General features: G+C 46.8%; 1 protein-coding gene and 1 long non-coding RNA gene across 2 annotated transcripts in view; one reads left to right on the forward strand and one right to left on the reverse strand.

Moving 5' to 3' along the window:
• Positions 1 to 1215, reverse strand: part of LOC143941110 (uncharacterized) — a 4074-nt gene extending 2859 nt beyond the window's left edge. The window contains exon 1 of the long non-coding RNA XR_013263984.1: positions 1078 to 1215. This is a non-coding gene — a long non-coding RNA (uncharacterized LOC143941110). The remainder of the gene's footprint in view (positions 1 to 1077) is intronic.
• A 30662-nt stretch (positions 1216 to 31877) lies between these two features.
• On the forward strand, positions 31878 to 46915 carry ATP5F1A (ATP synthase F1 subunit alpha). The gene is made up of 12 exons (XM_077463070.1): positions 31878 to 32049; positions 37794 to 37873; positions 38797 to 38966; positions 39969 to 40142; positions 41377 to 41543; positions 41675 to 41823; positions 42508 to 42659; positions 43882 to 44106; positions 44187 to 44294; positions 44791 to 44935; positions 45044 to 45194; positions 46699 to 46915. Exons 1-12 carry the CDS (start codon positions 31991 to 31993, stop codon positions 46775 to 46777), a joined length of 1659 nt encoding a protein of 552 aa, XP_077319196.1. The 5' UTR covers positions 31878 to 31990; the 3' UTR covers positions 46778 to 46915.
• Positions 46916 to 71791: the final 24876 nt, after the last annotated feature.

Below are 71791 nucleotides of genomic sequence, written 5' to 3' on the forward strand. Positions count from 1 at the left end.
GCCACAGGCTGATGACGCAATTCTAAACACTCTGGCTGCAGTTATAACAGCTACTGCTGGAGAAAAAAGATAAAAACGAGGGGAAGGGAGATGAGTCCAGTCACTGAGCTCACATGTGGATGGTCCCTGGAGGCTCATCATTCTGGCAAATAGTGTCCTGCCATCATATAGCGTCCGCCCCGTACTGCGCATGCGCAGTACGGAGCAGACGAAGCTTCGGAAAATCTCGGAAGCTGAACGGCGCCTGCGCCGTAAGTGGAGGTGGTAGCCCCACCATCCAAGCGGACATAGGGTTGTGAATATTAGAGGACCCCTCGCGGGCGAGCTTAGCTCTCCACGCTTCGGGCTTTTTATATTCCTACTCTATGTCCACTTGGATGGTGGGGATGGAACCTGGACTCACGGCGCAGGCACCGTTCATCCTCTGCAATTTTCGGAATCTGTGTTGCTGTGTACTTCGCATGCGCAGTACAAAGCGGACACTATCGGATGAGGGACCTTATATGATAGGACACCGGTGTTCTGTTCATAATTTCCCACCCGCAAGGCTCCTTCACTGCACAGACTTCACAGAGGGGGAGGGGAAAGGCAGAGCCGACTCAGCCTCTCCCATTTCTGTAGGGGGGGAACTGTGCACTGTGACATTGTAATAACCACAGTGAGCAAACACAGATGCAGCCAGACACCCCTACATTTACACACACTTCTCCTTTCCCATAGAAGTTTATGGACAGGAGAAAATTGGGCTTATACTGCTGGCTGGGCGGGCCGATTTTAAGGCAGGGGCCTGGAGCTGCAGCTCCATCAGCCCCTATGTTAATCCGGCCCTGTATATGCAGGACGGTTTTCAGTGTGAATTAAAAAAGGGTCCTGTGGGATTTTCAGTCCAGTTCTGGTGCAATTTTTAGTGTCAAATTCATGAATGGAAACCCCCCCCCCCCCCCCCGTATATTTGTGAACCGAAGATGTAGGTGTAGCAGTCCTGGAGACCTAGGGAGCTGGCCGGTGTTGTAAATTGGGAAGAAATATGTCCTACCCAACTATACTAGCAAATACAAATGCAAACAAGAAACTTACTTTCTTTTCCTCCTCTTCCTTAGCCTTGTCCATCACAGAGGTCCATTTTGCTTCTTGGCCCTTTAAACCTTCGTCAATCTGCTGCTTGATGGTCTGGCAGATTTGCGCAGCGAAAGCATCAAAGATTCTGGAATCCAGTTTCGCTGCAAGGTCTTGTCTCTGGTCTATATAGAATAACAAAAAGAAAATGGAGTTAAGACTGATATGAAGGTGGGGAGACACACGGAAACTATGCAAAATGTAACATATTGCTTATTTTAAATATCTGCATCCATAGGTGGTTGTGTCAGGGATATGAATGAATGGTCCAACGTATTTAGGGTCAGCTGGACATATAAAACCTTCACAGACCTATCTGGCAAGAAAGGAGACTTAATTCTTCTCTTCTGCAGTTTCACTGTCACTTATGCCGCGTACACACGATCAAACAAGCGGGTGGAAAAGTCCGGCAAACTCAAGTCCGCCGGACAATCCCCCCGTGTGTAGCCTCTGGCATACTTTTTTGACCCGAAAGTACGGCGGACTTAGAATGCCGTGTTGCACTCCAATCTTCCCGCCGGACTCGCATTTCAGCGGACAATCCGGCCGTGTGTGTGCCAGTCCGCCTTACTTTTGAAATGAGCGGACTTTTCCCGCCCGGAGAAAAGTCCGCTCATTTCGAGCAGGTCTCCAGGTAGGCGGGGCCCGCGAAGGAGACGTCGCTGGCCCCGCCGCCTGGTATGGACTTAAAGGGGAACCCCAACGCCGAAAAAAATCGGCGTGGGGGTCCCCCCCAAGTCCACAACAGACCCTTGTCCGAGCACGCTACCCGGCCAGCCAGGAAAGGGGGCGCGAGCGAGCGCCCCCCCCTCCTGAGCCGTACCAGGCCGCGTACCCTCAACATGGGGGGTGCCTTGGGGAAGGGGGGGCCGCCGGCCTCTTCTTCCGACTTCGGGGGTCTTGTCCCCCTCTTCGGTTCTTCTGCCGGGCCACCACGCCTTCTTCTAGCTCTTTTACAGGCGGTGGCCCGGTCTTCTGTCGCCGCCGCCGCCTTCTGTTCTTCTCTTCTTCTTCTTCAGATGTTGCCTCATCGAGTCCTCTGCTCACAATGACAGGGAACGGGCACGTGGAGACTTATATAGGGACAAGGGGCGGGGTCTTCGGTGGATGTCACATGGGTTCATGTCACATGGGTTGATGTCACATGGCAACAGTCCCAGCATCCTCCGGGACTGTGACATCGTAAGGGGGCGGGGTCACCATGTGACATGAACCCATGTGACATCCACCGAAGACCCCGCCCCTTGTCCCTATATAAGTCGCCGCGTGCCCGTTCCCTGTCATTGTGAGCGGAGGACTCGGCGAGGCAACATCTGAAGAAGAAGAACGGAAGGCGGCGGCGGCGGCGGCGACAGAAGACCGCCTGTAAAAGAGCTAGAAGAAGGCGCGGTGGCCCGGCAGAAGAACTGAAGAGGGGGACAAGACCCCCGAAGTCGGAAGAAGAGGCCGGCGGCGAGGAAGAAAGCCGGACTCCTCCGCTAGCAAAAGAGGTACAAGAAGATAGCGGAGGAGTCCGGCGAGAAGACCCCCGAAGACGGAAGACCCCCGGAGCTGTGCAATTAAGTATTTTATCTTGTGTGTTGTGTTTTTTTTGTACTTTTATTTTACAGGTGAATGGGTAGGGGTACATTGTACCCCATACTCATTCACATAGGGTGGGGGGGCCGGTATCCGGGGGGCCCCCTTATTAAAGGGGGCTCCCAGATTCCCATAAGCCCCCCGCCCGCAGACCCCGACAACCAACGGCCAGGGTTGTCAGGAAGAGGCCCTTGTCCTCATCAACATGGGGACAAGGTGCTTTGGGGTGGGGGGGCCGCGTGGCCCCCCCTTCCCCAAGGCACCCCCCATGTTGAGGGCACGCGGCCTGGTACGGCTAAGGAGGGGGGGCGCTCGCTCGCCCCCCCTTTCCTGTCCGGCCGGGTAGCGTGCTCGGACAAGGGTCTGTTGTGGACTGGGGGGGGACCCCACGCCGATTTTTTTCGGCGTTGGGGTTCCCCTTTAAGTCCATACCAGGCGGCGGGCCAGCGAAGTCTCCTTCGCGGGCCCCGCCTACCTGGAGACGCGCTCGAAATGAGCGGACTTTCCTCCGCGTGTGTGGGCGAGTCCGTTCATTTCAAAAGTAGGGCGGATAGTACGGCGGACTTAGTACGCAGTATTAGTCCGCTCAAAAAGTGCCGTGTGTGGGCAAGTAGCCCGTTCGGAAAGTCCGACGGACAGTCTGGCGGGAAGTCCGCCAGACTAAGTACGTCAGACAGACGGCTACGTGTGTACGCGGCTTTACAGGTCCCTCCCCTCACTCTGTAACTGGACAGAGAAAGGAGAAGCAGCACAATGATCAGCTCGGCCCCCTGTCACTCTGTATTCTCCTCTTATCAGAATGCTCTTTGTGCTGCATCTCCCAGGCTAAACTTTACTGCACAGAGACTGAAAATGGCTTATACCAAGTCAAATTGAGGTATTTACACCACTTGTATTAAAAAAAAAATTACAATAATGTATTATTGATTATAGAACTGCATTAATGTGTGCCTTTTATATCTGCCTGGATTTCAACTTTAACCACTTGACGTCCACGCTATAGCCGAATGACGGCTAGCGTGGACCTGAATTTCTGGGAGGCCGTCATATGAAGTCCTCCCCTTTGCACGCTGCCCGTGTGCCCCCTGCAGGGCGGCACGCGCTGTGATCACCGAGTCACCGAGACTCGGGTGATCTCAGATCTGAGTAAGGTGCCTATTCCGGCTCCTTACCATGTGATCAGTTGTCAGCCAATGACAGCTGATCACATGTGTAAACAAAAGCTCGGTAATCGTTTTTGTTTTTATTCTCCTCGCGCTAACAGTGAGAGGAGAACAAAAAGCCCATCACCGGCTTCTGCACAAGGGTTGCGCAAGGTGCCACCTATCAATACCCACCAGTGGGGCCAATCAGTGCCTCATCAGTGCTGCCTATAAGTGTAACCTACCCGTGCCGATCAGTGCCCATTATTGCCGCCCATCACTGCCACCTACCAGTGCCCATCACTGCCAGCTATCAGTGCCACCTATCAGTGTCACTTCCCAGTGCCCACCAGTGCCACCTCTCAGTGCCCACCAGTGCTGCCTTAGTGCAGCCTCGTCAGCATGCATCAGTGAAGGAGAAAAATTACCTGTTTGCAAAATTTTGTAACAAAATATAAAAAAAAACATTATTTTTTTTTAAATTCTGTCTTTTTAATTTTTTTTTAACAAAACATAAAAACTGCAGAGGTGATCAAATACCACCAAAAGAAATCTTTATTTGTGGGAAAAAATGATAAAAATTTAATTTGGGTACAGTATTGTATGACCGCGCAATGTTCAAAGTGTGACAGCGCTGAAAGCGGAAAATCGGTCTGGGCAGGAGGGGGGTTTAAGTGCCCAGTAAACAAGTGGTTAATTAGCATATTCCATGCAGAGATGAAACCGTTCTATAAATATGAATTGTGGTGCAATAATAGAAAAATGTAATAAATATAAGATCACAATAACTTACATTTTGGGCGGTGTGCACTTCCAGCTCCATCGCGCTGTGTTCCACGTTTTCCAGTCTCTTGAGAACATCCTGTCAGAGAAAGGTGATATTAGTAAGGACAGCATAGGAGAGGAGACGGGTGAAAGGGGGGATGGCGTATGTGGATGAGTGCGGGAAAGGAGGGTTGCATACGCCAGCAGGATTAGGATAGAAGTACTATAGTAAAGTCAGACACAAAAGGTGAGGAAGACATGACAATAAATAATAAGGGGACACAATATCTTTACTTACATCTCTGTATCGTTGGTTTCTCTCCTCCGCTGCCTGAATGTTCTCATCATAGATCTGCTTTTCCTAAAAGATGAAAACACAATGTTAGAACACAAAGTTGGAGCCATGATTACCCTCCAATTACTAAGGAACTACAAGCCCACACATCATGTAATGACAAGTGTATATCATATTCTGACTGTTCTAGGGCAGGGGTAGGCAACCTCAGCCCTCCAGCTGTGGTGAAACTACAAGTCCCATGAGACATTGCAAGACCCTGATTACCACAGGCATGACTCCTAGAGGCAGAGGCATGATGGGATTTGTAGTTTCCCCACAGCTGGAGCGCTGAGGTTGCCTACCCCTGGTGTAAGGTTATCAGTGGTCAGTGGTGGCTGTTGCTCAATTTTTTTTGGGGGGTGCAAACGGAGCCCCAACCAATGACACCCCCCCATCCCCCCCGTCACTCGCCCTTGATAGGGCCTACAGACAGACCGATAGGCAGATAGGTACACAGACAGATAAATAGATAGACAAACAGTAGAAAGAAGACAGACAGAAAGATTACTAGATAGACAGACAGACAGATAGATAGATTAATAAACAGATAGATAGATAGATAGATAGATAGATAGATAGATAGATAGATAGATAGATAGATAGATAATAGATGGAGCTTTCTTTTGGTGGTATTTAATCACCTCTCGGTTTTTTATTTTTTGTGCTATAAAAGAAAAAATACAGAAAATTCTGTAAAAAAATGAAATTTTCTTTGTTTCTGTTATAAAATTTAGCAGATTAGTAATTTTTTCTTCATAAATTTTGGCCAAAATTTATACTACTACATATCTTTGGTAAAAATAAGTACAAATTGGTGGATATTATTTGGTCTTTGTGAAAGTTATAGAGTCCACAAGCTATGGTGCCAATATCTGAAAATTGATCACACCTGAAGTACTGACGGCCTATTTCAATTCTTGAGACCCTAACATGCCAGAAAAGTACAAATACCCCCCAAATGACCCCTTTTTGGAAAGAAGACATTCCAAGTTATTTAGTAAGAGGCATGATGAGTTTTTTGAAGTTGTCATTTTTTCCCACAATTCTTTGCAAAATCAAGATTATTTTTACTTTTTTTTTTTTCTTTCACAAAATTGTCATATTATCAGTTTATTTCTCACACAGCATATGCATACCACAAATTACACCCCAAAACACATTCTGCTATTACTCCCGAGTATGGTGATACCACATGTGTGAGACTTTTACACAGTGTGGCCACATACAGAGGCCCAACATGCAGGGAGCGCCATCAGGCGTTCTGGAGCACCCAGGACAATTCTGACATTTCTCTCCTACATGTAAAAATCATCATTTATTTGCTAGAAAATTACATCGAATCCCAAAACATTATATATGTTTCTTTAGCAAACACCCTGGAGAATACAATGGTGGTCGTTGCAACTTTTTATCTCGCACTGTATTTGCGCAGCAATTTTTCTAATGCTTTTTTTTGGAAAAAAAACAGTTTTGTGCTTAAAAAAAACACAGTAAAGTTAGCCCAATTTTTGCATAATGTGAAAGATGAAGTTACGCTGAGTAAATAGATACCTAAAAATGTCACTCTTCAAAATTGCACACGCTCGTGGAATGGCGCCAAACGTCGCTACTTAAAAATCCCCATAGGCGACGATTTAATTTTTTTTTACTGGTTATATGTTTTGAGTTACAGAGGAGAGCTAGGGCTAGAATTATTGCTCTCACTCTAACGTTCGCAGTGATACCTCACATGTGTGGTTTGAACACCGTTTTCATATGTTGGCGGGACTTACGTATGCGTTCGCTTCTGCATGCGAGCACATGGGGACAGGGGCGCTTTAAAAAAAAAAAAAAAAATGTATTGTTCATTTTACTTTATTTATTTTAGTTTGACATTTTTTCCCCAAAAATAAATTTTTTGATCACTTTTATTCCTATTACAAGGAATGTAAACATCCCTTGTAATAGGAATATGGCATGACAGGTCCTCTTTACAGTGAGATATGGGGTCAATAAGACCCCACATCTCACCTCTAAGCTGGGAAGCCTGAAAAAAAAAACTGGCTTTGATCGTATTGGTGAGTCGGTAGAAGCACCGGAGGGCGGCGGGAGGGGGAAGATGTCTATGGCTGGGTATTGCAGGGTATCACCGACTATGGCTGGGTATGGCTGGGTATCTCAGAGTATGGCGTTGCAGAGTATTGCGTTGCAGAGCATTGCAGGATATTGGCGGGTGTTGCAGAGCATTGCAGAGTGTTGCAGGGTATTGGCGGGTGTTGCAGAGCATTGCAGAGTGTTGCAGCGTATTGGCGGGTGTTGCAGAGCATTGCAGAGTGTTGCAGGGTATTGGCGGGTGTTGCAGAGCATTGCAGAGTGTTGCAGGGTATTGGCGGGTGTTGCAGGGTATTGGCGGGTGTTGCAGAGTGTTGCAGGGTATTGGCGGGTGTTACAGAGCATTGCAGAGTGTTGCAGGGTATTGGCGGGTGTTTCAGAGTGTTGCAGGGTATTGGCAGGTGTTGCAGAGCGTTGCAGGGTATTGCAGAGTGTTGCAGGGTAATGCAGAGTGTTGCAGAGTGTTGCAGAGTATTGCAGAGTAATGCAGGGTATTGCAGAGTAATGCAGGGTATTGCAGGGTATTGCAGAGTAATGCAGGGTATTGCAGAGTAATGCAGGGTATTGCAGAGTAATGCAGAGTATTGCAGAGTATTGCAGAGTAATGCAGAGTAATGCAGGGTATTGCAGAGTAATGCAGGGTATTGCAGAGTAATGCAGAGTAATGCAGGGTATTGCAGAATAATGCAGAGTATTGCAGAGTATTGCAGGGTATTGCAGAGTAATACAGGGTATTGCAGAGTAATGCAGAGTAATGCAGGGTATTGCAGAGTAATGCAGAGTAATGCAGGGTATTGCAGAGTAATGCAGGGTATTGCAGAGTAATGCAGGATATTGCAGAGTAATGCAGGGTATTGCAGAGTAATGCAGAGTATTGCAGAGTAATGCAGGGTATTGCAGAGTAATGGCAGGGAATTGAGCGGTTAAATTTCGGTGAGCAGCGATGTGGGCACTGCAGATGCAGCCCACAGCACTGCTGACACCGAACTCTTCCCCCTCCGCTGTACCGATCGGTACAGAGAGGGGGAGGGAGGAACCGGCGTCAACATGACGCCGGTTTGCTTACAAGTGATCACTCCGTCATTTGACGGAGCGATCACGTGGTAAACAGCCGCGATGAGCGGCCGTTTACCGTGATCCGTGATCACGGATGCGGTCACGGATGCTCTCGAGTGCGCACCCCAGGGGGCACGTGAGAGCGGAATTCTGGGAGGACGTCATATGACGGCCTCCCAGAGTTAAACAACCGCCCTGTAGCCGTCATTCGGCTATGGGCCGGTTGTTAAGTGGTTAATAAACAGATAGATAGATAGATAATAGATACATAGATTAATAAACAGATAGATAGATAGATAGATAATAGATACATAGATTAATAAACAGATAGATAAATAGATAGATAGATAGATAGATAGATAGATAGATAGATAGATAGATAGATAGATAGATAAACAGATAGATTAATAGATAGATAGATTAATAAACAGATAGATAGATAGATTAATAGATAGATAGATAGATAAACAGATAGATAGATAGATAGATAGATAGATAGATAGATAGATAGATAGATAGATAGATAGATAGATAGATAGATAGATAGATAAACAGATAGATAGATAGACAGATAGATATATAGATAGACAGATAGATAAATAAACAGATAGATAGATAGATAGATTAATAGATAGATTAATAGATAGATATCAGGAGAATACAGTCAAGGTATGTAGAGGAAGGACACTAAAGGAGCAGGGCACCCCCTCCCCCTCCCTCCACCACTCACAACAGGGGAATACAGTGCAAGGTATGTGGATGTTACCGGCCTCATGTGAATTAAGAGAGCCGATGATTGTAGACTCGATGAGATAAGGTGATCAGCTTGGCGTGGACTGCAAAGAATCACACAAACAGCATGAGATATGACCACTGACTTTATGGCTGGAAGTAGTTTAATTTTTACATAACAATACATCTTTTACATTTTTATAGTCACGTTTATAACCATTAACAATATATATAATACCGATTTTAACTAAAGTATTTTAAAACGTAGTTACAACAATGAACATTACTGTATTTTAATAATATATATATCCCTGTTATTCAGTGTTATAGATAATTATCTTCATCTCTCTGGTACACTTTAACTGTGCAATAATCATACTGGCAATGCATTGCTTTAATACAAATATTATCATGGTAGTACTCTTTTTTAACCACTAGATGGTGCACATTGAATGTCTGTATGATGCAATGCATAAGCTTTACATACAATAGTTTTTTTCTTATTTTAATAACAGAAACCATGTGCTTTCTAATCTATGCAATTTTCAATAAATCAGGTTTAAATATACCTATTTAGAGCGGTTAATTTCCAGTCACGTGGTGTATGGCCTTATATAGACTCTGTTTGTGTACCTTCTCTGCCATCTACTGGTTATTAATAGAATAGAAGGGAGATATTTAGAAATACAATAAAAAAAAAGAATATGTACTTCGCTTTGGGGTGTCTGTTTTGTGACCGTATAAACCCCAGTCCGTCACACTCTCCCCTCCTTCAGTTAATGGCTCCCGACATTAAACTCAATTGTATCTGAACACTATTTAGTGATTTAAGTAATCCAAATAGGTACTTGTTGCCACCAAGGAGCTACGTTAACTACCTGGCATGTCATGGGAGTATCTAGCATTGTAGGAGTTTGTATGGTGTGAATCTGACTTGGTATGTATCTTGGCTGACCTAGTGTGTCATATGTAAAGATCTCTTTAGGCTTAGCTTGTCTGGTAGATCTTCTGACAGGAGTTGAGGCTTCTCCATCAACATCATTCTCCATTTGCATATCTTGGTTCACAGGTAAGTCTTGACTTAATGAGGGTAATTCTGCAGTGTCTAGTCCCACCATGTCTGTAGCCCAGATTTGGTCGCCAACTACTGTTCCATCATTTTGTTCTTGTTCAAGATTGGGTGTGGTAGTTGTAGGATAGAACTCTTCAGCAGAAACTCTTAATGGGATTTTCTGTACGTTTTGAGAGTTTTGTTGCGACACACCACAATCATGACTCTCTGGTATATAAGGATAATACCATCTTTCTTCATTTGAACATTCCTCCTCCTGGTCCACATCCATTCTGGTATCCTTTCTGTTACATGATTGTCTTTGTTTCTCTTGGAATGTGTCCTTCAATTGGTAGGTCATTTACTGGTAGTAAAAGATTTCTGTGCAGTACTCGAATAGTCTTTTTACCACTTTCACGCTGAACTTTGTACACAGGCCCATCTTTGATTTTTTCTACCACTTTGTGTAATGATTCTTCTCAGTATGAACGAACTACCAGGTCCTCCTCTTTCAGAGAGATTTCGTACTAAGACCCGATCACCCGGTTGAAGAGGTGCTCCTTTTATCTTTTTGTCATAGTACTTCTTCCCTTTAGCAGATGATTTTTTGCTATTCTCGGATGCGATTTTGTAAGCTTCTTGCATTCTAAATGCCCATTTCTGAGTAAATGTTGGTTGACTTTCTGATTCCTTTTCCAAATTTAGGTTGAGCATTAGGTCAATTGGCAAACAAGGAGATCTTCCATACAATAGAAAGAATGGCGAGTATCCTGTGGCTTCATGCCTGGTGCAATTGTATGCATGAACCATATGTGGAAGATGTTCTTTCCAATCTGACTTTTTCTCTTCCTCTAAGGTGCGAAGCATCTGTAACAAAGTACGGTTCAGTCTCTCCACTGGGTTACCCTGTGGATGATATGGAGTAGTTCTTGAATGAGAAATCCCTGCCAATCGTTGCAATGTCTGAAATAAGTTGTTTTCAAATTCTCTTCCTTGGTCATGGTGGAGTTTCTCTGGATAGCCAAAACGTGGTATGAAATCTTGAAAGATCTTTTCTGCCGCCGTTTTTCCAGATTTGTTCTTAGTTGGATACGCTTGTGCAAAGTGTGTGAAATGGTCAACTATTACAAGTATATACTCATAGCCTCCTTTGCTTTTCTCCAAGTGAAGATAATCAATGGATACTAACTCCAAAGGTGAACTGGTAGTAATCGAACCCATAGGTGCTCTTTCGGTGATATTTGGATGCTTTTGTTTGATGCAGCTGCACTTCTTCAGCACATATTCATCAATGTCTCTTTGCATAAATGGCCAGTAAAATCGTTCACGTGCTAGGTGGGTTACCTTGTCAGTACCAATGTGACCCATGTCATCATGAAGATTTCTTAAGACCAATGGTTTTAACTTTTCTGGTAGAACTAGCTGTTTTCGGGTTCCAGAGTGTCGGTAGAGGATTCCTTCATCAACTCTGAGTTTATTCCATTCATGTATCAAACGTCTTGTTTTGCTGGTCATACTCTCCTTTTCTTTGTGGTTTGGAATCCAGTCGTTCTCCTTAAGCCAGACCACTTCTCTAATGTTGGTATCGTCTTGTTGTAATGCTCTGATATTCTCCTGAGTCATTGGCAGGGGCGGGCTGGGCCGGGGGGCAGGGTGGCAATTACCCCCTAGGCTGCCCTAACAATATATGCAAAACGGCCGGCGGCCACCGCTCACGATTTTTTTTTTTTCGGGTCAGGACAGGGCCTGCAAGCTGAGGCAGAGGGAGGGGCGCGGAAACTCAAGAGGCACTCACTTATGTAGTGTAGGCCGCTCTGTTCCCGCACCTCCCGTCGGTCGCGCTCACACTAATGCACTGACAGTGGAGTGAGAGCCAACCTGTCAGCTCGTGTGGGGGATTCCCCCCCCTCCTCTCCTCCTCCTCTCCTCCTCCTCTCCTCCGAACACTGCAGCTTGTGTGAGCATCCGCCCACTCTGTTCCCTCCCCTGCTTCCTCATTGGTAGAGGGAGGGAGCTCATCAGAGCCTCCAGCAGCTGCAAAGCATCATGGGACATGTAGTCCCGGTGGCCTAATAGCAATTCCTGGGCGCAAACAATTCCCTAGCTTGACCACAGGAAGAGAACAAACGAGAGGCTGCGGGGGAGCAGACTTTCACCCCATAAGGCTGATCCTGAGGACAGAGCACAGATAATGTAAGTTTTTTGGTGAATGTGTTTTTTTTATTAAAAAGAAAAGTCTTACACTATGAAGATTTCCCACTTCTTTCCCATTGTTTTAAGCTGGGAGCTGATATTATTAACCCCTTCATGCCTAAACCTTTTTTGACACTTGTTTACAAGTAACAAATCTTTTGTTAGAAAATTACTTAGAACCCCCAAGCATTATATATATATATATATATATATATATATATATATATATATATATATATATATAATTTTTTTTTTTTTTTTAGCAGAGACCCTAGAGAATAAAATGGCAATCGTTGCAATATTTTATGTCACACTGTATTTATGTAGCTGTTTCTCAAATAAATTTTTTTTGGAAGAAATACACTTTCCTTAATTTACCACTTCAATACCGGGCATTTTCATCCCTTCCTGCCCAGGTCAGTTTTCATTGTGCGGTCATGCAACATTGTACCCAAATTAATTTTTTCCCACAAATAGAGCTTTCTTTTGGTGGTATTTGGTGATATCACCTCTGCGGTTTTTATTATTTGCACTTTAACCACTTTCAGACCGGACCATTTTGCTGGTAAATGACCAGAGGTCTTTTTACACTTTGGCACTGCGCTGCTTTAACTGGTAATTGCGCGGTCATGCAATGTTGTACCCAAACAAAATTTGCGTCCTTTTCTTCCCACAAATAGAGCTTTCTTTTGATGGTATTTGATTGCCTCTGCGATTTTTATTTTTTGCGATATAAACGTAAAAAGACCGCAAATTTTGAAAAAAAATGATATTTTCTACTTTTTGTTATTAGAAAAATCCAATAAACTCAATTTTAGTCATACATTTAGGCCAAAATGTATTCAGCCACATGTCTTTGGTAAAAAAAAAGTCAATAATTGTATATTTATTGGTTTGCGCAAAAGTTGTCACATCTACAAACTAAGGTACGTTTTCTGGAATTTACGCAGCTTTTAGTTTACGACTGCCTATCTCATTTCTTGAGGTGCTAAAATGGCAGGGCAGTACAAAACCCCCCCAAATGACCCCATTTTGGAAAGTAGACCCCCTAAGGAAATTGATAAGAGGCATGTTGAGCCCATTGAATATTTTATTTTTTTGCCTCAAGCGATTGAATAATGACAAAAAAAAAATTTTTTTTTTTTTTTTACACAAAGTTGTCACTAAATGATATATTGCTCACACATGCTATGGGCGTATGTGAAATGACACCCCAAAATAAATTCTGCTGCTTCTCCTGAGTACGGGGATACCACATATGTGGGACTTTTTGGGAGCCTAGCCGCGTACGGGGCCCCGAAAACCAAGCACCGCCTTCAGGCTTTCTAAGGGCGTAAATTTTTGAGTTCACTTCTCACTACCTATTACAGTTTTGAAGGCCATAAAATGCCAAGATGGCACAAAACCCCCACAAATGACCCCATTTTAGAAAGTAGACACCCCAAGCTATTTGCTGAGAGGCATGTTGAGTTCATGGAATATTTTATATTTTGCCACAAGTTGCGGGAAAATTACAAACTTTCTTTTTTTTTTTTTTTTTTTCACAAAGTTGTCACTAAATGATATATTGCTCACACATGCCATGGGCATATGTGAAATGACACCCCAAAATAAATTCTGCTGCTTCTCCTGAGTACGGGGATACCACATATGTGGGACTTTTTGGGAGCCTAGCCGCGTACGGGGCCCCGAAAACCAAGCACCGCCTTCAGGCTTTCTAAGGGCGTAAATTTTTGAGTTCACTTCTCACTACCTATTACAGTTTTGAAGGCCATAAAATGCCAAGATGGCACAAAACACCCACAAATGACCCCATTTTAGAAAGTAGACACCCCAAGCTATTTGCTGAGAGGCATGTTGAGTCCATGGAATATTTTATATTTTGCCACAAGTTGCGGGAAAATTACAAACTTTTTTTTTTTTTTTTTTTTTTCACAAAGTTGTCACTAAATGATATATTGCTCACGCATGCCATGGGCATATGTGAAATGACACCCCAAAATAAATTCTGCTGCTTCTCCTGAGTACGGGGATACCACATATGTGGGACTTTTTGGGAGCCTAGCCGCGTACGGGGCCCCGAAAACCAAGCACCGCCTTCAGGCTTTCTAAGGGCGTTACAGTTTTGAAGGCCATAAAATGCCAAGATGGCACAAACCCCCCCCAAATGACCCCATTTTGGAAAGTAGACACCCCTAAATTTAGGGGTACACTAGTGAGACTAGGTAATAAATGGCGGGTGCCCTGAAACTATAAAAAAATAACTAACCAACCAGCGTCACCTGTAACAGTTATATGGTGATCACTGGTGAAAGGGTTAACTAGGGGGCAATCAGGGGGCTTTATGCGGTAGTATATGGGGGTCCCTGGCGCTATAAAAAGCTGCGGCCAACCTAAATACCTACCTGCCTAACTAGCGTCACCTGTGACACTAATACAGCGATCAGAAAAACGATCGCTTATTAGGCTGGGTTCACACTGGAGCGATGCGGGAACGCCACGAATGCGCGGCGGGTTCCCGCATCGCATGCCTCCCGGCGGCAGTTCACACTGCCCTATGCGAACTGCTGGGAGTGTCAGTGAAATGTTACTGACACCCCCAGATCAGTTCACATATCGCAGTGCGATCTGCAAACTCGGATCGCATGGTGTGAACACCCATGCGATCCGATTCTGCTGCGGGCCAAAAAAAGGGTCCCGTGCGAATTTGCGGCGGGTGCGGCGAATGGCTGAACTCGAATCGCACAGAGATCGGATGTGATTTGCACTGCAGTGCGGTGCGAATCACATCCGTTCTCAAACCGCTGCAATGTGAACCCAGCCTTAGTGACACTGGCGACGGGGGGTGATCACGGGGTTAAACCTTTATTGGGGGGGTTAGGGGGGTACCTTAGAACTAAAGGGGGCTAACCCTAACTGCCCTAACAGTTATTAGTCACAAATGACACCCGCCGGGTGATCAGGGGGTTAAACCTTTATTAGGTAATAAATGGCGGGTGCCCTGAAACTATAAAAAAATAACTAACCAACCAGCGTCACCTGTAACAGTTATATGGTGATCACAGGTGAAAGGGTTAACTAGGGGGCAATCAGGGGGCTTTATGCGGTAGTATATGGGGGTCCCTGGCGCTATAAAAAGCTGCGGCGAACCTAAATACCTACCTGCCTAACTAGCGTCACCTGTGACACTAATACGGCGATCAGAAAAATGATCGCTTATTAGGCTGGGTTCACACTGGAGCGATGCGGAAACGCCGCGAATCCGCGGCGGGTTCCCGCATCGCATGCCTCCCGGCGGCAGTTCACACTGCCCTATGCGAACTGCTGGGAGTGTCAGTGAAATGTTACTGACACCCCCAGATCAGTTCGCATATCGCAGTGCGATCTGCAAACTCGGATCGCATGGTGTGAACACCCATGCGATCCGATTCTGCTGCGGACCAAAAAAAGGGTCCCGTGCGAATTTGCGGCGGGTGCGGCGGGTGTGGCGGGTGCGGCGGGTGCGGCGAATGGCTGAACTCGAATCGCACAGAGATCGGATGTGATTTGCACTGCAGTGCGGTGCGAATCACATTCGTTCTCATAAACCGCTGCAATGTGAACCCAGCCTTAGTGACACTGGCGACGGGGGGTGATCACGGGGTTAAACCTTTATTGGGGGGGGTTAGGGGGGCACATTAGAACTAAAGGGGGCTAACTCTAACTGCCCTAACAGTTATTACAGTCACAAATGACACCAATGCAAAAAAAAAAAAAAAAAAAATGACATTGGTGTCACTGTGACTGGGGGGCAGGGGTAATTGGGGGGGTGATCGGGGGGTAAAGGGGGGGTGTGAGTGTGCCTGGCATGTTCTACTGTGTGTGTAGAGTGTTGGTGCAACTCACCGATCCGCTCTCCTCCGTGTCGGAACGAAAAATACCGACACGGAGGAGAGAATACATCACTTCCTCTCCTGTGTTTACATTACAGGAGAGGAAGTGATGTCACCGGGGATTTCCATTCGTCGAGAGCGATCGCGAGGGGGTGGCCATGAATGAATGGCCGCCCCCTCATCCCGGATCGCTCTCGAAGGAATGCCGACCGCCGCAGGCACCGGGGGGGGGCCCGATCGGGCCCCCCACCCGCGGGCAGGCAGGGACTTATATATACGCCCATATGCCTGCCCGTGCCATTCTGCCGACGTATATCGTCGTGCGGCGGTCGGCAAGTGGTTAAACAAAAAAAGAGTGCCAACTTCACTTCAGCCCTGGACCATTTTACTGGCCAAAGACCAGACCACTTTTTGCGATTCGGCACTGCGTCGCTTTAACTGACAATTGCGTGGTCGTGCGACGTGGCTCCCAAACAAAATTGACGTCCTTTTTTTCCCACAAATAGAGCTTTCTTTTGGTGGTATTTGATCACCCCAAACAAACAAAAATAGAGTGACAATTTTGAAAAAAACACATTATTTTTTACTTTTTGTTATAATAAATATCCCCCAAAAATATATTAAAAAAAAACATTTTTTCCCTCAGTTTAGGCCGATACGTATTCTTCTACATATTTTTGGTAAAAAAAAATCGCAATAAGCGATTATTGATTGGTTTGCACAAAAGTTATAGTGTTTACAAAATAGGGGATAGTTTTATGGCATTTTTTAATATTTTTTTTTTACTAGTAATGGCGGCGATCAGTGATTTTTATTGTGACTGCGACATTATGGCGGACACATTGGACATTTTTGACACATTTTTGGGACCATTGTCATTTATACAGCAATCACTGCTATACAAATGCAGTGATTCCTGTGTAAATGACACTGGCAGTGAAGGGGTTAAGTGTTCCTAGGGGTGTGTTACTAACTGTGGGGGGCTGGGCTTTCATTTAGTGAACACTGATCTCTGCTCCAATCACATGGAGCAGAGATCAGCGCCACTTGTTGCTAGGCAGAACGGGGAGATGCTGTTTACAACGGCATCTCTCCGTTCAGCCACCCCGTGAGACGATCGCGGGTATGCCCGCAGCGATAGAGTCCGCGGGACCCGCGACCGGACTCACAGGGGTCCCGACCAGATTGGACGTACCTGTACGCCAATATGCATGCCTGTGCCATTGTGCCGACGTACATTGGCGTGTGCTGGTCTGGAACTGGTTAAAAAAAACACAATATTTTTTACTTTTTGCTATAATATGCCAACTTAAGCCTTAACAGTTTAGGCTGATGTGTAATTTTCTACATATTTTGGGTAAAAAAAATTGCGATAAGAAGTAATAAGTTATAGCGTCTACAAAATAGGTTATTGATTTATGGAATTTTTATAATTTTTTTCTTTTTACTAGTAATGCTGCAATTTTTATTGTGACTGTGACATTGCGGTGGACAGATCGGACACTTTTGACACTATTTTGGGACCAGTGACTTTTATACAGCAATCAGTGCTATAAAAATGCACTGATTACTGTATATCACTGGCAGGGAAGGGGTTAACACTAGGGGGCAATCAAGGGGTTAAATGTGTTACCTAGGGAGTGATTCTAACTGTGGGGGAGATGGGACTGACTAGCGAGGAGACCAATCCTATATACTAGGAACATACGATCTGTCTCCTCTCCCCTGACAGGATGTGGATCTGTGTATTTACACACACAGATCCACATTCCTGCTCTGTCATGAGCGATTGCGGGTGCCCGGCAGACATCACAGCAACCGGGTACGTGCATCGGCTCCTCGGTGACGTGTACCTCAGTGTACCACCAGGAAGCCAAGGATGGCCTATGATAAAGAGCACACTGGTGACATCTATCATAGAACCTGGTCCAGGAGGCAGGACTTCGTATGACAGAAGCCGCACTGGGTAAGTGGGAGATCTCCGCTCTGTGTTATCCAGCAGCTTTTCTCTCTCTAATCCACATGCACTGAACAGACTGCATTGATGGGCTATGGTGAGGCTGCATTGATGGGCACTGACAAGGCTGAGCTGATGGGCACTGGTGAGGCTGCATTTATAGACACTAGTAAGGCTGCATTGATGGGCATTGGTGAGGCTGCATTGATGGGCATTGGTGAGGCTGCATTGATGGGCATTGGTGAGGCTTCATTGATGGGCATTGGTGAGGCTGCATTGATGGGCACTGTTGATGGTGAGCTGATTCGTGGATTAATGGGCCACTTGACTAGACTTGCCCCCCAGGCCTAAGGCTGCCAGCCCTCCCCTGGTCATTGGGCAGATTGTCTGTTCTTTCAGCAATTCTTCGGCCACATCACTTTCTGAGTGAAGAGTCAATGAAGCCACCCATAGTGCCTCTTCTTCGTCAACAGCTTTGCTCCCTTGCCACATAGCTGACACAACCTAAGATGGTACAAGCTCTGTGTACTCACTCAGATTCTTCATGAGTTCCACTGGAAATTGTAACAGTGTATCTGCGTCTGCATTCTGTTTACCTGGCCTGTACTTGATATCGAAGTGGAAATCGGCCAACTCGCCAACCCAGCGATGACCCACAGCATTCAGTCTGGCAGTACTTAATACATATGTCAATGGGTTGTTGTCTGTGTAAACGGTGAATGTTGGCGCGTAGTACAAGTAATCTCTGAATTTGTCACAGACTGCCCACTTGAGAGCTAAAAACTCAAGTTTACCAGAGTGAAGATGGTAATTGCGCTCTGCTGGAGTCAATGTTCTGGAGCCAAACCCAATAACACAAAGTTTTTCTCCTTGTCTTTGGTACAGTACAGCACCTAGGCCTTCATTGGAAGCATCAGTGTGTAGTGATGGACGAACTTCCGACGGGACGTTTCGCGAACGCGGACCGCGAACGCGGCCGATAGTTCACGAACCGGAACGTTCGCGGCGGGCCCCATTGACTTCAATGGGAGGCGAATTTCGCAAACCTATAGGTCAAATTTGCAGCCACAAAATAATTATTAGCTGTGCAAACATAGTCCCACCACATGGCCAATGACATAACACATGTATGAGGTGAATCTGGGATCGACAACTACAAGCATTCTTTTTTATGGGAAATTGTTGTGACAATTCAGGACTGTGGAGCGCATGAAGGCAACGGAGGAGAGGGAAGGTCAGGGTAGGCAAAGAAGAGGGTGCAGGAGATGATCAACAGCAGCGTGACATACAGCAATGACACCTGCACCGTGATAGAGTCATCTGACACCAGCACCGTGATACAGAGCACTGACATCAGCAGCGTGACATACAGCAATGACACCTGCACCGTGATAGAGTCATCTGACACCAGCACCGTGATAGAGAGCACTGACATCAGCAGCGTGACATAAAGCACTCACACCAGCACCGTGATATACAGCACTGACAGCAGCACCGTGATAGAGAGCACTGACATCAGCAGCGTGACATAAAGCACTCACACCAGCACCGTGATATACAGCACTGACAGCAGCACCGTGATAGAGAGCACTCACACCAGCACCGTGATATACAGCACTGACAGCAGCACCGTGACAGAGAGTACTGACATCAGCACCGTGATATACAGCACTGACACCTGCACCGTAAGCAGCCCCAGGAGGAAGTCAGCATAGCACAGGGATGGTGGGAGGCCCTCATAATGAGCATAGCACAGGGATGGTGGGAGCCCCTCATAATAAGCAGCCCCAGGAGGATGTCAGCATAGCACAGGGATGGTGGGAGCCCCTCATAATAAGCAGCCCCAGGAGGATGTCAGCATAGCACAGGGATGGTGGGAGCCCCTCATAATAAGCAGCCCCAGGAGGATGTCAGCATAGCACAGGGATGGTGGGAACCCCTCATAATGAGCATAGCACAGGGATGGTGGGAGCACCTCAAAATATGCACAGCAGAGGTACAGCCCCAGGAGGAAGTCAGCACAGCACAGGGATGGTGGGAGCCCCTCATAATGAGCATAGCACAGGGATGGTGGGAGCACCTCAAAATATGCACAGCAGAGGTACAGCCCCAGGAGGAAGTCAGCACAGCACAGGGATGGTGGGAGCCCCTCATAATATGCACAGCAGAGGTACAGCCCCAGGAGGATGTCAGCACAGCACAGGGATGGTGGAAGCCCCTCATAATAAGCAGCCCCAGTAGAAATATGACACCGCTCAACCTCTTCAAAGAGGAGGGTACGGGCATATAGTACGGTGTGCTTTTTTTGGACAAGGAAGTGAGCCAAATGAAGAAAGAAGGTCTGTGTGCTTGATTAAAAAAATTGTTTATAAACATATACATGGTCTACTGGTCACATGTGTTGAATTCCTCCGAGATCCATGCCTCATTCATTTTTAGAAATGTGAGGTAGTTAACACTGTCGTGAGCTAGGCGAGTACGCTTATCGGTCACGATCCCCCCTGCTGCGCTGAACGTCCTTTCGGACAGGACACTGGATGAGGGGCAAGCCAACAGTTCCATTGCAAATTGGGCAAGCTCTGGCCAGAGGTCAAGCCTGCCCACCCAGTAGTCCAGGGGTTCATCACTCCTCAGAGCGTCCACATCGGCCGTTAACTCAATGTAGTCGGACACCTGACGGTCTAGGCGTTCCCTGATGCTGGATCCGGATGACACCTGTCGATGGGTCGGCTGAAAGAATGACCTCATATCCGAAGTCACCAACACATCTTCAAACCGGCCTCTTCTTGCAGGCGCTGTTGGATTGGTACCCGCAACTCCTTCTCTGGGAGTGGGAATTGCTCCTCTGCCAGCGCACGCAAAAGCAGAATGCAGCATTTCTCGAAGCAAGGCCTGGAAGTGCTGCATTCTGACAGCCGTCTGCGATGGCGGTAACATTTCCGCCATTTTGTGTTTGTACCGGGGGTCTAAGTACGTTGCCACCCAGTACTGGTCCTTGACCCTTATGCTTTTTATACGGGGGTCCCTATTAAAACACTGGAGCATGAAGGCCCCCATTTGCACTAAACTGGAAGCGGTGTGGTGGCCTGGCTCCTGCTCATCATCCAGGATAATGTCGTCCTCTTCATTCTCCTCTCCCCATCCACGCACAACAGGGATCCCAGAAAGGTTTAAAGCATGCTCTTCTTGCTCCTCCTCATCCGCCCCGGCACCATCCTCCTCTGTCTCCTCTTCAGACTCCTGTTGTTGACTTGTCTCAGATAGAGTAGCCCCCCTGGGAATTCATCCAGCATTGCGACTTCCTCATCTTCCCACTCCTGCTCCTCCACAGTTGATCAATGACACGACGCAATGCACGCTCCATAAAGAAGGCATAAGGTACCATGTCACTGATGGCGCCATGGCTGCGCCTGACCAGTTTGGTGATCTCCTCAAATGGCCGCAGAAGCCTGCATGCGTCGCGCATGAGCAGCCACTGGTGCGGTGAAAAAAAACCCAGCTCCCCAGAACCGGTTCTGCCGCAGAGTTCATACAGGTAGACGTTAACTGCATGTTTCTGCTGGAGCAGCCTATCAAGCATATAGAAGGTTGAGTTCCATCGCGTCGGACAATCGCAAATAAGACGTCTGACCGGCAGATTGTGTCGTCGCTGAATGTCAGCAAGGCGAGCCATGGCCGTGTAAGATCTTCTGAAATGGGCCGAGATTTTCCTTGCCTGCCGCAAGATGTCCCGGACCCCAGGGTATTTGACAACGAATCGCTGCACGACCAAGTTTAAGACGTGTGCCATGCATGGCACGTGCGTGATTTTGCCCTGTTTCAATGCGCTAAGCAGATTGGCACCGTTGTCACACACCACTTTACCAACTGTCAAATTGAGCGGTGTTAGCCACTGATCTGCCTGTGAACGCAAATCTGAAAGGAGTGCCGGGCCAGTGTGGCTCTTGGCTTCCAGGCACAACAGACGCAGCACGGCATGGCAACGTCTCACCTGGCATGTGGAATAGGTTCTGGGGAGCTTGGGCAGCGCAGCGGAAGAGACGCTAGCAGCGGAAAAAAGGAGGAGTCAGCTGAGGAGGAGAGGGAGGAGGATGGAGTAGGAGGAGGAGGAGAAGAAGAGTCAGGCCTGCATGCAATCCGTGGCGGTAAAACCAAATCTACACGGGTGCCACGGGTTACATGCTTGACGGCCGTCAGAAGGTTCACCCAGTGGGCAGTAAAAGTGATATACATTCCCTGCCCGTGTTTGCTAGACCACGTGTCTGTGGTCAGATGTATCTTGGCACCGACACTGTGTGCAAGAGATACATTCACTTGCCGCTGAACATGGCCATATAGCTCTGGGATGCCCTTCTCTGAGAAATATTTCCTTCATGGGACCTTCCATTGTGGTGTTCCAACAATAGCCACAAATTTGCGAAAGGCCTCCGAGTCCACCAGTTTATATGGCAGTAGTTGGCGGGCTATGAGTTCTGACAAGCCAGCCGTCAACCGTTGGGCAAGAGGGTTATCCGGCGTCATCATTTTTTTATGCTCGAACATTAGGCCCCGGAAGCCTGCCTTTTTGCAGAAAAACGTGAGCTTGGCGTGATGGAAGGTGGAGTGGAGGACAATTGTGAGGAGAGAGGAGAAGGAGAAGTAGAAGACGAGGCTGGACGGTGAGAGCCTGCAGTGTGGCTTTGTGTGTTCCGTTGCTCCCACTCGGCTTGGTGATGGCTGCCCATGTGCCTTCTTAAGGCGGTCGTCCCTAGGTGAGTGTTGGGCTTACCGCGACTAATGCGTTGACTGCAAAGATTGCAGATGGCATCGCTATTGTCAGCAGCGGACACGTTAAAAAAAGCCCACACTGCGGAGCCATGTGCCGGTGTCCTGGGAGCGCCAGATGTGACCGTACATGGTCGATGACTCGCTCCTGATACATTTGCAGTCTGCTTTGTCCCTCCTGTGCAATGAAAGTTATTCCTGCTTCTCCTCCCTATCTGCTGGTCCATATCTCCCTCTGAACTCCCCTCCTCTTCCTCTCTTGTGGGCACCCACGTGACATCACTAGACACGTCATCATCAACGTCACCTTCCCCACCGCTATAAGTAGAGATCTCGGAGTAGGCAGCAACACCGGGAACCAACCTCCTCCTTGGGCTGATCTGGGTACTGTCGTCAGACTGCTGAGTAGCGGTTGTTGCTACCTCCTCTTCCTGATCCAATACCAAGAGTGGCTGCGCATCAGAAATGTCCTCTTGATATGGATCGGAAAACAATTCCTGTGACTCAAGCGGAAGGTATGTGGTGGTGGTGTTGTTGGTGGTAGTGTCTTTGGGGGTGCACATAGCAGAGAGTGAAGAAGAGGGTGCAGATCGAGAGGATGAGGAGGGTGCAGAAGAGTAAGGCTGAGCGAGCCATTCAACCAAGTCTGGTGCGTCCTTTAAAGTAATTGAACGCACCTTCTGCAACTTCCCACTTTGGCTCAAGCCTGTTGCTCCTGCCCTACCCCTACCACCCCTGCGGAAGGGCCTGCCTCTTCCTCTGCCTGTCATTTTTTAAATGACCCTGTGACAAAGCTCTCAGTCCCTATACCAATGAAGGACTGCTGCAGTATAGGGCAGCGGTCAGCAGTAGTGCACCTCAACCCTATGTATTGTGGACCGATACCAGTCCTTATAGAATAGCAGACTGTACCTCACTCAACCCTATGTACTGTAGCACCCTAGACCAAGTTACCAGTCCTTATAAGGACTTTTGTGGACCAAGTAGGTTGTGTGTGAGTGATTAGCAGACTGTACGTCAGTCCCTATACCAATGAAGGACTGCTGCAGTATAGGGCAGCGGTCAGCAGTAGTGCACCTCAACCCCATGTATTGTGCACCGATACCAGTCCTTACAGAATAGCAGACTGTACCTCACTCAACCCTATGTACTGTAGCACCCTAGACCAAGTTATCAGTCCTTATAAGGACTTTTGTGGACCAAGTAGGTTGTGTGTGAGTGATTAGCAGACTGTACGTCAGTCCCTATACCGATGAAGGACTGCTGCAGTATAGGGCAGCGATCAGCAGTAGTGCACCTCAACCCTATGTATTGTGGACCGATACCAGTTCTTATAGAATAGCAGACTGTACCTCACTCAACCCTATGTACTGTAGCACCCTAGACAGACCAAGTTACCAGTCCTGATAAAGAGCTTTGTGGAACAAGTGAGTTGTGAATGATTAGCAGACTGCAGCAGAAGGGCAGCAGTCAAGTATAATATTCTTTCTATATTTGGAAGAAAGAATATTATACGTGTACAAGCCTATTACCATACCACTGATACCAGTCCTGAAAAGAACCTTTGTGGAACTAATAGTAACAGCTACTGTTTAAACTGACCCTCACTGCCTGACACACTGCTTCCTGCCTGTCCCTATATTAACTGACAAAACAGAGGCTGCTGGAACAATAACTGGTTACTGGAATAGCACTTTTGTGGACCTGATAGTAACAGCTAATGATGATGACTAATCTGGTTGTCCCTACAGCAGCACACAGCGTCCTGTCCCTTTCTCTAAACTGACAAAAGACACTCAGGCTGCTGCAACAATCAGTAGCACAGCAAACCTATATACACCTAACACCTATACCAGTCCTGAAAAGAACTTTTGTGTACCAAATAGCTAGCGATTTATCTCTCCCTGCTCCACACAGCAACCTCTCCCTATAGTGACAGAAGAAAGAAGGTAAAATGGCCGCCGGATCGGGTGTATTTATAAGTTAGGGGGAATGTCCAAGTGTCCATGTGCTGTAATGTCTCAATTGGCTGTCCTGTACCCCATGATGGATGTGTCATCAGGTCAAAGTTCTTTTACAAAGTAAAAACACGGAAGTCCGCCGGGAGAACAGCGCCAATAGTCCGCCGAACGGGCGGACCGCGAACAGCCGAAATTCGCCGCGAAACAACCGCCGGGCGAACTGTTCGGCCATCACTATAAATGATATTGGGTCTGGGATTAAAAGTAGCATTTCTGTCTTTGCGGATGGCACTAAGCTATGCAGTGGAATAACGTCCTTACAGGATTTCTCCAATTTACAAGCCGACCTCAATGCACTCTTTAAAGCGCAAGTCCACTGATTATTTTTTATTTTTTTTTAAAGTCAACAGCTACAAATACTGCAGCTGCTGACTTTTAAAATAAGGACACTTACCTGTCCAGGACGCCCACGATGTCAGCACCCAAAGCCGATCTATCTCTCGGTTGTCGGGTGCTGCCGCCGCCATCTTCGCTGAGGGAATCAGGAAGTGGCTTCACTTCCTGGTTCCCTACTGTGCATGCGCGACTCACGCTGCATTATCCCACTGGTCCCTGCTGTCTTCTGGGACCTGTGTGTCTCCCAGAAGACAGCGGGAGGGGGGGTGGAGAAGGCGCTGGAAGTGGTGTAGATACTCATGGGTGGCTCGGGTATCTATGCCCTGAAGTGGGAGCAAAATACTTGTATTAGACAGGTATCTGCCAAATGTGAGACTGGAGGGGGGAGGACCGGAAAAGGGGAAGTTCCATTTTTGGGTGGATCTCTGCTTTAATTGGGCAACTAAGTGGCAAATGAGGTTTAATGTTGATAAATGTAAAGTTATGCACTTGGGGGCTAAGAATATACATCCATCATACATACTAGGGGGAGTACAACTGGGGGATCCATTGTGGAGAAGGATCTGGGGGTTTTGGTGGATCATAAGCTTAATAATAACATGCAATGCCAAGCTGCTGTTTCCAAAGTGAGCAAAGTCCTTTCTTGGACTCCAGACATAGAGATATCATTTTGCCCCGGTACAAATCATTATAAAGACCTCATCTGGAATACACAGATTAGTTTTGGGAACTACGATATCAAATCAGTCGCAATATGCAAATGAATTGCGCTTTGCAATAATGGATGCAACGTTATTGATAAATGTCCCCTACTGTGTGCAAACTATGTGTGGGCAATATCTATGTGTCTGTCTGATGTATAATGATCAATCTTACCGTCATCTTTTCCAACTTCAGGCACTTCACTTCCTGTTTCAGATCTTGCACCTCCTTTTCTGCAGCTCGGATCCTCTGCAGGGCCTCTAAGTATTCCATGGTGTACACGCGTCTGGACGATGGTTATGATGGTGGGGATGGTGGTCGTGCAGAGCGTGGTGGACTGGGCACTTTGGTTTCCTGTTTTATTTCCTGAAGGGAGAAGAGGAAAACAAAATATGAGCAAAATCTCGCCAACTGTATTATTGCTTCATTTAAAGTCTGTAGGCTGTAATTGGCTGTTTGAGTCTAAATGTAGGAAAAATACTACAAAGATCGGATTTTTGGATCTGGAGAAAAGAAAATGTAAACCTATAAACCTCCACCTTCAGATCTTCTGCTGTATGATTCAGCATATCCAAATAAATCTATAATGCCGTGTACACACGACCGGACTTTTTGAAGGACTAGGTCCGATGGAATGAATCCGTCGGATATTACAATGGTGTGTGGGCTCCAGCTGACTTTTTTTTCCCAAAAGTCTGACGGACCTAGAAATAAAATATGTTTCAAATCTTTCCAAGAAAAATCAATTCGCCTGTATGCTAGTCCGAGGGATGAAAACCGATGCTACGGTAGCTATTGGCTACTGGCTATGAACTTCCTTATTCTACTCCGGTTGTACGTCATCACATTCAAATCCGTCGGACTTTGGTGTGGTTGTGTGTGTGGCCAAGTCCGTTCGTTTGGAAAGTCCATCGGGAAGACCGTCGGACCTAGTCCGTTGAATAGTCCGGTCATGTGTACGTGGCATGAGAGCTGTTTTACTTTGTCAAAACTAAAAGTCCAGGAGGAAGAAGAACCTCTGCCACGGGCACCGTCTCCCCCGAAAGTTCGACCCCCTCCTCCTTCCTCTGCCTCCGGACCAATTAGAATGCGCAGTGCGCTTCGTGCATCCCAGTAGGGATCCGGATTTGAAGCCGAAAGGCTTCACTGCCGGGTTCCCTTACCAGGAATGGCGGCAGCTGCACCTGACAGCCAATCCGAAGACCGGCTGGGGTGCCGACATCGTGGGCTCCCTGGACAGGTAAGCGACCATATATTAAAGGTCAGCAGCTGCAGTATTTGTAGGTGCTGACTTTTCATTTTTTCATGCGGGAGGCGGACCACCTCTTCAAGTTTACCTTTGTAAATAAATAAAAATTATAAATGCACATCTTTTTGTAGGTTAAATAAATGTGCATTTCATTTTTTTTTTCTATGAGCCTGGAAAGCATTTCACTCCTGATCAGGGCAGAATTTTTCACTAGGCACATTAGGCATGTGCCTGCAGCTGCCCTTCCTTGAGGGGCACCCATCAGTATGAGTTTTTTTTTTTATTCTTTTATACCTTTCACTGCAAGGTCTGTATGTCATATGGATCTGACAGTGGCGGTTTTACACACAATCCAGTGGCGGCAGCCACCAGGATTGTGTGTCAAACTGACAGGCAGACTCCTGCCTATTAGGTGGAAGCATTTGGGTGGCTGCGATGCTGCCTGGTTGCTTCCATGCACCCCCCGGTACCAGGGGTCCTAGAAAAATAATAGAGGGAAAATCTTCCATAGGCAATGGGGATACTAGTTCTAAAGACCTGGGGGTCCCCAAGAGATTCCCATTAATTTGCAGGGATTTCCTCTCACTTCCTGTTTGGTTAGGGGACAGGAAGTGAAGGTGAATCTCCCCAATGGGACACAGATGGCAAAAATAAACCTTGCAGGTTCTATAACCCTCCCTTATTTCGCTTTTATGTGGGGTGGGTTCGTTTTGGCAGACTCCGCTTTGCTCAGTGGTTGATCGATCTATTGATCCCTGTTGAGCAGGCAGATGACAGGTCCGTCCCCGCTCACTGTGCAGAGATGGACCTGTCAGAGTTCTGCATTCCTCTATGGGGAGATTGGATGAAAGCGGAGCGCATGTCCGTTTTCACCCGATCTGCTTTTCAGGAGTTTTAGCGCTAAATATGGCACCTGTAAAGCCTCCCCAGTGTGAAAGCCTGAGTACTTTCACACTGGAGCGGTGCGCTTGCAAGTCCTGCAAGCAGCGTCTTCGGGGCGGTTTATACAGCTCTCCCAAAACGCCCTGCCCATCGAAATGAATGGGCAGTGTTCCCGAAAGCGCCTGCAAAGTACCTCGGCAGCGCCGCAAAATGGGCCTTTTTAACCCTTTTTTCATCTGCTAGCGGGGGTTAAAAGCATATTGCTTTACCAGTAACGCACCCCTGCCCCGGTGTGAAAGTAGCATTAGACTCCTTTCACACCACACCGCACCTTGCGTCGGCGGTAAAACGCCGCTATTTTTAGCGGCGTTTTACTGCCGGATTTGCGGCGCATTTCGGTTGCTAGCGGGGCGCTTTTACCCCCCGCTAGTGGCCGCGAAAGGGTTAAAACCGCCGGCAATACACTGCAATAGCGGCGTTTTGCCGGCGGCATTACAGCGCTGCCCCATTGATTTCAATGGGCAGCAGCGGTGGAGGAGCGGTAAACACACCGCTCCTTCACCGCTCCAAAGAAGCTGCTGGCAGGACTTTTTTCTGACGTCCTGCCAGCGCACCGCTGTAGTGTGAAAGCCCTCTGGGCTTTCACACTACACATAATGGTGCAGCTTCTTTAGGGCGTTTTGCAGGCGCTATTTCTAACACTATAGCGCCTGCAAAACGCCCTGGTGTGAAAGGGATCTTAGGGCTCGTCCAATTACAACTGCCATCTTTCAGCCATCCAGAAAATAATTAAAATTTTTAGGGCTTTGGTAAAAAAAATGGCAACTTTCCTAAAGATTTTTTTTTTCTTTGCAATATTATTAAAAAAATAGGGGAAATTGTGTGAAGTGTTCTTGCCTCCACCATCTGGAGTGGGCGGAGTAACTGTGTGGAGTGGCTTGAGTAACTGTGAAAAGTGTCAAAAAGCTTAATATTTTAAAAAGTATAAATAGTAGTAAAAAAATCATTAGCTGAAAGAGTTGAACTTTTTTTTCTAAAAAAAAAATTTTGTTTCAAAAATGATTTATTTTTTCAGATTTTTTTTCTAAATTTTTTTTTCAAAAATGATTTATTTTTTTCAAAAAAAAATTTTCTAAATTTTTTTTTTGTTTTTTTTATTATTATTTTAGCTGATCATGGGGTGGTCATAATGTTTTTGCTGATCATGGGGTTGTCAGCTTTTGTCACCTCCCACTCTAGTTTTGAAGATATCTCCATTTAATCCTATGGGACAAATTTTGCCACAAAAATTACAATATTTTGTGAACCATTCGGCAAAACGTTCCACAACGTAATAGCACACCAATCTGGAACAATCCACACGTTTCGGTATATTACTGTCTATGTAGTGTAAAAGCTGTGGGAGGAGTTAGGATGGTAAATATGACTATAATAAGAATAATAATATATATGTGTGAGCCTCTACTTTTTAAAAATGGAGTCACCCAAAATCCTCGCCATCTCCCCGTTCTGCGGTTGGAGGCTGTCCTCTGGTATGAGTTGGTCAATAATATTTGTCATCTGTTGCCGTTGTAGTTCGTAGGTCTGAGAGATTGTGAACTCTTCCAAATAGGGTTGCCACCTGTCCAGGATTCACCCGGACAGTTCGGGTTTGGAATCATGCGTTCGGGTTTCAGACTGCCTGAAACCCGGACACATTATTCAGACTGGACTATGGCTTCCCAGCAGGGTTGCTGGCTGCAGTTGTGTAAGCTGAGTGTCTGTTACATTCTCTTTCACAGTGCCCAAAGCCAACACTAACAATCCCCCCATATACATTTGGGAGAGGAGAGAGGGATCGACCTGCACCTCTTCCTCCCCTCTACCCCTCTGTGTCTGCCCACGCACCACTGGCTTCGGACTAGCTGAAACCCGGACACATTTTAGACTGGACTATGGCTTCCCAGCAGGGTTGCTGGCTGCAGTTGTCTTAGCTGAGAGTGTCTCTTACACTCTGTCACACTGCCCAAAGCCAATACTAACAAACCACCCCCCCCCCAAAACACATACAGACGAGAGAGGAGAGAAGGCTTGTTCTGCACCTCTCCCCCCCCCCCCCCACACACACTCCTACCCCTCTGTGTCTGCCCACAATCCAATCCCTGGCACTGTGCCTCAGAAAAGGAAAGTGGTGGCCAGAAATCTGAAGTCCAGCAGCCTCAGATACATCTGGATGAGAGGTGCTGACTGCCAAGGGGTGAGTGAGCTCACCATCCATCCCCCTCTGTGACTGAAGTCTCCCCCCTTCTCTTTCCTGCCTCTGATTGAGTCAGGGTTCTCAGAGCACCCCTTACTTCAGAGTTCCCCTTTAGACCAGAAGCCACAGTGTTCCCCCTTTCATCTGAGTTCTCAGTGTCCCCAGAGCAATCCTTATGTTAGAGTCTCCAGAGTTCTCCCTTACATCAGAGTCTGCAGAGTCTCCCCCCTTACAGTGAAAGGGAACTCTGCGAGTTCAGATGTAAAAAGAGGAGCTCTTTAAATTTCCGATGTAAAAGGGGAACTCTGTGGACTCTGATGTAAAGGGAGACTCTTGTTTTTAACTTCATATGATTAGGAATATTATTTAATAACAAAATATATGCATGGTTTATACTATAAAAAAAAAAAAAGAAAAAAAAAATTGCTGTGCGCCGCTAAAGTGTTCGGGTTTGACTTGAAGAAAAGGTGGCAACCCTACTTCCAAAAGCGCTGCAAAGAAGCTGCTTGCAGGAATTTTTGTTGACGCACTGCCAGCGCAGCGCCTCAGTGTGAAAGCACTCAGGCTTTTACATTGGGATTGCATTTGCAGCTTCTTTCAGGCGCTTTTTTTTTAACACTAAAGCACCTGAAAAACAGCCAGTTGAAGCTGCCATCTGATTGGCTGATGGAATAGAGTTGCAGCTGCCATCTGATTGGCTGATGGAATAGAGTGTACAGTTGCAGCTGCCATCTGATTGGCTGATGGGATAGAGTGTTATCTAAACACACAACACACTTCTATAGCTTTGATGATCGTCTACTGGACACATTTTCTGAGTTTCTGTCACAGAAACCCCAATGCTGTTTTTTTAAGTTGTTTTTATTTTTTGCATACTTTAGAAATATGGGGGGGAATTGCATCAATGTGAATGTAGATCACTTTAAGACCCCTTTCACACCACACTGCCCACTGTGTCGATGGTAAAACGCCGCTATTTTTAGCGGTGTTTTTACCGCCGAATTTGCAGCGCATTACCCCCGCTAGCGGCCGCGAAAGGTTAAAATCGCCGGCAATACGCCACAATAGCGGCGTTTTGCCGGCGGTATTACAGCGCTTTATACCTCTGCCGGTGGTTTGATGCAACCTACCCTTACAAATAGCTTAGGCCCTTGACGACAGCGCGGGGATACTCTAACTTACGGTATTACAGCGCTGCCCCATTGATTTCAATGGGGAGCAGCGGTGGAGGAGCGGTAAACACACCGCTCCTTCACCGCTCCAAAGAAGCTGCTGGCAGGACTTTTTTCTGACGTCCTGCCAGCGCACCGCTGTAGTGTGAAAGCCTACACACAATGGTGCAGCTTCTTTAGGGCGGATTGCAGGAGCTATTTCTAACGCTATAGCGCCTGCAAAACGCCCTGATGTGAAAGGGGTGTAAATCTTTATATTTAGTCATCATTATCATCCTATGGGGGGGGGGGTTGCTCCATTATATGTGATTTGTAATCAACATTGATTGGGAATAAAATATTTTAATTCACACGCATGATTATACAGAATAGTGAATAATGAGTAATTTTATTGAATATTTTCAGTTTTATTTATATACATCTTTATATTATGAGGGAGGGGAGCCAGGCGTTCGTCTCTGTCCTGGTCAGTAAAGTTGGGTGTAAAGAAGCGATCGGTGGGTGGAGATCTTCCGCTGACCGCCCCGCCCCTCATGCCTGTCAGATTGTCTGGTGTTCTGTTAATAAAGCTGGATGGGAGGAGGCGGGGCGATAGGCGGTGTCCTCCGGTGGGCGGGACTGACCTTCTCTTCACAAGCTCTTCACCGGGCCGCCATCTTCTCAGTCAGCGGGGACAGCCGGACAGTCCGCTCGTGTCCTTCACCACCGCCTCCTCTTCATCCTCCTCCACCGGGAATCATGCTGACAGTCCGGGTTGCCGCCGTCCTCGCCCGCTCTCTACCCCGGCACGCCGGTGTGGTAAGTGTGAGGGGCGGGAAGTCTCTCCAGGCCTCCTCCGCCTGCAGCGGCCTTCTCCTTCCGTGTCCTCCCGCCGAGTCCTCACCTCAGGAGGAGACCGGGGACGGTGTGAGGAGAGCGGGGGGGAGGGGACCGTCCTGTGAAGGTCAATGGCGGCCTCGTGTCACCGACACACCGCGTGTTACCGGGAGGGGAGGAATCATTATTATATATAAAACGTGTGATCTCTATATAAGATGATAGTGATGAGGCGCATTGATGCGGCATTTTCCTAATCGAATTGTATTACAGTTCTTAGTATTTACATTGATTTGCACATTGAATATCACCTGATATAGTAGAAGGACGTTCTCTGTGCCGCCTGATATTCTACACACCGATCTCCTCTTATCAGATCTCCAGAACCCTTCTACACCTTCTGCCCCTTCTACACCTTCTGCCCCTTCTACCACTTTTTGGGGTTTTTTTTTTCTCGTGTAGCTTTGTTTTTTTTTTTTTTTTGCCACAGAGTATTCCGCCATGGCAGCAACCCCTCTTCTTCTTGCACCCCCCCCCCCCCCCCATTCATTCCTCCCTGGCGACACCAACCCCACCCCGATGGCGGCAGCACCAGCTACTGGGGCCCTCCATTCCTCCCGGTGTTGACAGCCACAGTCCGCCTAGCGAAAAGTGTCCGCTCTGAACGGAGCAGAAGGTGACTCGGAAAATCTCCGAAGATGAACGGCTCCTTAAGTCCAGTTGCAAGCCCCACTGTGCAAGTGGACATAGGGCTGCACATATTAGAGGACCCCTCGGCGCGCTTCGGGACACGGCCTCGCTTCACTCCTTTTTATTCTAGCTCTGTGTCCACTTGGATGGTGGGGCTAGAACCTGGACTCTGTGCACAGGCGCCGTTTTGCTTCAGAGATATTCGGAATCTGCCTGTCCTGTGTACTGCACAGTATACAGCGGACACTATCCGACGGGGGGACATTATTTGACAGGTCACCGGCACCAGGATGGTTTCTACTCCCTATGGCCACAGTGTGACCCCCCCCCCCCCCAGTTTGAATAACAGTAGACTGACCCTTCGTTAAGACCCCATTCACACCTGAGCATTTTGTAGCTTGAAGCCTGAAGCTACAAAACACTAGAGGGGAAAAAATTCTATTCTCAATGGAGATGGTTCACATCTCCACTATGTCTCCTGAAGCTCAAACAAGTTCCGGACACTTTTTTTTTGTTGCTCGAATTGAGCAGGTTTGGGCGTTTTTCTTAACATTGGTCACCTTTTGTCCTGCACAAAATCGCGGTAAATGCTGCAAAAAACGCAGCAAAAACGATTGAAAACGCTACTCTCAGGTGTGAATGCAGCCTTAGAGCAAACTGGTGGCCCTCCAGAAATACCAAGTTGTACCGGCGCTCAACCTCCCCCTTGCTGTGCTTGAGGGTCCGCTGCACTCCCAGTCTTAGTGCCCCCCCCCCCCCCCCCAGAAAAACCAGGGTAAGTGAATTATGTATATATCTTTAGGGGATTGCGGGTGGCCCTCCAGCATTTATGAAACTACAAGTCCCATCATGTCTCTGCCTGTGGGAGTCGTGATTGTAACTGTCAGCCTTGCAATGCCTCATGGGACTCGTAATTTTGCCACAGCTGGAGGGCCCCCCCCCCCCCGAGCTTACTTAAAAAACTTGGAGTGTTCTGCTCTATACTGACAATTCCTGTGCGTCCTGCACACTGTATAGATGGATTCAGACAGTATTTTCCTCCTCTTTATATTGGGGGTTTTTCTTTTCTCTCTCTGAAGTATCACACATGGATGTCTGCAGTGCTGATCAGGGGACGTCCTCTACGTTCTGTCATTGCTTCTCTGATTACCTGGGACACGGCGGGACATTCCGTTTCCTGTCATGTGTTGAGGGAACAGAGTCCTTGCAGCCATCGCTGTGCCCTTGTGTGCTCTGCAGATATCCATGATGATGTTTTCTATATAATGTATATTCTATCTTTATTATCGGTGCAGTTTGGTCACATGACACTCCAGTTTTATTTTCCATTATGGACACATGTTGGCGTACAATTTTTTTTTTTTTTTTTGTGGAATATATAGTGTGGGTTCATGCCAGTTTACAATTTTCATATCCATTGCTCTGCCACTTATGTGCTAACTTTTCATTCCAGGTAAATCTGTAGAGCCAATTTTTGCACAGCCTTCTACATCTTGTACTTTCACATCGCTCCCTGTCCTCACCCAGCTTACAGTCCGCTTTTTGGGTGATTTCCTGCACTTTAAAGCAGAACTAAAATCACAATACTTACCTGTCCTGCGTGCCTTAGTGCCGGTCTTCTGGCCTCTTCATTGGTCGGCAGGAGGTGACATCACTCCTGCGCCGAAAGCCATCATCCTGACCCGGCATTGTAAGGATAAGCTGTGCATGCGCAACTGTTTACAGTGCTATAGGAGATAGTAGCATGTAGGGGCAATTTTTTATTTTTTGCACAAGATGCAGTGCATGTCTCTTCTGTAATAAAGGCGTGCTTGCTGTGTTACAGAGAGACTTCAGTTCCACTTTAATTGGCATTACTTGGAGGAGCTTCAGGGCCCCACCCCCACTATGAAATGAAGATGACTACAAATTTTGTAGCTGCTGACTTTTACTATTAGGGCACTTGCCCTGTCCAGGGATCCCGCTGTGTCCTCACCCAAGCCGACTCTTGAATCAGCTCTTGGCTGCTGACACCGCCATTTTGGGTAAGGGTGACCGCTACTGCGCATGATCCAACTGTACTGCGCTTTCTCAATCCTATGGCTGCGCGCGAGGGACAAACTTCCGGATAAGTTTGCTGTGGTGATCTCAGCAGGAAGTGGCATAAGTTCCTGTCGTCCATGTATCCGCTCCTTTGCCTCCTGGGTCAACCTTGGCACCCCAGATGTTTTGGCACTACATTTGCCATGATGCTAATGCACTCTGCAGTGTAGTTTTTGCATCACCAGAAATTTAGTTCTAAAACATCTGGGGTGCCAAGGTTCACTGTCATAGGCTGTCCTGAGATTCGTTTTCATCTAAAGGGGATACTTGCTAAAACTGGTGTACTGTACATAGAAACAAATAATCTTCCAGGCATTATCGCCCCCCCCCCCCCAAATTCACATTTGCAGCCAACTGCCGGCAACGGCACTGTCCCAATCGGTGCGATGCTGACTTTGCCGCAGTTTTCCAAAAGTAGTTCCTACACTACCTTCGGCGACTTCAGGAGTGATTTCATTAGACATGCGTGCATGAAGCTGCACAGATGTCTTTCAAATCACCCCTGAAGTCGCACTGAAATGTGGGTTTGAAATTGTGCTTCAGCTGAACTCTTACAATTTCAGACCCGCCTTCAGTGTGAACCTGGGCTTATTATCAAAGCTTAATTGAACAAGCTGAAGTTGGAAGCTGGTTACTATGCAAAGCTGCATTATTTTGTGTGCTCCATTTTTAGTAAATATCCTCCATATAGTTTCTCTAGGCAGAGCTTTCGTGTTGGATAGAGCGGGGGAAGGGCTAGACCCTCTGTCAGGTTCATATTGCTGTCTGTGTCCCTATTAGGAAATGGTTCACCCTCTTTGTACTGCTGACCTTTGTCCAAATATGGCCCCTTTCACACTTGTGCAGCCTGAAAGTCATGCAATTTTACTGCCACTTCCTGTGTTGAGTTCTATGGACCTCAAGTCGCATCAGTCAGACCAAGTAGTGGTCTGAGTTAATGCGACTTGAGGGCCATAGACTTCATTGTTAAACCCCCCCAGAAGTTGCATGAAAAGTCGTACCTGAATGTTCTACAATGCAACTTGTATGCATCTGTTTATGACTGCTCAAAGCCAAAGTTGTATTCAAGTTGCACTCCAAAGTTGGCGCATCTTTGGAGTCAGAAAAGTGTGAATCGAGCCTCATACACACAATCTGATTTTTGGCAGGGAATTGTGTGGCAGATTATTGGCCTAAAGTCTGACCATTTGCACGTTCCGTCAGACAATTTAACTTTCCACTGGCAAATGTTGGATAGCAGGCTAGTAAATTTGTCAGACAGCAGTCTGTCAGATTTTCCTCATCTTTACACAAGTTGAAAGTACAAACACGACATTAGCAGAAGGTGACCAAAGGGTGGCGCTCAAGAGCAGAAATTCCTTGTAGTATATCACTACGTTCGTGTTTATTGGCTGACAATTGTGTGCCATTTGTATACAGGACAAGCTCCTGGCACACGCCCTTTTGGACAAAAGGCTGATGCTTTGTTGGCCAACAATCTGATCGTGGTTTATGAGGCTTAAGGCTGGGTTCACACCCATGCATTGTATTGTAAAGCCCATTCATAATGGTCCGGTGACACTCTTCCGCTCGTAGGTTAAATTGGGGCCCAATCAGAATGACAATGCAATATTTTAAACGGGGCCTTAGAGGAAGTAAACCCTGATGGGTTTTATCTACTTTGTTTTCCCTGCAACATTAAAGCATAATGGGCTACTATACATTGCATAGTAACCCATTATGTGTCACTTACCTAAAACCGAAGCCTGCGATGTCCCCGCTGGTTTGAAGCGTCCATCTTCAGCCCCCTTCCTTCTGGGGCTCTGTGACTGGCCGGAGTCATTTGATGTCCTTCCCGCACACGTGTGTATGTGTGCCGCCAGTCACGTCATGACCCCTATTAGAAACAGCACAATCTGCCCTTTTTAAAGTGCACATGCGCCCAATACATCGACGCAGAAGAATTTCTTGTACAGGGAATTGTAAATCTCCTAAACTGTAGGTTGAGGAGATATTTCCAGCACCTACAGGTAAGCCTTAATCCAGACTTGCCTGTAGGTGAAAGTGGTTGTACAACCGCTTTAAGCCTGGTACTTGCTGAGGGTTTTTATTTTTTTTCCCTAACCTGTCGATGTCTCCTGACATTCAGCCTGTGTGTACGGGCTAAAGTAGATTTCCCATCCCTTTGTGATTTCACTTGCTGTTTGAAGCAAAAAATAAATCTCCCCCTCCTCAGTGGGGCGCACCGAGCAAAATATACACTTTCAATATTTTTTCTGCAGTAAAATGAAAGTTTTGTCTATTATGTACATTTTAGCTCCTCAGATTGTACATGACATGCTGGTATTGTGCAGTATATGAGGTGTGACTTTCTATTTTTTACTTTCCAGCTAATTTAGGATGTTAGAAGAAAGTCATAATGGTTTTGCTATGTTTGTCTTGCTGCAATGTTCTTCTCCTTCCTCACTTTATCTGACAAAGGACGGTAATGCCAACTTGGATGGTGTATGACTCGGTGATGGGCAACCTTGGCACCCCCAGATGTTTGGGAAATGTAGTTCCAAAACATGCAGAGTGCCAGTGTTTGCCATCACCATTTACCTCCAGTCTAGGCCCCTATACTGAGGAGCTCCTGTGTCCTGTCAGTGACTGGGCCAGGGGTCTTATCAGTGATTGGTTAGGGAACTGCTTGCGATGATACTATGTTAGTATGTGTGGTAAGCTGTGCGTCAAGCCTGTTAGGCTGTGTACAATAAGCTGGGTTTGTCGACAAGTCAGTCATGTTGGAGAATGTTATAGAAGGTTGTCTGCTCACACCTTCAAGGACGAAGTTCACAAGGTGACTCTAAGCTTGTCATTGTCTCGCGTCTCCTTTTTCTGCTTAAGGGCATTAATATTCCTAACTGTTTATATGAAGATATGTAAAAGTTATAATATTTATATATACATTTTTTTTTTATTTTTTTTCCTATTGGGTCTCCAAGAAAGCCCTTGGTGCAGCTTTTGTTGCCACTAGGAATATCCATGCATCTGGATCATGGCTTCAGAAGACCGGTAAGTGCTTTTTCTCTTGTGTGCAGAGTTTTAATGTGTCGTATCAGTTGGCAATGTTGGACTCCTTTCTAGTTAAGTCCAGTGTTCACCTTTTACACATAATCTTTAACCTTAATGGTCTCAGGCCCTTGCCAACCTCCTGTGAAGATCAGACACGTTAATATCTCCATCTGAATAACAGACTGGTTGACAGCTGATTGGTAGCAGCCTATAATACAGGCTGATTTGTGAGCTGCTTGTTTTCCTGGAGTTGTGAATCTATAGGTATGTAAAGGCTTTCATAAAAAAAAAAAAAAAAACTGCAGCTATACTTTAGCACTTGATATAGTTTTTCACTTTCATAGTAAATTTTGAGATCTTGCACTGAGAACCAAAACACCACCAATGGCTCGGTTCTCTCCCATCACCAAGCTATGCTGCCTGTCAGTCAGCATCTCTCCTGCTCTGTTCCTCCACACTCTCATTGGAGTACTGAGCTGTGGAGGGGCGGGAACGGCCATCTTAGCAGCTCGTTGAGACTGAAATCAGTCAAGGTGGCTGGTGGATCCAGACTTGAGAAGTTGGCATGACGCAGTTCCTCAACTCATGGCAGTGATGTTGGCAGAGAGCTGACTTCACTCGATTCTCCACTGAAATGTGTCACAGGAGTGCAAAACGAATTGCTCTCCTGTGACCCTGAGGAGCAGCCAAACAAGCTCAGGCTGGACTTTCTTAAAGAGAAAATCTATCCCTTGCAGTTACTAACCTGGATATCATTTCTCACCTGTGAGGGTTTTATTTATTTGTCCAGTTTTCTAGATGGTTTGTAGTTTAGACAAGTATCCGATTGTGGCGTAGTTTTTAGACTTGCTGGCCTCTCGCTGTTTTTTTTTTTTTTTTTTTTTTTTTTCTCTGCTTTACTGAAAAGTTGCCATACTTTGCAGGTACTGCCGAGGTATCCTCCATCCTGGAAGAACGCATCCTGGGTGCAGACACCAGCGCTGAACTGGAAGAGACTGGCCGAGTGCTTTCCATTGGTGATGGTATTGCCCGTGTCTATGGTCTCAGAAATGTCCAGGCTGAAGAGATGGTTGAATTCTCCTCAGGATTGAAGGTACTTTTTATTTGTGTGTCTGTGTAATTGCTGCCTTTTTGATGACTATGAGCTTGGGCAGTAATTTTCACTCCAGGTAATTAATGGGTGATCTCGAAGTTCAGCCTGTACCAGTGCTGGGACCCACTGGGATGAATAGCTGCTATTCCAGTGACCTTTTAAAACTGCACTGGGGTAGTAAGTGGTTTTAAGTGGAAGGGAAGTCCATCTAAAGCCTCATGTATCTAGCCCTGAAAAGGGGGGGGGGGGGTGGGAAATCTATTGCTAATTTTGCAGCTGCTCTGGTTCCAGGTGGTATCGGTTTTCTCCTGCATACGGTAAGTGCTGCAGGAGACCAGACCAACTTCAGAATACGCTTACTATGTGGGTGGGAGCGTTTGCCTTTATTACCATTTGGAAGACTTATCTGACTGGGTATCTTATAACCTTCAGTGATTGTAAAGGTTTAGTTTAAAAGCAAAAAGCAACTCATACTTGCTCTGTGCAGTGGTATTGCACAGAGCTCCTGGCTTCTGCTGCCTTCCGATTGCCACCATAGCGGGGCACTCCTGATTCGCACTTTGCATCTATTGACGTGGGGTGGCTCAGACCCTCTCCATGCTTAAAGGATTTGATTGACAGCAGCAGGAGCCACTGGCTCCCGCTGCTACTGAGCCTCCAATGAAAATGGTGAGAACGTCTGCAGACAGGCACAGCACTGGATGGAGATCTGGCTCGGGTAAGTAATGAGCTGATGTAGAAAGGTTTTTTTACTTATGTAGAGCATGCATTAAGATACAAACCTCTTGCCTGTACAACCACTTCATCCTGTATATAATCATCAAAATTGAGAATAGAGGGATCCTGAGAACCCATTTACCTTGTATCTGTGTGTTGCATTAAGCCAACCCATTGAAATGTCTCATTGATTTAGTTCACAAGCTATTCAAAATGGCTGCAGGTTGTCTGAATGCCCTTTTTGAGAGGCTTCCTTTTGAATCTATATTCTATTTTTTCCACTAGGGTATGTCCTTGAACTTGGAGCCAGACAATGTTGGTGTTGTGGTATTCGGTAATGACAAGCTCATCAAGGAGGGAGACCTTGTGAAGAGAACTGGTGCCATTGTAGATGTACCTGTTGGCGAGGAGCTGCTGGGACGTGTTGTAGATGCCCTCGGTAACGCCATTGATGGCAAGGTAATCCTATCGCATCTGTCTTTAATTCATGTTTAACAGTAATCTCAGGATGTGCCCACAGTGGCCTTTTGTTTTGTTTCAGTACTTGTGCATTTCACATGGAAATGCAGTTTAAGAGTAATGGGTTCAGCATACCACCTTATCCTTAAATGCCCTAATTCTTTTCTTTTTTTTTTTTTTCCAAACAAGTTGGCTGAGCTTTCTGATCAAAATCAAATCTTAATCCTGTTCATTTTTTTTTACCCCTAAAAACCTAGATACTAGGTTTTTATGTTAGCTTTGTCCTGTTGGGAATTCAGCCCATCCATCACATATATCTAGTCTCTCAAGACAAAGCCAGCGACCATGGAAGTTGATGGCCCACTTCCTTAGCGGCCTCAAGTTTTTGGTGTCGGAGCATTCCCATGAATTGCCGTCTCAGGAAATGTAGTTTGTAGGCGTGTATGGCCAGCGGATGGGGTGTACACTTGTGTCCACCTGTGATCGTACCATGCAGTGACAGAACGGAGATCTGCCTGTGTAAACTAGGTATCTCCGTTCTGATGGGGGAGATCACACAGATCCTGTCTTTACCCAGGCAGCCCATAGTTTAACTCCTTCCCTGCCAATGTCAGTACATTAACATTGCATATTAGCACCTATTACTGTAATGTCACTGGTTCCCAAAAAAGTGTCCGATCTGCCCACTGCAATGTTGCATTTCCACTAAAAATCGCAGATCACCGCCATTACTAGTAAGATGAATGCCAAAAATCTATTCCCTATTTTGTAGATGCCAACTGGTGCGCCACCCCAGTTTGTGTCAATTTATCAACTTATGCTTATTGTGGGATGTTTTTGAAAAGGGGTGGGGGGAGGGAGAATGTAGAATACATATTGGCATAAACTGAGGAAAATTATATATTTATATGATAAATTTTTGTTTTGGCAAAAGGTAAAAACCGCAGAGGTGATCAAATGCCACCAAGAGAAAGCTATTTGTGGGGGGGGGGGGGGGGGAGAATGACAATTTTCTTTGGGTACAATGTCTCACAATTGTCAGTTAAAGTGACAGTGCCTTATTGCAAAAAATGGCCTAGTCATTAAGGGTGGACAATCTTCCGGTCGTTATTAAAACAAAATTTATACATAAAAGAAAAATCTACACGTGGGGTGTTTTTTTTTTTTGTGTGCCCCCCAAACTAGTGCATATCTTGAAGGGTAAATTTTTTTTTTTTTTTCTTTTTTGTTAAAGGGTCCACTTGGCTCAAAGATCCGGAGAAGAGTGGGTCTGAAGGCCCCTGGCATTATCCCTCGTATTTCTGTGAGGGAGCCCATGCAGACAGGTATCAAGGCTGTGGACAGTTTAGTGCCTATTGGCCGTGGCCAGCGTGAGCTGATCATTGGTGACAGACAGACTGGGTAAGCATAAGTCCATACCTATGTCACAATGGTGTTTCTGTAAAATCTTACTCTGCTTAGTAATTCATACAGGTAGTTTCCAGTTCTTTAATTTTTAAATTTTTTTTACTTTTGTGCCAATTGGTTCACAGCAAAACTGCCATTGCTATTGATACCATCATCAACCAGAAGAGGTTTAACGATGGAACCGATGAGAAGAAGAAACTGTACTGTATCTATGTTGCTATTGGTCAGAAGAGATCCACCGTGGCTCAGCTTGTGAAGAGGTTGACTGATGCAGGTAGAGCACAGGATGTAATGGGTGGTGTGGGGTTTCTGGGGGTGTGCGTGTTTTTTTTTTTTTTTTTTTTTTTTTTTTTCCTCCCCCCAGTGATTGGGTAGGCCAAGGGCCTATGTTTAGTAAAGATGACATTTTTAGGAATGAAGTAGAATAGCCTCCCATTAATTTAATTTAAAATTGCTGCAGCAGTCCCTTAAATACCTGTTGGTCCTGCCAGTAAAGGGCACAAAATGCAGTTTCCATTGATGGGGAATTACATGGGGTGCGTTATTTGGTAACTGGATTTGGAGCTTGTTGGTCCATCCAGAGCCTTTAGATCAGGGGTAGGCAACCTAGGACCAGCTGTTGAACTACATTTCCCATGAGGCATTGCAAGTCTGCCTGTTACAAATACTCCCAGAGGCATGATACTTGTAGTTCTGCAACAGCTGGCAGGCTCCAGGATGCCTACCCCTGCCTAAAGATGTACTTTTAACAAGCTTATGTGAAGCACAGTGCAGGTGGTGAAGGTATCTACCAAAATTGTTACTATGATTTACCACTCTGTGCACTTAACTTGAATGTATAAACCTGATGCCTTCTGAAAATTGTCAGGTCTAGGAGTGGCTGTTGAATGCAGAATATTTTGAAATTGTCACCAGCATGGTAGTCTGCCCTGCACTAATTTTATGGTTTTGACCTTAGATGCCATGAAATACACAATTGTGGTGTCTGCCACCGCCTCTGACGCTGCTCCCCTGCAGTACCTGGCTCCATACTCTGGCTGCTCTATGGGAGAATACTTCAGAGACAATGGAAAACACGCTCTGATCATCTATGACGATTTATCCAAACAGGTATGCATTATCCCAGTTTTCAAAGAATCCAGTTTATCCAAAAATGCCTTGAGCTATGTACTGAATGCCAGTTGTCCATCTAAACTGGCCAAAATATCTTCCGCCCAGATTTTCTAATAATGTGGAACTTTTTTCTTCAGAACTGTATTGGAAAAATGACCCAATCGGGTCTGAAATTTTTAGTCTGGCCTTTTTTGATCATGGGAGCCTCCGGAAGCTTGCATAAAGGAGCAGCTGTCACTATTTGCAGTCGCTGGTTCCCTTTTTACTTAATATCACTTGATCCTTTAGTCACATGATTTGACAGTTTCACATTGGATGACAAGTCGCACACTATCTGCATTAAGGCTGGGTTCACACTGCTGCGGCTAGGAGACCCGGATGTGATTCGCACTGCAGTGCAAATCACATCCGATCTCTGTGCGATGCGAGTTCAGCCATACAGATGGTATGGCTGAATTCGCATCGCACCCGCCCCAAACTCGCACAGGACCCTTTTTTTGGTCCGCAGCAGAATCGGATCGCATGGGTGTTCACACCATGCGATCCGATTCCTGTCAGTTTGCAGATCGCACTGCGATATGCGAACTGATCTGGGGGTGTCATTAACGTTTCACTGACACTCCCAGCAGTTCGCATAGGGCAGTGTGAACTGCCGCCGGGAGGCATGCGATGCGGGAACCTGCCGCGGTTTTGCGGCGTTCCCGCATCGCTTCAGTGTGAACCCAGCCTGAAAGTGGTTAAATCGGTGCGACTGATGAAAATCCAGCGCCTTTATATGTAAACTTTTTATTTTATATTTTATTTTTTGTTCCTGCACTTTATACAAGTTTGGGTGTAGCTTACAGACTTGTGCATGAAGTAGCACTGAAATGCTTCTCTAAAATCCTGTTATTTCAAGCGAAGTAATGCTATTTCATTGGCGCAAACGTGAGACTGGTGTGCTGTGGTAAAGCGGATTGTCTTGTAAAGTGTTCACTAAGAATGAATATAAAGCTTACTTATGGGAGGATTCTGGTGAGCTTGATTTGACTTTGATTTGAAACAGTTTCATTGTCTGCAGTGTGGTTTGACCCACCTGTCTACCACCAAAACTGAAGCAATTGGTGTATTGTGGCTGTACTGTTCTCTGTATAGAGAAAAGGTGGCTTGTTGGGTATATTGGGTAACAATACCTGCAATTGCTATGATTCTGGCTTTGTAACATATCCTGTTTGTGCAGGCTGTGGCCTATCGTCAGATGTCTCTGCTGCTGCGTCGTCCTCCTGGTCGTGAGGCTTACCCTGGTGATGTGTTCTACCTCCATTCCCGTCTGCTGGAGAGAGCTGCCAAGATGAACGACCAGTTCGGTGGGGGCTCTTTGACTGCTCTCCCTGTCATTGAGACACAGGCCGGTGACGTGTCTGCTTACATCCCAACAAATGTCATCTCCATCACTGATGGACAGGTAAGTGGCTGCTTATACTGGTTTCATGACATTTGTCTATTTATTTCTGCTCCAACATTCCAATCATCTCCTCTTTCTAGATCTTCTTGGAGACTGAGCTGTTTTACAAAGGTATTCGACCTGCCATCAATGTCGGTCTGTCTGTGTCTCGTGTAGGTTCCGCTGCCCAGACCAAAGCCATGAAACAGGTGAGTCTAAGTCAACTGTTTACTGTGGATTTTCTTTTGTGCTTACCAACTAGTGCTTTAAAGGATAGGATCAGCCTTTGTATCATGTTAACGCACACACTTCTATTTGATGCAACATGTTACTACAACAGCTTCCCTCGCATCCTGTGCCCCCTGGTGACAGGCAGGGTCTCCTGTCCCCCATAGCTGTTGTCGCGTTTTTTAAATTGGTGTGGCTGTGTAGAGCTTTGCCTGGACAGCTGTCATTCATTCAGATATCTGTGATTGAATTACGAGTCCCATATGCCATTGTGGCAGGTGGGTGTGAACTTTCAGCATGCTTATCAGCACTTGTCCATTCACTCTTCCCTCAGCTCTCAAACTGACAACCCATGCGGAGATATGGACACAGCTGTAGGAGATTCCTCATGAGCCTGACTTTGCACCTGCAACTCTCTGCAGGCTTCTGAAAAATAATTGAATTTTTTCTTTTTTTTTTTTTTTTTTTTTTCTTTAGGTGGCTGGTACAATGAAGCTGGAGCTTGCTCAGTACCGTGAGGTCGCAGCTTTTGCCCAGTTTGGCTCTGATTTGGATGCTGCTACCCAACAGCTGTTGAACCGTGGTGTGCGTTTGACTGAGCTGCTGAAGCAAGGACAGTATGGTAAGTTAAACTTTGCCTCTGGTCTTCTGTCTGGAGATGAGGTTTTCTATTAACTATTTGGGATGTTTTTCCCAATTTCTGTGTATATAATCTCTGCTTTTTTTACAGTTCCCATGGCCATTGAAGAACAGGTAGCGGTTATCTATGCTGGTGTAAGAGGTTATCTGGACAAGATGGAGCCAAGCAAGATCACAAAATTCGAGCAGTCTTTCCTGGCTCACATTAAAAGCCAACACCAGGACTTACTAGCATCTATTAGGTAAAGATTGCTTATTTTATTCATTGGGTTCAAGAATAGTTACTTTCTTTAGTATTTTTGGTACGGTACCGTACCTCCCAGAAAGTGGACTATGCGACCCTAACACTATTGGCAGTGAAATTGGGCTCAGAGCAATGTAGTTTCCATAAATCGCTGTGACTTGCCTTATGGGTCACCTTGCCAATGGATGCTTCTGAAAGCGATTTAAAGTCTTCAACTTCCCCATAGCATGTTGGGGGGGCTTTGGGGCTTGGCTCCACTGATGCCAGAATTGCCTTCTGAATGTCCTCCTCAGGGAAAGCTAGGCTTTTGCAACTGAACCCAATTGTGCTTGGGTACAACTCGAATATATAAAATCCAAAGCTCTAAGGCTGGTAGTGTTCAGTCTCGGGTGTTTCTCTCTCCCCCCCCCCAACTTTTTTGGCGTGAGGTTAATTAAAAGTTGACTTTGCTGACTTTCTACAATTTAAAGAAGGGAGCATAAACTTGCCTGCCCACCGTTACAGGGAAATACTTCAGTGTTGATTGTGGGAATATCTGTGTTCTGATGGACAATATCAGCACTGGATTTTGACTGGAGGCTTTGAGGTTGGCACCCCTGGACTTTTTTTTTTTTTTTTTTTTTTTTTTTTTTTTTTTTTTTTTTTCCCCGCTGCATTAGTTTTAAGATGGCAGTGTTCATCTGCAGGACAAAGGCTTTCTTTTTTCAATAAAACCTGCATGGGATATCATTCCATACAGTCATTACACATCTGGAACCACTGTAGATCCCAATTGTTGACAAGGACCCAAGCTTGTGGTCATGGCTGGAATATACAGCCACCTGCAGAGCAGTGTCACTGCTGACAAACTTTTTTTATATGCATATCCCAAGCTTTGTGTATGGGGCGGATGATGTTTAAGATTATGGGTGTTAAGGTATTAAAGATCTTAATTGGAGGAATTGTTTACGATTTTTAGGCCCCTTTCATAGGGGGGGCCCCTGTGCAGCTCGGTGTGGGATCCCTCCACTGAGCAGGCGGATGATGGATCTTGTCTGCTTTGCAGAGCAGACACCATTCAGCTGTATGGGGAGATTGGATGGAAACAGACCACCTGTCTGTTTTTCTGTTTGATCCACCAGGCAGAAGTTATAATAGGACCACCACCAGTCTGATTTTTTTTTTTTTTTTTTTTTTTATTTTTTTTTTGTGGGCAGGAACAGATAGCAGTTGGTGTCAGCGGATATGTGTTTGCGGACATCGACTGCTCTATAGAGGAGACTGGAGAGGGGTCTTATCAGGCCCGCCTGAAAAACCAACAGCTGGAACTGATCAGACAGCCTGTGTTTGAAGGACCCTAAAATGTTTTTACAAAGACTGCCTTAATGTAACTTTTAGCTTAAATCAATGTCTAATGGGGATGAGTCATGCAGCTTTAATTGTGGTCTCTGAAAATCTTTTGTTTTTAGGCTTCTACACCATATATAAAGGCTAATCACATGTTTTATTTATTTTTTGGTTAGGACCGATGGAAAGATCTCTGAGCAGGCAGAAAGCAAGCTGAAAGAAGTTGTTGTGAATTTCCTGTCTACATTTGAATAAATTCCACCACCTTTTTTTTTTCCACATTGGCCTGTGGCTGTCGCTGTCCTTGTTCCATTTTCATTAAAATTATTGAAGCACTTGTGCTTTTAATGTACAGACGTTTCTCAATTGGAGAGTAAAAGTTTCTGAAAACTATTGTGGCCTGTGTTTTCTGTAAGTTCACACCCCCACCCCCCCCCCCCCCCCTCAGTTCTACTCTGGCTACCAGTAACCCTAATATGTGGTGTGATGTTTTTCAGTGCTAAGCCAATCATGTCCCTTGGATGTCAAGGCTGACAAGTATCCTCTGGTGATTTGCCTGCAGGAATTGTGTACCCTACCTGCATGCTTCTACTAGGCATTGGCAGAATGATTAGACCTTTTGGACAAGATCTTTAACTTAAAGCGGTAGTAAACCCCACTTACTCACAGCTTAAGCCTATAATGGGGCTTACTTGTAGGTAAAATCGAGATCTCCTAAACATGTACTATTTAGGGGATATTCACCCGGGATGCAGCCAGTTGCATCAACCGAGGGCTCCCGCGTATGCAACGTCTTCAGCCAGGGCACGCAAACTCACAAGAGACCGGGGAAAGATGTCCGCCGTGACAATACAGCACTGGAGGGCTTAGTTCCAAGGTGAGTATTTCATTGTGATGCATACTAGTTGGCACATTATGCCATTGCCTTGCAGGTGGTTCTGCTCCCCACCAACAGCTGCAGTTTACAATAAAATTGAAATGCATACAGTGCCTACTAGAGCGTCTGTAATGCAGCTTTAAAGCCCTTCCACTCAACTTTAAGGATTATGAATTCTGTAACCATGAATTTCTCTTCACTTCTAAGTCTGTTACCAGTGCTTTTGTTACTGTATTTACCTATTGAAAAATTGGTAACGAACCTGCCAGAGAACAGTTGTCCTGTTATCTCAATGTTTAGGGTTACGTAACTCCTCACCCACAATTTTATGAATGAGGGGGATCTATTCTGCAACCATGATGCTTCTAGTCTAGGATGACAATACAATGCTGTACAGTGACTGTTCCTTGTAGCACAGGTAGGGTGGATCACCAGTTGAAAAACAAAGCTTTAAAAATGCTGCATCTAATGCCTGGCAAGCGGCAATACCAAACCTTTTTTTTATTTATTTTTTTTTTCTTTGCATACACTTTATTGGAAGTGCTGGTTGCAGGTAGCAATTAAGCTTTTTAAGCAACCAGCACTTCCATTAAAGTGTATGCAAAGAGAGAAAAAAAAAAAAAGGACCTCGTCAAAGCGGGAGTAAACCCAGTTAAAAAAAAAAAAAACACCACACTTACTTTCCCAGGCATGCCGGAAATGCTAAGGTTAACATTGGTTGTGCTCTAAACCAAACTTTAAAACCATCCAATGGCTGGTTTCATAACTGATCACATGTGCAGCTTTATGGCTTTTGAATTATTAGAGGCCAAGATGGTGGCTTCCTTGACTGAAAATGATATAACGGTTTACTTCCACTTTAAGGGGGGGAAAAGCTTCAGATCTGCAAGTAGTTAAATAAGTCTACAGCTCTAGTTTGGGAACTAGTGGGAATGCTGTCACTTTAAGCTGATTGCTTAAAAAGCTTAATTGCTACCTGCAATCAGCTTAAAGTGACAGCACTCCCACTAGTTATCCAAACTAGAGCTGTAGACTTATTTAACCACTTACAGATCTGAAGCTTCCCCCCCCTTAAAGTGGAAGTAAACCGTTATATCATTTTCAGTCAAGGAAGCCGCCATCTTGTCCTCTAATAATTCTTCAACAGCCATAATGCTGCACATGTGATCAGTTATGAAACCAGCCATTGGATGGTTTGAAAGTTTGGTTGAGAGCACAACCAATGTGAACCTTAGCGTTTTCCGGCATGCCTGGGAAAGTAAGTGTGGTGTTTTTTATTTTTTTTTTAACTGAGTTTACTCCCGCTTTAATGACGAGGTTTTTTTTTTTTTTTTTTTTGGCGCAGCACCTTTTACTTTAACTGACAATTGGCAGTCGTGCAATGCTGTACCCAAATTACTTTTCTCTTCACCGACTGACACAGCTCCTCTCTGTAACTAAAAGGGTTGTATAGCCTGCCACTAGAACTAGGCAAAATTGTTACACAATACACAACTTTTAATCCCACCCCAGGGGGGTGAACCCTGTGCTATCACCAAACCCCCCCACTGCTCCCAGCAGCTTCACTTTTTATTTTGCCTAGCAAGGAGAATGACCTAGGAACCCTACAGCCCCTCTTGGTCCATGTTTTTGCTGCAGGTTTGATGTGTTTTGTGCAAGATAGAAGATATCGGGATCTTTCATCAACTGCCGACTGGGTGACAGGCTGGTTAATGATTATCCTTGTAGTCTCCCCAGTCAGCCATCGAGCGTGAGCACGCCGCAGCTAAGGCTCGGCAGGCCACGACATGCCTCAGCTCTAGAGGTGGTCTGTGAGCGTCAATGCTCCGGGGTATACATATGACCGGGCTACTGCTGTCTGGATCACAGTATACCGGGCCAACAGCTAACCTTTAACTGCGCAGAAGTAGGTCTGTGATGGAATGTCTCCCAGTACGTCTCTCCCTGCCTCGGTGGGGTGAGCAGCTGGGCATTCCCTGGGGGGGTCAATTTGGGGGGCCACCTCCCTATCTCACCCCCCCCCCCGAGGGGCGGTGGGTGGTGTGTGTGTTCGCTGGTGTCGCACCTGTGGGGGCTCTGCGGCTGGCGTTTGGTCCTGGTCCCAAAAGTGTTTGGAGGTTGTTCTAGCTGTAGGCAGGCAGCACATTTCTAGTTTTGTTCTGTCACCGCATGGTGCTGTCAAGCGGCCATCTTGGATGTGGGAAAGCCTGTATTCCCCTGGTGAGCTTCAGCAGCCGTCTTCTTTAGGATCTCCTATTTAGTTACATTGGCGGCCATTTTCTTGAAGCCTGAGGGCTATTTTCGCTGCAGTTCTCTTGTGGCAGCATTACATGTGCTCTCACTTGCTGTTTCCTGTGTCCACTGTGTGTACAGGATGCTGGATGGCTCCTTGCTGAAGCTAGCTCTGCAGAATGTTTCACCGCTGTTATAAGAAGCTACTGCTGACAGTTTTCTCCTCTGCAACTGTGAACCTCCTAGGGACTACAGGCACTGCCAGTGGCATTCACAGAATGCCACAGGGTGGTGAGTCAAGTAGCCCACACACGTGGTGGCAGCAGGAGGGTGGGACCTCCACTGTCCTAAGTCTCCCTTTTGTGGGTGGCACAGGCTAGGGTCAGCTGGCTTCCGAAACTGGTGTTTCTTCCCCCGAAATCCAGGCTCTAGCAACTGGGTCACCTGCGGCTAGCGCAGTGCGCATGGACATCCTGACGGCGGTCCTTGACTCCTTTTGTTGCTATGATAGAGGCGACACGTGGAAGGAAAGGTGCACGTAAGAGGCCCCTGCCCCCCCCCCCCCCCCCCCTCCCGTCCTCTGGGGAGAGCTCTGATGCAGACTTGGGCCCTGCTGTGGCTGGTGACCCCTGCTCTGACCTATCAGACGTGACTGACAAGGACCATTTGGACAGTGAGTATGATTCCCCGTCCGGTTCAGGGCGCGACAAAGCGCTTGTTGGAGCACTCATCACAGCTGTGCGTGATAACCTGAAGATTCAGGGGCTAGCGGATCCCTCTGCTGATGTACCGGTCCCTTTTGGGTCCCACAAGCCAGCACGTTCACCTAAAGGTGTTCCCGTATTTTACTTATTTTGACAAATTCATCTACAGGGAATGGGGTCTCCCGCAATGGATCTTTTTGGTCCCCAAAAATTTGGCGGTGCATTACCCCTTTGAGGACAGCCTTCTCAAAGTGGTTGGCTCCTCCAGTTGTGGACCCCCCACAGTATCCAGGTTAAATTAAGTAATGACTCATGCATTCAAGGATCCCGTGGATAGCAAGCCCGATGCGGTGGCTCGTTCCTTATTTACGTTTGTGGGCTCAGCTGTGTGACCTGTACTGGTATCTGCCCTGTGTCATAGACACTGACTGGGAAAAACTTTTGCACCGCCAATTGGGAGAGCAGAACGCCTCCCCTGTCTGCATGGAACTAGCAGACCACTTAGTGCAAGGCCTTAAGTAGGTTTGATGCGGCCCTGGATACTCTCCCTCTGTTATCCAAGGCTTCAGTGTCAACTGTGGTGCCGAGGCACCTAATTTGGCTGAAATGCTGGTCGGCTGACCAGGCATCCAAGAAAGCCCTGACGGATCTTCACTTCCTTGGCGACTGCCTCTTTGGAGCCTCGTTGGATGACATTATTAAGAATGCCACTAGCAGTAAGAGTACACTACTCCCACAGGCCAGGAAGGTCAAGGAGCCTTGCCGCAGGCAAGGGCCCTCTCTTTCCGCTCACAAGCGGCTTTTTCATCTGCCCGGTGCTTCGGTGAAACGCCCTCAGCTGGACAGGAGGGTCAGAAGCGTCCCTTGAACTGCAAGCCTGCGAACAAAAGTGCTACCGCGTGAAGGTTTGCCCCGACCCACTTATCGGAGGGGTGTCCTCTTTGGGTGGACCTCCTGGTTATCCGACCAATGGGTCTGCGATCTGATTTCCACAGGCTACAAGATAAGAGTTTCTCTCTTGGCCGCCAAACAGGTTCTTCCCCTCCAGCATACCCGTGTCCCCGGTTCGCCGGGAGGCCCTGTTAGGGGCGGTAAGGGACTTGCTGAATCGGGGTGATTGTTCCGATATCGGAACGCTTCCAAGGGTTCTACTCAAATCTGTTTGTGGTTCCCAAGAAGAAAGGGGTACGTCCAATCTTGGACTTAAAAGCCCTCAATCACTTTGTAAAGGTGCAGAGGTTCAGAATGGAATTGGTTTGCTCAGTTGTCGCTGCACTCCATCAAGGGGACTTCCTGGCGCCCTTGGACATCCAGGATGCTTACCTGCACGTACCCATTTGCCTTCGGCATCAAAAATTTCTGCGTTTGGCAGTAGGGGAAGCCCGCTACCAGTTTGTGGCTCTTCCTTTTTGGCCTGGCATCAGCCCCCCGAGTCTTTACCAAAGTACTGGCTCCAGTATTGGTGTTGCTGAGGCAGCGCGGGATCGTGATCATGGGTTACCTAGACGATCTCCTCCTGAGACCATCTTCCTCCTCAGAATTAGAGGAGGATGTGGCGATCACCATGCAGACCCGCAAGAATTTTGGGTGGCTGTTGAACCTAAAGAAGTCGGTGGTTGTACCAACTCAGCAGCTGGAGTACCTGGGGTTGCTTTTGGACTCAAGGGAAGTGAGGGTTTTTCTCCCCTCGGACAAATTGCTGACTGGTCAATCTACTGATGAACCACAAGTGGTTGTCGCTCCGCTTTTGCATGCGAGTGCTGGGACTCATGGTGGCCTCCTTCGAGGCAGTACCTTATAACCAGTTCCATACCAGAGTCCTGCAGAAGAAGATATTGACAAAATGGGACTAATCTCTGTTGTCCCTGGATCGACAGATCAAGGTGAGCCAGCCAGTCAGGGATTCCCTGATCTGGTGGTTGAGGTCCGGAAAATCGATTCTTCTGCTGAACTGGACGGTGATCACTACGGACGCTACTGGTTGACGGAAGAATCCAAGTTGCCGATCAATCTGCTCGAATTGAGAGCGATCAGGCTGTGCCTCCACACATGGTCGACATGTCTTCAAGGGCGTCCGACCAGGATTCAGTCACAGCCACGGCTGTGGCGTACGTAAATCACCAAGGGGGAATAAGAAGCTTAGATGCTGCTCGGGAGGTCGATCGCATACTTTGGTGGGGAGCGACACGTTCCGGTCCTGTCAGCCATTTACATCCGGGGGTGGAAAATTGGCAGGCGGACTATCTGAGCCGCCAGATGCTGGACCCAGGAGAATGTGCGTTGCATCCGGAGATGTTCCAGCTGCTGTGCCTGAAATGGGGCACGCCCAATGTGGATCTCTTGGCCTCCTGTCTCAATTGGAAGGTGTCGAGATTTGTGTCCAGGACGAGAGATCCGTGGTCAGACGCGCTGGTGCCTCCGTGGGATCAGTACCAGCTGATCTACCACTTTCCTCCACTAAAACTGTTTCCACATCCACTTCTCAGAGTGGAAGCCGAGGGGATTCCAGTAATCCTGGTTCCTCTCGATTGGCCTCAGCGGCCCTGGTATGCAGACCTGGTGCGTCTGGTGGCAGACGCTCCCTGGCGACTGCCACTGCTGGAGGACCTCCTATCTCAAGGTCCAATATTTCACTCTGCTTTACCATCGCTGGCTTTAATGTCATGGCTATTGAGAGCCAGATGCTGAGGAACTGGGGTCTGTCGGACTCTGTGATTCCAACTATGCAGAGGGCGCGAAAATCTTCACGGAAGATATACCATCGTACCTGGAAGGCCTACATCTCCATGTGTGAGGAGAAAGGGTGGCATCCGCGCTCCTTTTCTATATTGAAGATCCTGCTGTTTCTTCTGCATGGGATGGACCAGAAATTGGCGTTGAGCACCATTAAGGGGCAAATTTCAGCCCTGGCTGTCTTGTTTGTTTTTTTTTTTTTTTTTTTTTTTCAGCGACCCCTGGCGTCTCGCTCATTAGTGGGCACCTTTGTTCAGGGGGTACGACATGTAGTTCCTCCGATGCGTCCTCCGTTACACCCCCCCCCATGGGATTTGAACCTGGTGTTGTTGGAGCTTCAGAAGCCACCATTTGAGAATATCAGGGAGATTCCCCTGTTGACCCTTTCACAGAAGGTGGTCTTTCTAGTGGCCATCACATCGGCCAGGAGGGTTTCGGAATTGGCAGCCTTGTCCTGCAAGTCGCCTTATCTGGTCATCCACAGGGATAAGGTGGTGTTGCGTCTGCAACCGTCTTTTCTACCGAAGGTGATCTCGGCTTTTCATATCAATGAGTACATTGTATTACCATTGTTGTGTCCTAAGCCGAAGCACCCCAAGAAGGTGGCCCTTCACGCTCTCGATGTGGTTAGGGCTCTGAAGGTGTACTTGTCTGCCATGGCTCCCTTTCGGAAGTCAGACTCACTGTTTGTTTCAGTGGATGGTCCTAAGAAAGGCATGGTGGTCTCGGCGGCCACCATTTCCAGGTGGATCAGACAGATTGTAGTCCAAGCCTACGCCTTGAAGGGGCAGGGGCCCCCCTTTCCAGTCACGGCCCACTCTACAAGAGCAATCGGAACGTCTTGGGCCTTCCTACACCAAGCGTCTGTCGCTCAGGTGTGTAAGGCGGCGACCTGGTCGTCTGTCCATACGTTTTCTAAGCTCTACAAGGTAGATGTCAGTGCATCGGCTGATGCTTGTTTTGGCCGCAAAGTTTTGCAGGTGGCCGTGTAGTTGCAATTGAGATTTTTCCTGTTTTTTTGACTGTTGCATTACTTCCGAAATGTTGCGGTCTTGGGGATCACTCCTGTTGAGGATGCCCGTTTTTATATGGTGGAGTTTTCCACACACTGCTGTTTTTTTTGTGGGTTTAGTTTCACTAGTTCCCACTTGCCATGGTGGATGAAGTTTTTATGCGTTTTTTTTTTCCCACCCCTCGTTTGGCACTGCTTGGGGATGTCCCATTTAATTACAGAGAGGAGCTGTGTCGGTCGGTGAATATAAGAGAAAATAGGGTTTTGTACTCGCCGTAAAATCCTTTTCTCTGTAATTCACCGACCGACAGCACCCCCCCCCCCCACCCCCCTTTTCTCTACGTTATACTGCCTGTTGAAGTACTGAAGCTGCTGGGAGCAGTGAGGAGGGTTGATAGCACAGGGTCCGCCCCCCCCTGGTGCGGGATTAAAATTTCTGTGTATTGTGTAACAATTTTGCCTAGTTCTCCTAGTGGCAGGCTATACAACCCATTTAGTTACAGAGAGGAGCTGTGTCGGTCGGTGAATTACAGAGAAAAGGATTTTACGGTGAGTACAAAAAAATCCTATTTTTTTTTTTTTCTTCATTGACGGACACAGCTTCATTAATCTTGACTGTAGGGTTATTAAGCCACTTCCAGGAGAGGACTAGAATGCATGTGAAACACAGCACAACTTTACAGTTCCGCCCAGGGGGCAGACCCTCTGGTAATAACCCCTCAGCCTGCTTCCTGCAGCTCCAGTTTTTTTTTTTTTTTTCTGCCTAGTGAAGGACCTAGGCTCCCTGCCGGGACCATCTGTCCTGGGGATTTTTTGTCTTTTGTGCAAGATTTTAAGATCCTGTGATCTTCTATCAACAGCCGGCTGGGTGACAGGCTGGATAATATAGATCTTTGTAGTCTCCCCAGCCTGGCCACGCGCTGGGTCAGCCACGACATGCCTCTCAGGCTCCAGGGGCGATCGGTGAGCGCAATGCTTCGGGGCACACATGACTGAACTACATATGTCTGTCACAGTGTGCTGTGGCCCGCAGCCACCCCATACTGCTTGGGTGTGGTTCTGCGATGGGATGCCTCCAGCTCGTCTGGATGATAAGTACAGCTCTTCCTGCCTCAGTGGGATAGAGCAGCTGGGAGGTTGATTAGGGGGGTCCCTCTCCTCCCTTTCTTCTCTCCCTGTCCCCTCCTCCCCATATGCGGCATGATTGGGCTGTTGAGCAGTGTGTGTACCTGAGCCGGGGGGCTTTGATCCTTGATTGGGGGGCTTCACTTGGCTGTTTGTGTCCCTGGGCCGTCTTTGGTCTCTCTGCTGGTGTCTGTGGGCTCTGCATGTGCTGCTGCCATTATCTGTTTACATTCTGTGTACAGTTGTTCGTCGGCCATTTTCTGTTGGTCTCTGTGAGAAGCATGGTCGCCGGCCATTTTCTTGCAGCCTCAGCGTGGTTTTTCTCCCCGGTGCTGGTTCCTGTACTTCAGAACAGTGTGTTTTTTTTTTTGCTCTGGACACGTGGGAGCTGACACAGGCCTCTGTAACAGCACGGCACAGTGCTCGGTCAGGGTGGTGAGTCCTGCAGTGGGGTACCCTCAGTCTGCAGCATCTAGGAGGGTGGGATTGAGCACTTTGTGTTAAGTCCCCAAGGGAGGGAGACAGGGTGGGTCAGCATGGCATCAAACTGACGTCTCTTCCCCAGACATCCCTGCAATTGCAACCTGCTCGTCTGCAAACAGTGCAGTGCCTGACTTGGGCTCCACAGTTACTGGCAACCCCTGCTCTGTGTCGGAGGACGCTGACCAGGACCGATCGGACAGTGAGGATTATTCTGGGTCCGTGCAAGACAAAGTGCTAGTTGGAGCACTTATCACAGCTGTGCGTGATACCCTGAAAATACAGGATGCAGCAGGATCCTCTGCTGAGGCAGTGGTCCCCTTTGGGTCCCGTAAGCCAGCCCGCACACCTAAGGTGTTTCTGTATTTGACTTATTTCGATAAGTTCATATCCAAGAAATGTGAAAGCCCGCAGTGGACCTTTGGTCTCAAAAAGAATGGCGGTGCGTTACCCCTTTTGAGGAGAGCCTTATTTAAAAAAAAATGGTCGGCTCCCCCAGTCGTGGGCCCCCCGGTATCCAGGTTAAATGAAGTAACCACAATCCTGGTTAAAGGGACTCCGGCATTTAAGGACCCTACTGACAGGCCAATGCAGTGGCTTGGTCCATGTTTACGGTAGTGGGGTCAGCAATACGACCAGTACTGGCCACAGCATCCGTGAATTAGGGGTGTTGAAAATGATCGCCGCATCATGATTCTGCCCTTCCCCATCAATGCCCAATCTTGTTGGCCAGCGTAATCGGTTATGTATGGCGTCATTCCGTCCTATCTAGTTATCCACAAGGATAAGGTGGTGTTGCATCCGCAACCTTCTTTTCTGCGGAAGGTGGTTTCGACTTTTCACCTCAATGAAGACATTGTGTTCCCATCTCTGTGTCCAAAGTCGACACATCCTAAGGAGGTGGTCCGGGCTCTAAGGGTATAACTGCCACTGCTCCCTTCCGGAAGTCTGATTCTTTGTTTCGGTAGCTGGTCCGAAAAAAGGACTGGCGGTCTTGTCCACCATTTCCAGGTGGATCAGATAGAGCGTGATCCAGGCTTACACCTTGAAGGGGCAGGTGCCCCTGTTTCCTGTCACGGCCCATTCCACCAGGGCAATTGCAATTGGGACCTCTTGGGCCTTCCGACATCAAGCGTCAGGCGCTCAGGTGTGTAAGGTGGCGACTTGGTCATCCGTTCACACTTTTACAGAGTTCTACATAGTTGATGTATGCGCATCCTCTGATGCCTGCTTTGGCTGAAAAGTTTTGCAGGTGGCTGTGTAATGTTGCAATTTTACACTCTTCTTGTTAAGAGGAAGTTACCTTTTTTGAATGTCAATGCACTCTGTTGCATATGTTGACCGCAAGTTCTGATCCGCTTGGTTCAGATGGTGGCTCCCCCGTTAGGGAGCACCTCTGGTTGTGGGTGAAGTTATGTTGCTTCCCACCCCTTGTTATGACACTGCTTGGGGACGTCCCTACGGTCAAAATTAATGGAGCTGTGTCCGTCAATGAACGAAAGACAATAGGATTTTTGTACTCACCGTAAAATCCTTTTCTCTGAAGTTCATTGACGGACACAGCACCCTCCCCTCCTATTGGTTTATGTTATACTGCCTGTTGACGTACTGAGCTGCAGGAAGCAGGCTGAGGGGTTATCACCAGAGGGACCGCCCCCCTGGGTGGAACTGTAAAGTTTTGTTGATTTTCACATGTATTACATGTTCTGCCTAGTCCTCTCCTGAAGGTGGTGTAATAACCCTACGGTCAAGATTAATGGAGCTGTGTCCGTCGATGAACTTCAGAGAAAAAGGATTTTACAGTGAGTACAAAAATCCTATCCCTCACAAATGGAGCTTTCTTTTGGTGGTATTTGATCACCTCTGCAGTTTATTTTTTGCGATATAAACAAAAAAGTGACAATTTTAAAAACAATTTTATACTTTTTTGCTTTAATGGCTATCCCAAATAGTCCATCAGTTTAGGCCAAAATATTGCGATTTTTACCAAAAACATGAATATAAGTGTATATTGGTTTGCGCAAAAGTAATTGTCTACAAAATTGGGGATATATTTGTGGCTTTATTTTTTATATTTTGTGTGTCTAATATAAAAAAAATTTCCTAGTAATGGTGGCGCTCTAGTTTTTAGCGGGATTGCAGCGGACAGATTGGACACTTTTTTTTTTTCTCTTCTATCTGCTAGTCACCAGAACTAGTGTTCCCATTGGCCGTGAAACGCCACACAGTCATCTGGGACACGTGACGGGTCCCTGATGACTGTGCGGCGCGAGGGGAAGTGATGTCACCAGCCCAGGCAATGAAGAAGACTACGAGGGACCCCTAGCAAACAGGCATTTAACCACTTGAGACCCGCGCTATAGCCGAATGACGGCTACAGCACGGATCTCCTTTGCCGGGACTACGTCTATTGACGTCGTCCCGTGCACGCGGCGCGCTCTGTGATCGGCGAGTCTACGAGACTCGCCTGATCACCGATCCGAAAAAGGGGTTGATCCCGACCCCTTATCACGTGATCAGCTGTCAGCCAATGACAGCTGATCATGTGATACAACGCAGCCGGTAATCGGCTATTATTCCTCCGCGCTGTCAGCCCGAGGAGAAAAAAAAAGAGCCGATCACCGGCGGCCGTGATCGGGACATTAGTCCCGATCACGGCCAGCCCTGCCAGTGCCCACCTGCCCCCTGCCAGTGCCCACCTGCCCCCTGCTTTGCCACATCAATAAAAAATGTGTCCCCCCCCCCGTCAGTGCCACCCAGCAGTGCCCACAGTGCCACCCAGCAGTGTCCATAATCTGCCTCAACTAAGGTGCTGCACCCCAGTGCCACATATCTGTGCCCATCAGTGTCCTCTACCAGTGCCCAGCAGTGCCACCTATCAGTGCCCATCAGTCCCATCTATCAGTGGTACCTATCAGTGCCCCTTAGTGCCACCCATCTGTGCCATCTTATCTTTGCCCATCAGTGCCGCCTTATCTGTGCCTATCAGTGCCCACCAATGCAGCCTATCAGTGCCGCCTCATCAGCGCACTTCAATGAAGGAGAAAAATGACCTGTTTGCAAAATTTTATAACAAACTATTAAACATGATTTTTTTTTTTCTTTTGCATCTTTTTTTGTTTGTTTAGCAAAAAATAAAACTCCGAGCTGTAATTAAATACCACCAAAAGAAAGCTCTATTTGTGGGAAAAAAAATGATAAAAATTTCATTTGGGTACAGTGTTGTATGCCCGCGCAATTGTCATTCAAAGTGCATCAGCGCTGAAAGCTGAAAATTGGTCTGGGACTGAGGGGGGTTTAAGTGCCCAGTAAGCAAGTGGTTAAAGGTGAGTAATGTTTTTTTTTTTTTTTTAAGAATTTGAAATTATTTTTTGGTGGCAACACCACTTTAAGTCTTACTCCTTCACAATTGCACTTTTTTTCCCCCCATCTCATCTGTTTTTGGCAGCACCTATAATTGTGAGCTGCTGTTTTCAAGGATTTAAGGCAAAATCAACCAGTTCAGCTAGAGTCAACCTTTTGTCACAAGCTTATGGTGACAGTAGTAGCAATCGGCTTGTGTGGTTTTTGTTTAGCTGGCTCCTGCCATGAGAGTGGTGCGGCAGCTCCATGGCTGCCAATCCCTTTCAGGGCCACTGGCTGCCCCTGCGCTTTCAACTCTTACTGGAGCCCAGGAACACACAGCCGCTGGCTAGCGGAGGGAGATCGCTGTGAAACCAAGGCAAATCCATGCCTTGATCTCGCATGCTAAAAATGAAACCAGAAGTGATGTCACTTCCGGTTTCAGATGCACCATTTTCCTGGCCAGTACAGCCAGGGGAAACATCTAACCAAGCTGATCTGTGCTTGGTTAGATGAGGTGATGGGCGGGAGAGACATTGGGGGGTCTATTAGACTCAATGTCTCCATGAAGAGTACCTGTTACTTGCCCAATGCTATTGCATAGTGGTTTATTAACCCCTTGTGATGGCAATCAAGTAAAAATAAAATATAAAAAAATTGACAACCCCCGTTACCCCCCACACACCTGTGCAAATGCATGCCCATGTAAACTGCAGTTGCACCACACATGTGACACGTTGCTGTGAATGTCGGTGAGTAAGAACAATTGCAGTACATGAGCTCCTAGTTAACTTAACCGATGAGCTACACAGGCTTATAAAGCATCGTCTATGGTGATATATAATCATTTTTTATTTTTTGGCCAATATGATAGGTGCATGCAGTTTTAAGACATACTGTTTGGTATCTTTTTACTCGATGCAACCTCATCTTTTATATTATAACCAAAAATTGGTATTCTATGGTGTGTTTTTTTTCCACTAAAGTTAGTTTTCTGCTGAAATTTTTTTTAACCACTTCAATACTAGACACTTTCCTGCCCAGGCCAATTTTCAGCTTTCAGCGCTGTCACTTTTTAAATGACAATTGCACGGTCACTGTACCCAAACAAAATTTTTATCATTTTGTTCTCACAAATGGAGCTTTCTTTTGGTGGTATTTGATCACCTCTGCCATTTTTGTTATTTTTTTGCGCAACAAATAAACCGAAAATTTTGTTTGTTAAAAATATTTGTAAATAAGTATGTTTTCTTCAACGACGGGCAACGATGAGGTGGTACTTGATGGGCACTCATAGGCAGCACGGATGGGCATTGATGGGGGACACTGATGACATTGATGGGTGGCATTGCTGGGCATCACTGATTTTATTTGGTAGAGGATGGTGCCAGTTAATGCCCATTTGTGGACACTGGCACAGATTGGGGCTGTCATTTGCATATGTGGATAGCCATGGGATACATGCCTGGCCATCCACATGTTGCCCACTTCCCTGGTGGTCCAGTGTGGGCATGCGAGGGGTGGCTGCGCTGATAAACAATCACCGCACACCCCCCTATCTGGAGAGCCACCAGTCTTAGACAGGTATGCTATCTCCACTTCCGGGAGACTGGGGCTGCGGCAAATTTAGGTCACAGCTCAGCTCCCTCCTCCTTCCCCTGCCGTTGGGCCAGTAGAAGATGCTCAATAGGGACCCAGCGTGAAGCCGTTATTGCTTCGCTACCAGGTTCCTTTACTGGCGGCAGCAGCAGCAGCCCCTGATGGTGGATGGAAACATCAGCTGCGGTGCTGACATCACTGGACTCCAGGACAGGTAAGTGTCCGATTTATTAAAAGTCAGCAACTGCAGTATTTATAGCTGCTGACTTTTAATTTTTTCCAGAAGTGGACGACCTCCTCTTTAAGGAAAAAAAAGAAAGAAAAAAAAAAAATATATATATAGACTTACTGTACAATCTGCTTCTATACATATGCGGAGGGACCATTGAAGGGAGTTCACTGCAAATATGGCCACTGAATTTAGAGGACAGATGTGAAGGTAAGAGGTAACATGGAAGCGGTCTATGAAATGCACAGTGTTTTCATTTAAATGATGAACTTTTGAAAATGCTGTTAAATTGAAATGCTAAAATCTCATAATTTTTAGACATAACTGTTCTTTTAAAAGCTACATGTGATATTCTCATATTTGCAGCTTTCATTTGGAACGAAACTCTCTCCATCACCATTAAGTTATTCTAAAAGCAATTTTAAAAAAACACAAAAATTGAATACTTCTTTGCTCTGGGGGGGACTTGCGCTTGTTTGCTCCTGTGTGTGACTTGGCTCCAGTGCCCCCATAGGCTGCTGCTGACTGTGGGGGGCACTCGATAGGAGGGAGGGGACAGGAGCAGCAAAGAGGGACCCAAGCAGAGGAGGATCGGGCTGCTCTGTACAAATCCAACTGCACAGAGCAGGTAAGTCTAACGTTTGTTATTTATGTTTATTTTTTTTTTAAACGCGCCTTTACTATCACTTTAAATAAACCCTTTAGAACCACTTTAAGGGCTCATTTACCCCATACATGCAGAAACACTCATGTTCAGATTTCACTTGCAGAGACATCAGTTTACACGCACGCTTCAATTCATTTTATACAATTGGAGGAGACATAATTGCTTTGACATAATTTTTTTGGTTGAATAATAATTTGGTATATTTTGTGGGTGCATAGAATGCACTTTTTGGTTCCGTTCTATTGGCAGATAACATGTCTGATTTTAGTTGTTTTCTTTTTTTTAATGCAAATTTAAAAAAAAGATTGTGTAGAATAAGTGTTTTACTTCAAATGACAGTTTTGGAGTCGCAGTTACATTTAAAAAATACAGTGTAAAATAGACAAGGGACATCAACATATTTGTATCTTCGATCTTAAAGTGGTTGTAAACCCTTACAACACACTTTGACCTACAGGTAAGCCTAGATTAAGGCTTACCTGTAGGTCCAAGAAATATCTCCTAAACCTACACGGTTTAGGAGATATTTGCCGAAAGACATGCACTGAGCGCGGCACCGTCAACTGCGAATATGCCGCGCGTGGCGGCTCCCATGCGCGGGAGTGACGTCATCGCGGCTTTGCCAAATGACAGCAGCGGAGCAGCAAGACCCACCGAGAAGATGGATGCGCCAGACTACAGGGGACAGCGGTGACTTCGCTGGCTCCTGTGTCAGGTAAGTGACACATAATGGACTACTATGTGATGCATAGTAGTCCATTATGCTTTACCTTTGCAGGGAATGAAAGAGGAAGTAAACTCATCAGGGTTTACTTCCTCTTTAAAAACTACAGAATAATGGTGTTGTGGTAACTTGCCCAAAAAACAAAACAAAAGCATAATAATATTATTCTTGATATAACTAGAAAAAAAAGCCTTTGAAAATTAGTTTGCAATAACTCCATCAGTATCACCAGCAAAGCAGCTTCATTATTATCCCATTAAAGAAAAAAAGAATGTGCGTTGTATTTCCAGATTTCATAATTTGTCACGCCACGAATGTTAATTCTCCATTTCGAGCGCTAGTTTACAAGACTGGCCGCTTCTGGCACCTCCTTGCTTCCGAGTATGCACGTTTGTACTTTGGACTTTTGTCCAACAGACTTGTGTACACACACTCGGAAAATCCGACAGACATCACACATTTGTCTGCAGAAAATTCAAAAACCTGCCAGCCAACAAGTCCAACAACAAATCTCCTATAGAGCATACACACGCGTCAGATTTACCGCCAACAGGCTCAACTCTAACATTTCCCATCGGGAAAGTCCGATCGTGTCTACGGGGCATTAGCTGCAAACTTTTCAAATTTAAATACGGTTTGGAATTTCTCAAAGAGGAGGTGCAGCCTGAGTGAAAAATTAAAAGTTGAAAGTCAGCAGCTACGAATACTGTAGCTGCTGACTTTTAATATTAGGGCACTTACCTGTCCAGGGAGCCCATGATGTTGGCACCCGAGCCGATCTTCGGATCGACTCCCGGGTGCTGCCGCTGCCATGCCTGGTAAGGGAACTAGGCAGTGAAGACTTTCGGCTTTACTCCTGGTTCCCTACTGTGCATGCGTGAAGCGCACCGCACTTTTTTTTTTTTATAATTGGCCTGGTGGTGGGGAAAGGAGGAGGGCCAAACTTCCGGGAGATTGAGCCGCGGCCCATCTCCGAAAACAGGTCCCCCCCTCACCCCTGAAAGGTGCCAAATGTGGCACTGAAGGAGGGAAGCGTATAAGCGAGAGTTCCACTTTTGGGTGGAACGCCACTTTAATTACGCACTACCACACTTGCAGAATGCATGCATAAAAACGCACGTCTATGTGCACTGGTGTAAACGAGGCCTAAAGGATAAGTTCACCTTTACAGAAAAAATAAATGCACATATTTTTGCCAGAAAAAAAAGGGCATTTCTTTCTTTCTGCAGAAGCCTGGAAAGCATTGCACCTGCAGTCAGATCAGGGGTGAATCGTGAGCTCCTGCAGACATGTCCAACGGCTTTCTGCTTTCACCAGTGCTCCTGCAGCCCATGAAGCGCTCATTCACACCATACATGCATGAAAACTGACGGGAAGACTGAGACATCAGTTTTCATGCACTTTTTAGTACGTTTCTATGCACTTTTGAGTACGTTTCTATGCACGTTGGTATCAGTTTTCACGAACGTTAGTTATGTGCCCTGTTCCCACCAATGTTGATTTCATGTCAGTTTTTTTTTTTTTTTTTCCATGCAGAAAACTCCATACGTTGCAGATTCCTGTGCAGAAAACTATCCACAAGGTGTGGTGTGAACAGTGCAGACAGAGAACCATTGATTTAGTTAAGCCCTTGCAGAACTGACATCTCTGCACCATGGTGCGAATGAGGCCTGAAAGCCTGCATGCCACAGTGTAAAGATGCGTACATGTCACCAGCATTGGGATCAAAAATGCAGGTGAAGCAGCGTTATGTCAATCCCTATGACAAGGAATATTCCAGTAGTCCTCCAAGTTTATTCAGCGCTGACCTGTCACATGAATATCTAAATTGCTTAAGAGGCAAACATACACTATATTACCAAAAGTATTGGGACACCTGCCTTTACACGCACATGAACTTTAATGGCATCCCAGTCATTGTTGCCAACTGCCCGTAAGTGTCCGTTACGGGCAGAGGTGCCTGTAAAAAGAAAAAAAAAAAAAGATGGCCGCGGGCTGATCATGCAACTTCGCATGTTCCGTTTCGGCTAGGGACAGCTCGTACAGGTTCGGCCGGGCGGTGCATGCGCAGTAACATAATGGGGCCGCCTAGCGCCATTTTTTAATAGAAGCCAGTCCACTCGTTCTTGGTGAGTGCTGCGGCAGTGTCTCATGCACTCGCCGCAGCACAGGAGGAGCTGAAGGGGGGTGAGGAGAGTGACACTGTGTGTCGAGGGAAGGGGATAACAAAAAGTGGGCAAAGGAGGAGATTACAGGGGGGGGGGGGAAGGGGGTGAAGCCATGCAGGGGACAGAAGAGGACACTGATGTGGAGAAGCAATATGAAGGTGGACAGAGGAGGAAACTACTGTGAGGGGGTGAGGAGGACACTACCATGTCTGAAGCCTTTGTCCATCTCCTGTATCATGTTGGCAGCCTCTGTCCTAATCCAGTATCATAGTTATATAGTTAGGTTGAAAAAAGAAGTCCATCCAGTTTAACCACAAAATAAAATACATAAAAATAATATCATACAATCCCATATACACAATCCTATATCCACAGTTGATCCAGAGGAAGGTGAAAAACCCCAGCAGAGCATGATCCAATTTGCTACAGCAAGGAAAAAAAAATTCCTTCCTCATCCCTCTGAGAGGCAATCGGATTTTCCCCGGATCAACTTTACCTATAAATGTTAGTACCCAGTTATATAATGTGCATTTAGGAAATAATCCAGCCCTTTCTTAAGTCATGCCTGCAGTCTCTGTTCATCTCCTGTATCATGCATGCAGTCTCTGTCCACCTCCCGTCTTATGTCAGCAGCCTCTGTCCATCTCCTGCATCATGTCCGCAGCCTCTGTCCACCTCCGGTATCATGTCAGCAGCCTCTGTCCACCTCCGGTATCATGTCAGCAGCCTCTGTCCACCTCCGGTATCATGTCAGCAGCCTCTGTCCACCTCCGGTATCATGTCAGCAGCCTCTGTCCACCTCCGGTATCATGTCAGCGACCTCTGTCCACCTCCCATCTCATGTCATCAGCCTCTGTCCACCTCCTGTATTATGTCCGCAGCCTCTGTCCACCTCTTGTATCATGTCCGCAGCCTCTGTCCACCTCCTGTATCTTGTCTGCAGCCTCTGGCCGTACTGACCGTCTTACATGCACTCTAAACTTCGCTTGGGGAAAGCAGGAAGTTTGGGAGGTCCATCCGTTTGTTCGCCCAGTGGGGTGCTACAACAGGATCGGCAGTCCGGTCAGCTGGGGAGCTGGACTTTCGTACTGACCATCTTACACGCACTCTAAACTTCGCTTGGGGAAAGCAGGAAGTTTGGGGAGGTCCATCCCTTCGTTTCGCCCAGTGGGGCGCTACAACAGGATGTCCTAGGTCCCCCTGTGTTTGCAGTCGGCTTGGAGCTGGAGGCCGGACCGGATGACGGGCGACGTCAGTTCTGGTGGGGGCAGACATCTTCGTTGGATCCGCGTCTTCCGGTTCCGGACACGGTCGTGAATGGGGACCAAGCGTTCGGCTGGTGCAGCCTCTCTTTCTAAGTTGTACAGGCAGCTGTCGAAGGCACATTCGTACCACTCTTCCTCAACAGGAGAATGTCCGAAGCAGAGGCTTCAAGAGTTCCTGGGGATAACAGCACCAGCCACTCAAAGGTAAGGGGAACCCTGGGGAGGTGTTCCCTTACTTTATAACCAGTAGCTCCACTGGTGTTTTTCCCCCTTGGTGGTCGGGGGGAAGGGCAGTGCATCTGGGATCCAAGTGGTGATTGATCCTAGGGGGGGCACTCCCTATGGTCCTCTAGGTAGCGCTGGTGTTTCTTTTCTTTTTAAATCTTATGCTGCCCTCTCTTTTAGTTCTGTTTTTCAGAAAGCCACGAGTAAGTCCCCCCATGGTTCTAGGAAGAAGTGTCCTTCATGTAGAGCCTCTATGGGGAATTCCTGGTCCAAGGCACTTTGTAAGGAGTGTATTGAGGGGTTGGTTAGGGAGCAGGCAGCAGAACAGGGTGCAGATCTGGCGGCTTCTGTGAAGGAGCTCTCTAGTACTTTCCAGTCCTTCAAAACGCTTTTCTCTAGTTTCCAGTGGCCTCAGCCCCAGAGCACTCTTACACCAGCGCAGCAGAGTGTTCCACCTAGCCCAGTGGATGTTCCTCCCGCGGGTGGAGAGAATCCAGGGGGCTCCAGAGGAAGTTAAGGAAGAAGTTGACAGTGCCGTCTCAGACTTCCAAGGGGAATCTGGCGGTGAGGGATTGGATGGGGTATCCAAAAGAACCTCACGGTATAAACTTCCCCTGGAAGAAGTGGATGAACTCTTGGGAGTTATTCATACCACTTTATGCATACAAGAGAAAAAGAAGGCATTGTCACTCCACGATCAGATGTACTAGGGCCTGGGGGAAGCGGGTGTTCCCGGTTCATGACGTCTTGATCGATGCCATCAGGAATGGCAGGATCCCGAAAGAAAACCTTTCTTTTCTGGTGCATTAAAACGAAGGTTTCCTTTTGCGGAAGAGGAGGCTCTTGTCTGGAATAAATCTCCCAGGTTAGATGCTGCCTTTTCTCAGGTGTCCAGGCATACTGATCTGGCCTTTGAGGACATGGGGGTACTTTCAGACCCTATGGATTGAAGGATGGATTCACTTCTGAAGAAAGCCTGGGATTCATCACAGGGAAATCTTAAGCCTGCCATGGCAGCCACAGCGGTGGCTCGTAATATGGAGTATTAGCTTACCCAGATTAATGCGCAGATTGAAGCAGGGACGGCAAAGGAGACTATTCTATCCTCCTTTCCCATGCTGCTTAAGGGGATAGCATATATCATAAATACATAAAGCATGAAACACAAAACTAAAAAGTCCACTTTTTATGTATAGCAGCGCATGCACACTTTTTTTCAGAATATGCGTAAGAGTTCAGTTCGGTGTTCAGAAGATAGGGTGCTTTATTCAGTCGACCTGCATTTGTGATTGAAACCCAGCTTCCACCATACAAATCACCACTTGTGGTACCAAGGCCGACCCCCTATGGGAATGCACTCACCAAACATATGAAACCAATAAGCCTTCAGAATGCCATTGCAGCTCTCTCCTTTTACCACCAGTTATCTCCTTTGTGGGAAACGGCTTCTATTTACAGACTCTCCAACACCTGTTGGAGAGTCTGTAAATAGAAGCCGTTTCCCACAAAGGAGATAACTGGTGGTAAAAGGAGAGAGCTGCAATGGCATTCTGAAGGCTTATTGGTTTCATATGTTTGGTGAGTGCATTCCCATAGGGGGTCGGCCTTGGTACCACAAGTGGTGATTTGTATGGTGGAAGCTGGGTTTCAATCACAAATGCAGGTCGACTGAATAAAGCACCCTATCTTCTGAACACCGAACTGAACTCTTACGCATATTCTGAAAAAAAGTGTGCATGCGCTGCTATACATAAAAAGTGGACTTTTTAGTTTTGTGTTTCATGCTTTATGTATTTATGATATATTCTTGTCTTTTAAAGCAGCAGCTGTTTGAAAGATGACACATTAAGTTAATATTGTAATTAAACACCCAGGAGCGCAGAGCAGTGTGCCATAGGGGTCGGCGAGAATTTGTGTTTTTAGCACTATCTTTTTAAGGGGATAGCATACATTGCAGTTGCTTCGGCTGAATCGGTGCGAATGTCTGCAAGGTCCTCGGCTCTGACCTACTCAGCCTGGAGGGCTTTAAGGCTGAAGACATGGCAGGGGGACAATACGTCCAAAGCAAAGCTCTATGGAATCCCTTTTACAGGAGACTTGCTGTTTGGGCCAGGTCTTGAAGCAGTGCTAGATCACACGGCTGATAAGAAAAAGGCCTTTCCCGTTAAGAGGAAATATGGGGAGCAGTCAAAAAAGGGGCCTTTCTCCCACAGTGGGAGATGATCACCTCCAATCAGATTGTGTTGGGGATCATCAGAAGAGGTTACCGTTTGGAGTTTTACAGAGCTCCCCCCTCTGAGACTCCTCGTCACCGAGCTGCAAAAATGTGCAGGAAAATCGTCTGCCCTTCTTTCCTCTCTTCAGGAGTTAGAGGAACAGGAAGTGGTAGTACGGGTCACAGCAGGAGAGACAGGCAAAGGCTTCTATTCTCACATTTTTGTGGTTCGCAAGCCTTCGGGAAAGTTCAGGCTCATCCTGAACCTGAAGCCTCTGTGTGTCCCAGTCACCTACAGAAGGTTTCGGATGGATTCAGTTTACTTGGTGAAGGCACTTCTTCCACCAAACTGTTTCATGGCATCGATAGTTTTAAAAGATGCATACCTGCATATTCCCATCGCAGAGAGCCACCAGCGTTTCCTCAGGCTGGCAGTGAGAACCTCAGTAGGGGTGCTACACCTTCAGTTCAAAGCACTTCCCTTTGGGCTATCCTCTTCCCCCCCGTATCTTCACCAAAGCGATGGATGAAGTTCTGGCATTCCTGCGTCTCAGGGGAATCTCGGTGATCGCGTATCTTGACGATCTTCTCCTGTTTGCCCCTTCTCCGGCGCAGTTGATTCAGGATCTACAGGTAACAAAAGACCTGTTAGTGAGCCTGGGTTGGCTTCTGAAACTAGAGAAATCCAACTTAATTCCTTCCCAAAGGGTCACTTTCCTGGGGTATGTGTTGGACTCAACAGAACAAAAGGTCTTCCCTCCTTTGGAGAAAATCCAGAAGGTAGACAAAGCACTGTTGTTTCTCCAGGGCAGCCGTCAGATCTCAGTAAGGAAGGTCATGTCGGCCTTGGGCTTGCTGACACCCACGCTCCCAGCAGTTCAGTGGGCGGGGTTACATTACCGTCCTCTGCAACTATTCATCTTGAAGGTTTGGGACCACAGCCAGGGGTCTCTGGACTCTCTGGTTTCGGTTCCAACTCAGGTAAAGAGGTCCCTTTGGTGGTGGAGAGAGGGAGCAAATTTGTCACAAGGCCCAGAATGGATTTTACCAATATCCAGGGTGGTTACAACCGATGCGAGCGGCTCAGGTTGGGGTGCACACCTAGACTCCCGTTCGGTACAGGGTACCTGGGAGAGGAGGGAGTCAAAGAGATCCTCGAATTGGAGGGAGCTGAGAGCAGTAGATCTGGCTCTCAGGACCTTTCAGAGAGAACTCCGGGGACATCATGTAAGAGTCAGGTCGGACAATTCCTTGGCAGTGGCTTACGTCAACAGACAGGGGGGCACCAGGAGCGGATCCTTATGGGCCCTAGCAAAAGCCATCCTCAGGTTGGCCGAAGCAAATGTCCTGTCCCTTCCAGCGATCCATTTGAAAGGAGAGCAAATTCAGGTAGTAGATTTCCTCAGCAGGAGAATACTGAGAGAAGGCAACTTCCCAAGCAGGAAGTTTTTTTGAAATGATCACCCAAAGGTGGGGGATTCCTTTGATAGACCTCTTTGCCTCGAGGGAAAACGTGAAAGTAACCATCTTCTGTTCCATAAACAGGGGAGATTTGGCGTTGGGGGTGTACGCACTAGCACAGAGTTGGGGATTCTCCAGGTGCTATGCTTTCCCCCCTCCCGTTCTGATTCCTGCAGTGTTAAAGCGGGATTCCACTGCCGTTTTTTTTTTTTTTTTACCTGTGTCACTGGTGGGCGATTCCTACGGTGTCTTTGCAGCCACGATCGGTGTCTTTTTAACCCCCGGCGTGACGATTTCATTGCTAAGGAAAACTTTTAAAAAAGCAGTCCGGCGGTTTCCATTTTCACTGTGGGCGTTTGAAGCCCACAGGCATTTACTTCCTGGATGCGATGACACTGAGCTCCCAGAATCCACTGCTCCATCTCGCACATGCTCATTGAGTGTCCTCTTTGTTTTCCTTCCTTTTGTCTCGTGTGCTATAGTGGTAATGGCTGATAGAGCTGCCTGCCCACTTTCAAAATGGCAATTTCGGCTTGACTGTGTCCCCCCACGGATTCCTGGGAAATAGCTAAAAAAGTTCCCAGGGACCATTGCGAAGCCGATAAACACGCCTACTCCCACGGGAGGAGAGCCCGGAAGTCGGCATAAACATTAAAAATAAAAGGTAAATACTGCATATTATTTTATTTTAATGGTCATAACTGCATCTATGTTCCAAAGCCATTTGAATAAGATGAACTTGCAATTTTCTGTACAAAACCACTTTAAGGAAGTTTCAGGTGGAGAACACTACCCTTATTCTAATCGCGCCACACTGGCCCAGGAGGCTGTGGTCCTCCGTGGAGCCCCCCTGGATTCTCCCAGTCCAGGAGGATCTCCTTTCTCAGGGTCCAATCTGCTGTCCTCAGGTGGAATGATGGAACCTTGCAGCTTGGCTACTGAGGAGGAATTGCTGAAAGGCAAATGGTTCTCAGATCGTTTAGTAGCCTCTCTCCTAAGTTGCAGGAAAAAGGAAACTCACACCATTTACTTGAAGGTATGGAGGCGGTTCAATAGCTGGTGCTCAGAGAACTCCTTCAATGTGCGCAGCTCGGTAGCCGTTCTAGAGTTCCTGCAGGCAGGGGCAGATAAAGGTTTAGCCCTTGGAACACTGAAGGGTCAGGTATCCGCTTTAAGCGTATTTCTGGAAAGGTATCTAGCATCAGACCCTTGGATAGTGAGGTTCTTTAGAGCCTTAAGTAGGCAGAGACCTGTTACAAATTCCCCCTTCCCAGTTTGGGATCTTTCTTTAGTTTTACAGGTTCTCACAGGAGAACCTTTTTGAGCCATTGGAATCTTGCTCGTTAAGATTGATCACTCTCAAAACGGTGTTTTTGGTGGCGATCTCTACGGAAAGGAGAGTGAGTGAACTCGAAGCCCTTTTTGTTAGTGCACCCTTTTTTCAGGTTTTTCCGGAACGTTTGGTTTTTTAAGACGGTTCCGGCCTGTTTTCCTAAGGTAGCCTCTAGTTTCCATAGAGTCCAGGAGATTGTGCTGCCTACTTTCTGTTCAAATCCGGTGAGAGAACAGGAACACATTTTTCATAGATTGGATGTTAGAAGATGTGTCCTTCATTATTTAGATTGCACAAGTCAGTTCAGGAAGTCTGATTCACTTTGTGTTATTTTCAGGGGCTAGGAAGGGTTCCAGAGCCTCTAGACGTACGATAGCCGGGTGGTTAAGGTCAGCTATTGGGCAGACTTACGTGGCAGGGGAGTTAGAACCCCCAGTGGGGATTAGAGCACACTCAACCAGGGCAGTGGCAACTTCTCAGGCAGAGTGGGCTGGTGCTTCTCCTGAACATATCTGTAGAGCTGCAACGTGGTCCAGTTTTTCTATGTTCGTGAAGCACTATAGACTGGATCTTCTGTCAGCTAAAGACCAAGCCTTTGGTTATAAAGTGCTGCAAGCAGTGGTCCCACCCTAAGGTAATGTGCTCGCTTATCCTCTCTAAGGTGGCTGTCCTGAAAGACGGACTTGGGAAAAACGGAGTTACTTACCGGTAACATCCTTTTCCGGGAGTCTTTCAGGACAGCACCGGTTCCCACCCAGGTTTTTGGAGATCTTCGGGAACTCATCACATGAGACCGTCAGGTAAGATTAAAGGTTTGTTTGTTTTGACGTGTTCTTGTGTCTCCCCAGTTGGCCGGAGGTACTCTGGAAGAACTGAGG

The sequence above is a fragment of the Lithobates pipiens genome, unplaced genomic scaffold (genome assembly GCF_037356315.1).
Source record: "Lithobates pipiens isolate NorthernLeopardFrog02 unplaced genomic scaffold, aLitPip1_a1.2 Scaffold_3, whole genome shotgun sequence".
Lineage (NCBI taxonomy): Eukaryota > Metazoa > Chordata > Amphibia > Anura > Ranidae > Lithobates > Lithobates pipiens.

Excerpts from the sequence above, each read along its gene's own strand:
- ATP5F1A (XM_077463070.1), top strand. The coding sequence starts at position 31,991 with ATGCTGACAGTCCGGGTTGCCGCCGTCCTCGCCCGCTCTCTACCCCGG. Across the intron at positions 38,967-39,968 it reads AATTCTCCTCAGGATTGAAG|GGTATGTCCTTGAACTTGGA; the intron begins GTACTTTTTATT and ends TTTTTCCACTAG. Across the intron at positions 41,824-42,507 it reads GAAGAGGTTGACTGATGCAG|ATGCCATGAAATACACAATT; the intron begins GTAGAGCACAGG and ends TTTTGACCTTAG.